General features: G+C 45.9%; 2 protein-coding genes, 6 non-coding genes and 1 pseudogene across 9 annotated transcripts in view; 1 reads left to right on the top strand and 8 right to left on the bottom strand.

Annotated features, from left to right (window-relative positions):
- The window catches only part of LOC124015153 (voltage-dependent calcium channel gamma-2 subunit), a 116,839-nt gene extending 111,006 nt beyond the window's left edge, over positions 1-5,833 (top strand). The window contains exon 4 of the mRNA XM_046330143.1: positions 4,503-5,833. Within this exon, the coding sequence (XP_046186099.1) occupies positions 4,503-5,035 (533 nt within the window). The 3' untranslated portion in view covers positions 5,036-5,833. The remainder of the gene's footprint in view (positions 1-4,502) is intronic.
- A 27,087-nt stretch (positions 5,834-32,920) lies between these two features.
- Positions 32,921-36,757, bottom strand: LOC124016091 (60S ribosomal protein L3). Its single transcript, XM_046331618.1, has 8 exons — positions 36,625-36,757; positions 35,808-36,000; positions 35,362-35,530; positions 34,827-34,962; positions 34,379-34,565; positions 33,838-34,196; positions 33,399-33,518; positions 32,921-33,048 (listed from the first exon to the last, which is right to left on the bottom strand). The coding sequence occupies exons 1-8, from the start codon at positions 36,625-36,627 to the stop codon at positions 33,004-33,006; spliced, it is 1,212 nt and encodes a 403-aa protein (XP_046187574.1). The 5' UTR covers positions 36,628-36,757; the 3' UTR covers positions 32,921-33,003.
- Positions 33,132-33,262, bottom strand: LOC124016576. Its single transcript, XR_006835387.1, has one exon. It is a non-coding gene; the product is annotated as a small nucleolar RNA SNORA54 (small nucleolar RNA).
- LOC124016594 lies at positions 34,279-34,359 on the bottom strand. The gene has a single exon (XR_006835404.1). It is a non-coding gene; the product is annotated as a small nucleolar RNA U83B (small nucleolar RNA).
- On the bottom strand, positions 34,672-34,765 carry LOC124016586. Its single transcript, XR_006835396.1, has one exon. It is a non-coding gene; the product is annotated as a small nucleolar RNA U83B (small nucleolar RNA).
- A 15,906-nt stretch (positions 36,758-52,663) lies between the features above and the next one.
- LOC124015938 lies at positions 52,664-57,486 on the bottom strand (annotated as a pseudogene). Its single transcript, XR_006835259.1, has 8 exons — positions 57,354-57,486; positions 56,537-56,729; positions 56,091-56,259; positions 55,554-55,689; positions 55,106-55,292; positions 54,566-54,923; positions 54,125-54,244; positions 52,664-52,791 (listed from the first exon to the last, which is right to left on the bottom strand). The product of XR_006835259.1 is annotated as a 60S ribosomal protein L3-like (transcript).
- LOC124016577 lies at positions 53,858-53,988 on the bottom strand. The gene has a single exon (XR_006835388.1). It is a non-coding gene; the product is annotated as a small nucleolar RNA SNORA54 (small nucleolar RNA).
- On the bottom strand, positions 55,006-55,086 carry LOC124016590. The gene has a single exon (XR_006835400.1). It is a non-coding gene; the product is annotated as a small nucleolar RNA U83B (small nucleolar RNA).
- LOC124016587 lies at positions 55,399-55,492 on the bottom strand. Its single transcript, XR_006835397.1, has one exon. It is a non-coding gene; the product is annotated as a small nucleolar RNA U83B (small nucleolar RNA).
- Positions 57,487-60,948: the final 3,462 nt, after the last annotated feature.

Raw genomic sequence — 60,948 nt, forward strand, 5'->3', positions numbered from 1 at the left:
GAGATAGAGGAAGAGAGAGAGGAGAAGAGAGAGGAAGAGAGAGAGAGAGAAGAAGAGATGAGAAGAGAGGGGAAGAGAGTGGAGAATAGAGAGGAGAAGAGAGAGGAAGAGAGTGGAGAAGAGAGGGGAAGAGAGCGGAGAAGAGAGAGGAGAAGAGAGAGGAAGAGAGAGGAGAAAAGAGAGGAAGAGTGAGGAGAAGAGAGGGGAAGAGAGAGGAGAAGAGAGAGGAAGAGAGTGGAGAAGAGAGAGGAAGAGTGAGGAGAAGAGAGGGGAAGAGAGAGGAGAAGAGAGAGGAAGAGAGAGAAGAGAGGGGAAGAGAGCGGAGAAGAGAGAGGAGAAGAGAGAGGAAGAGAGTGGAGAAAAGAGAGGAAGAGTGAGGAGAAGAGAGGGGAAGAGAGAGGAGAAGAGAGAGGAAGAGAGTGGAGAAGAGAGAGGAAGAAAGAGGAAGAGAGAGGAGGAGAGAAGAAGAGGGATGAGAAGAGAGGGGAAGAGAGAGGAGAAGAGAGGGGAAGAGAGAGGAGAAGAGAGAGGAAGAGAGTGGAGAAGAGAGAGGAAGAAAGAGGAAGAGAGAGGAGAAGAGAGAGGAAGAGAGAGGAAGAGAGAGGAAGAGTGAGGAGAAGAGAGGGGAAGAGAGAGAGGAAGAGAGAGGAAGAGAGAGGAGAAGAGAGAGGAAGTGAGTGGAGAAGAGAGAGGAAGAAAGAGGAAGAGAGAGGAAGAGAGAGGAGAAGAGAGAGGAAGAGAGGAGAGAGAGAGAGGAGAAGAGAAGAGAGTGGAGAGAGAGGAGGAAGAAAGAGGAAGAGAGAGGAAGAGAGAGAGAAGAGGAGAAGAGAAGAGAGAGGAAGAGAGAGGAGAAGAGAGAGGAGAGAGGGAAGAGAGAGAGAGGAGAAGAGAGAAGAGAGGAGAGAGAGGAGAGAGAGAGGGGAAGAGAGAGAGAAGAGAGAGGAAGAGAGGAGAGAGAAGGAGAGGAAGAGAGAGAGAGAAGAGAGGGAAGAGAGAGGAGAAGAAGGGAAGAGGGATGAGAAGAGAGGGGAAGAGTGAGGAGAAGAGGAGAAGAGAGGGGAAGAGAGAGGAAGAGTGAGAGAAGAGAGGGAAGAGAGTGGAAGAGAGAGGGGAAGAAAGAGGAGAGAGAGAGAAGAGAGAGAGAGAAGAAGAGGGATGAGAAGAGGGGAAGAGAGAGAGGAGAAGAGAAGGAAGAGAGAGGGGAAGAGAGAGAGGAAGAGAGAGGAGAAGAGAGAGGAGAGAGAGAGGAGAGAGAGAGAGAGAAGAGAGGGAGAAGAGAGAGAGAAGAGAGAGGAGAGAGGAGAAGAGAGGGAAGAGAGGAAGAGAGAGAGTGGAGAAGAGAGAGAGAAGAGAGAGAGAGAAGAGAGAGAAGAGAGAAGAGAGAGAAGAGAGAGGAAGAAAGAGAGAGAGAGAAGAGGAGAAGAGAGAGGAAGAAAGAGGAGAGAGAGGAAGAGAAGGAGAAGAGAGAGGAAGAGAGAGGAAGAGAGAGGAGAAGAGAGAGGAAGAGAGGAGGAGAAGAGAGAGGAAGAGAGAGGAGAAGAGAGAGGGAAGAGAGAGAGGAAGAGAGAGGAGAAGAGAGAGGAGAGAGAGGAGAAGAGAGAGAGGAGAAGAGAGAGGAAGAGTGGAGAGAAGAGAGAGAGAGGAGAGAAGAGAGAGAAGAAGAGAGAGGAGAAGAGAGGGGAAGAGAGGGGCGGAGAAGAGAGAGGAGAAGAGAGAGGAAGAGAGTGGAGAAGAGAGAGGAAGAGGAGAAGAGAGAGAGAGAAGGAAGAGAGAGGAGAAAGAGGGGAAGAGAGGAGAGAGGAAGAGAGAGAGAGAGAGAGAGAGAGGAGAGAGAGAGAGAAGAGAGGAAGAGAGAGGAAGAGAGAGGAGAAGAGAGAGGAAGAGAGTGGAGAAGAGAGAGGAAGAAAGAGGAAGAGAGAGGAGAAGAGAGGAGGAGAGAGGAAGAGAGGAGAAGAGAGAGGAAGAGAGAGGAGAAGAGAGAGGGAAGAGAGAGGAAGAGAGAGGAGAAGAGAGAGGAGAAGAGAGAGGAAGTGAGTGGAGAAGAGAGAGGAAGAGAGAGGAAGAGAGAGGAGAAGAGAGAGGAAAGGAAGAGAGAGGAAGAGAGAGGAAGAGTGAGAGTGGAGAGAGAGAGAGGGAAGAGAGAGAGAGAGGAAGAGAGAGAAGAGAGAGAGAGTGGAGAGAGAGAGAGAGAAGAGAGGGAGAGGAGAGAGAGGAAGAGAGAGGAGAAGAGAGAGGAGAAGAGAAGAAGAGAGAGGAGAAGAGAGAAGGAAGAGAGAGGAGAAGAGAAGGAAGAGAGAGGAAGAGAGAGGAGAAGAGAGAAGAAGAGAGAGGAAGAGAGAGGAGAAGAGAGAGAGGAGAAAGAGAGAGGAGAGAGAAGAGGAAGAGAGAGGAGAAGAGAGAGAAGAGAGAAGAGAGAGGAGAAGAGAGAAGAGAGAGGAAGAGAGAGGAAGAGAGAGAGAGGAGAAGAGAGAGGAAGAGAGAGAGAGAGGAAGAGAGAGGGAAGAGAGGAGAGAGGAGAGGAGAAGAGAGAGGAAGTGAGAGAAGAGAAGAGAGAGAGGAAGAGAGGAAGGAAGAGAAGAGAGAGGAAGAGAGAGGAGAAGAGAGTGGAGAAGAGAGGGGAAGAGAGAGAGGAAGGGGTATCTAGGGCAGGTAGAGGAAGAGAGGAAGGAAGACTGGGAAAAAGAAAGAGAGAAACAGTTACTATGGTGGAGAGGCATAGTTGGGGTTCAATTAGGGAGACGATCTTTTTCATTGATACAAAGTGTACACAAATGCAAATGTTTTCAGTCACTACTTTTTAGTCACTAACATGCAATGTTATTATGGTTCACTTACATAGAACAGTTGTGCAGATGGATGTAAGTCCAGCAAAGAAGAGACTGTTGACTAATCCAGCTAAGGTGCAGTGCACAAGCAGTCTCTCTCTCTCTGCTGGTCATCCCCAGTACTGCAACTCCTCAGTCAGCTCTCAGCCTCCACTCAGCAGCAGCCACAAGTCACGCACTCCATTCTTCCCTCTTTATCCACTTATTTTCTCCTGATCTGGGTGCTGGGCTACAAGCTACCCATTGGGATTCAACTCTAAAAATATGGTGTCCCTGACATACTTTCCCAATGATCCATCATCCCAGCTCTACTAAGTCACACACTTCTCTCTCTCTGTCCGTGACTAAACGCTACAGTTAAAGTAGATATATATACACTAGGTGTACAAAACATTAGACATCAACATCAGAACAGCCTCAATTTGATGGGGCATGGACTTTACAAGATGTCAAAAGTGCCCTACAGGAATTCTGGCCCATGGTGACTCCAGTGAGTCCCACAGTTCTGTCATGTTGGCTCCAGTGAGTCCCACAGTTCTGTCATGTTGGCTCCAGTGAGTCCCACAGTTCTGTCATGTTGGCTCCAGTGAGTCCCACAGTTCTGTCATGTTGGCTCCAGTGAGTCCCACAGTTCTGTCATGTTGGCTCCAGTGAGTCCCACAGTTCTGTCATGTTGGCTCCAGTGAGTCCCACAGTTCTGTCATGTTGGCTCCAGTGAGTCCCACAGTTCTGTCATGTTGGCTCCAGTGAGTCCCACAGTTCTGTCATGTTGGCTCCAGTGAGTCCCACAGTTCTGTCATGTTGACTCCAGTGAGTCCCACAGTTCTGTCATGTTGGCTCCAGTGAGTCCCACAGTTCTGTCATGTTGGCTCCAGTGAGTCCCACAGTTCTGTCATGTTGGCTCCAGTGAGTCCCACAGTTGTGTCATGTTGGCTCCAGTGAGTCCCACAGTTCTGTCATGTTGGCTCCAGTGAGCTCCAGTGAGTCCCACAGTTCTGTCATGTTGGCTCCAGTGAGTCCCACAGTTCTGTCATGTTGGCTCCAGTGAGTCTGACAGTTCTGTCATGTTGGCTCCAGTGAGTCCCACAGTTCTGTCATGTTGGCTCCAGTGAGTCCCACAGTTCTGTCATGTTGGCTCCAGTGAGTCCCACAGTTCTGTCATGTTGGCTCCAGTGAGTCCGACAGTTCTGTCATGTTGACTCCAGTGAGTCCCACAGTTCTGTCATGTTGGCTGGTCCCTTGGGTGATGGATCATTCTTGATACACAGAGGAAACTTTTGAGTGTGAAAAACCCAGCAGCGTTGTAGCTCTTGAAACATTCAAACCAGTGCGCCTGGCACCTACTACTGTACCCCATTCAAAGGTACTTCAGTATTTTGTCTTTCCCATTCACCCTCTGAATGGCACACATACACAATCCATGTCTCAACTGTCTCAAAGCTTAAAAATACTTATTTAAACTGACTCCTCTCCTTCATCTACACTGATTGAAGTGGATTTAACAAGTGACATCAATAAGGGATCATATCTTTCACCTGGATTCACCTGGTCAGTCTATGTCATGGAAAGAGGAGGTGTTCCTAATGTTTTGCACACTCAGTGTATATGATTATATGATTATTACATTTACATTTACATTTAAGTCATTTACCACCCTCACCCCCCCTCTTCCCTCAGGCCTGAGCAACATCATCGGGATCATCGTGTACATATCAGCCAACGCAGGGGACCCCTCTAAGAGCGACTCGAAGAAGAACAGCTACTCCTACGGCTGGTCCTTCTACTTCGGAGCCCTGTCCTTCATAATGGCCGAGATGGTGGGCGTCCTGGCAGCCCACATGTTCATCGACCGCCATCGGCAGCTCCGGGCAGGGGCCAGGGCTGCCGACTACCTCCAGGCCTCGGCCATCACACGCATCCCATCCTACCGTTACCGCTACCGACGCCGCTCGCGCTCCTCCTCCCGGTCCACAGACCCCTCGCACTCCCGCGACACCTCGCCTGTGGGCCTCAAGGGCTTCAGCGCGCTACCCTCTACAGAGATCTCCATGTACACGCTGCCCCGGGACACCCTGAAGGCCGGGGGCACGCCGACGGCCACCTACAACTCGGAGAGGGACCATACCTTCCTGCAGGTCCACAACTGTATTCAGAAGGAAAAAGACTCGGCCAACACCAACACAGCCAACCGCCGCACCACACCAGTATGAGGGAGCCCTGAGAGCAGAGCCCGAGGGAGCGAAGGCAGGGAGGCCCCCACCCAGGTCTCTAATATACCATAGACCAGGATGAGTTTCCATCTTTATAGAGATTGATGATTTTATTTCATTCAACTGCATGATTTTCCCATCTACCATTGTTGAGAGAGTCTAAAGGGGTTTGTTGGGTTCCTTTGGAGTAAATGGTTGTACTGGGAGAATGGGGCAGATTGTCCTTAGAGACTGAGTCATTTTAATGGGTAGGGATGGGTGATGAGGGTGGTGCACTGAAAGGGAGGGTTTTGATTTCAATTTGATTCATGATTTCATAACCTTTTGGTTTTGACAGTTTGGCTCCACAGTTTTGGTGGTGCAACATGCTGCTGTACTTTCCCATCATACCACCTGCCATATGCCTCTGATTTGTTGTCACATTTATTCATTTATTTATTTTCTGTATTAAAACTGTGAATTTTTGCAGCTTGGGGTTCAGTAAGAATTAGCCCAGTCTGTAAACTCTAACAAAGGTACTATATGTGTATAACATTTATAAATAAATGATTAAGTTAATAATCAAGAGATACAGACTTTACTGAAGAAGAAGAAAACAACAAGTAAACTAAACTAAGTGCTGTTGGTAACACGAGAAAAGACTCTTGTAGGATCTGCTGGAAGGATGACAGAGCCAGAGAGAAGGTGCTGTAGGTCACTACACTACGGAGCTGCTGAGACATGGCGGGGGACAGACGCACACAGTCAACAGTAGAAAAATAGAGATTATTTTAATAGAACCTTCTCGCCTTTTTCTGAGTCCCTGTTCGCTTTTTTTTGGGGGGGGGGGGGGGGGTGTCATGGGGTGTCATTTTTGGGGGTGTGTCATGGGAGTGTTGAACCCCTCAAGAGAAACCACCAACAACAACAATGGGGTCAAAGTTCAAACCAAGAAAAAAAAGACTCCAAACACGACTTCTTGAAGAAAAGGGAAGGAGGAGAGGGGGAGGAAAAGAAGAGGACGCCAAATACAACAATAAATACTTGCGTAAAAGGCAACAAGATAAATATGAAATAGTACAAGAGAAGCTAAGTGAATCAAATTTTCTGAAATTAAATGCATGCTATAAAATTACAGCAAATCTGCTCTTTTAAAACTTAAGTTTTAAAGGATAATGATAATTAGAAGGGGAAAAAGTGATGTTAACGTTGAAACTAGTAATGTTTCATGAGTATTTTCTCTCTTATGTTTTTTTATTTACTTCATTTTATCTTATGCTTTTGTGAAAGAAATCAAACAATCGACATTGAACAAAAACAGATTTTTTAAAAATGGTTTGGTTTAATTCTTTATATTAAAAAATATATATATATATATATGTATGTATATGTATGTATTTTCTTTTTCAAATTCACACAGCCTTAGTCATTTCTTTGTTTCTTTTGATTTTCAATGTGTTGTTCAAATTGAAAATGAAATCTTTAAAGGTGCCAAAACCGAATGATCCTTTACTTGGATGCATCAAGTCCTGATGAATAAACTACCAATCCTAGGGAGAACAAATCAGCCTGTTTCACTGTGTCTCTAACCTACTGTATCCTTACACTTAACACCCTTGTTCTATGTTTCTGATACCCTCTCACACTGTCTCTCTGTGTGTCTCTACTCTCTACCATGTACTAACACTTGTGTTAAGAAGCATGTTTCTGTCTTCAGGCTACAGAATGGGAGAAACCATGATTGTAGATAAAACAGCACATAAGACACATCACCGCGTGGTGTCTTTCTAGGACATGACATTCCTGGAAAAGGAACACAGGTTTGCAATAAAACCAGGACTCTGTAGGTGGAGCTATCCATGTAGAAATGATATACGACACCCTTCTACACGACCGCCTTAAAAGCATCACTTTCAGGACCTGATGCACCCCTTTTTCTCTGCAATGGGGTGAGAGCGTGTGTGTGTGTGTGTGTGTGTGTGTGTGTGTGTGTGTGTGTGTGTGTGTGTGTGTGTGTGTGTGTGTGTGTGTGTGTGTGTGTGTGTGTGTGTGTGTGTGTGTGTGTGTGTGTGTGTGTGTGTGTGTGTGTGTGTGTGTGTGTGTGTGTGTGTGTGTGTGTGTGTGTGCAGACACGTAATAGCAGCCCTCTGAGTAGAACCAAAGGGTCTGAGGCTGTGGCAACACTGGCTGTGTTTGTGTATTTTTTATTAAGAGGGAGCAATAGGGTGGTCTCTCTGTCCAGCATGACTCATGAAGAGAGAGTAATACAGTGGTCTCTCTGTCCAGCATGACTCATGAAGAGAGAGTAATACAGTGGTCTCTCTGTCCAGCATGGCTCATGAAGAGGGAGCAATAGAGTGGTCTCTCTGTCCAGCATGGCTCATGAAGAGGGAGCAATACAGTGGTCTCTCTGTCCAGCATGACTCATGAAGAGGGAGTAATATAGTGGTCTCTCTGTCCAGCATGACTCATGAAGAGAGAGTAATACAGTGGTCTCTCTGTCCAGCATGGCTCATGAAGAGGGAGTAATATAGTGGTCTCTGTCCAGCATGGCTCATGAAGAGGGAGTAATATAGTGGTCTCTCTGTCCAGCATGACTCATGAAGAGGGAGTAATATAGTGGTCTCTCTGTCCAGCATGGCTAATGAAGAGGGAGTAATATAGTGGTCTCTCTGTCCAGCATGGCTCATGAAGAGGGAGTAATATAGTGGTCTCTCTGTCCAGCATGGCTAATGAAGAGGGAGTAATATAGTGGTCTCTCTGTCCAGCATGACTCATGAAGAGAGAGTAATACAGTGGTCTCTCTATTCAGCATGGCTCATGAAGAGGGAGTAATACAGTGGTCTCTCTGTCCAGCATGGCTAATGAAGAGGGAGTAATATAGTGGTCTCTCTGTCCAGCATGACTCATGAAGAGAGAGTAATACAGTGGTCTCTCTATTCAGCATGGCTCATGAAGAGGGAGTAATACAGTGGTCTCTCTGTCCAGCATGACTCATGAAGAGAGAGTAATACAGTGGTCTCTCTATCCAGCATGGCTCATGAAGAGGGAGTAATATAGTGGTCTCTCTATTCAGCATGGCTCATGAAGAGAGAGTAATACAGTGGTCTCTCTGTCCAGCATGGCTCATGAAGAGAGAGTAATACAGTGGTCTCTCTGTCCAGCATGACTCATGAAGAGAGAGTAATACAGTGGTCTCTCTGTCCAGCATGACTCATGAAGAGAGAGTAATACAGTGGTCTCTCTATCCAGCATGGCTCATGAAGAGGGAGTAATATAGTGGTCTCTCTATTCAGCATGGCTCATGAAGAGAGAGTAATACAGTGGTCTCTCTGTCCAGCATGGCTCATGAAGAGGGAGTAATACAGTGGTCTCTCTGTCCAGCATGACTCATGACGAGGGAGTAATATAGTGGTCTCTCTGTCCAGCATGACTCATGAAGAGAGAGTAATACAGTGGTCTCTCTGTCCAGCATGGCTCATGAAGAGGGAGTAATACAGTGGTCTCTCTGTCCAGCATGACTCATGAAGAGAGAGTAATACAGTGGTCTCTCTGTCCAGCATGACTCATGAAGAGGGAGTAATATAGTGGTCTCTCTATCCAGCATGGCTCATGAAGAGGGAGTAATATAGTGGTCTCTGTCCCGCATGGCTCATGAAGAGGGAGTAATATAGTGGTCTCTCTATCCAGCATGACTCATGAAGATGGAGTAATATAGTGGTCTCTCTATCCAGCATGACTCATGAAGATGGAGTAATATAGTGGTCTCTGTCCAGCATGGCTCATGAAGAGGAAGGAATATAGTGGTCTCTCTATCTAGCATGACTCATGAAGAGAGAGTAATATAGTGGTCTCTGTCCAGCATGGCTCATGAAGAGGGAGTAATATAGTGGTCTCTCTATCCAGCATGGCTAATGAAGAGGGAGTAATATAGTGGTCTCTCTGTCCAAGCATGACTCATGAAGAGGGAGTAATATAGTGGTATCTCTGTCCAGCATGGCTCATGAAGAGGGAGTAATATAGTGGTCTCTCTGTCCAGCATGGCTCATGAAGAGGGAGTAATATAGTGGTCTCTCTGTCCAGCATGGCTCATGAAGAGGGAGTAATATAGTGGTATCTCTGTCCAGCATGGCTCATGAAGAGGGAGTAATATAGTGGTCTCTATGTCCAGCATGGCTCATGAAGAGGGAGTAATATAGTGGTCTCTCTATTCAGCATGGCTCATGAAGCCGGAGTAATATAGTGGTCTCTCTATCCAGCATGGCTCATGAAGAGAGAGTAATACAGTGGTCTCTCTGTCCAGCATGGCTCATGAAGAGAGAGTAATACAGTGGTCTCTCTGTCCAGCATGACTCATGAAGAGAGAGTAATACAGTGGTCTCTCTGTCCAGCATGACTCATGAAGAGAGAGTAATACAGTGGTCTCTCTGTCCAGCATGACTCATGAAGAGGGAGTAATATAGTGGTCTCTCTGTCCGGCATGACTCATGAAGAGGGAGTAATATAGTGGTCTCTCTGTCCAGCATGACTCATGAAGAGGGAGTAATATAGTGGTCTCTCTGTCCAGCATGGCTAATGAAGAGGGAGTAATATAGTGGTCTCTCTGTCCAGCATGACTCATGAAGAGGGAGTAATATAGTGGTCTCTCTGTCCAGCATGGCTAATGAAGAGGGAGAAATATAGTGGTCTCTCTGTCCAGCATGACTCATGAAGAGGAAGGAATATAGTGGTCTCTCTGTCCAGCATGACTCATGAAGAGAGAGTAATACAGTGGTCTCTCTGTCCAGCATGACTCATGAAGAGAGAGTAATACAGTGGTCTCTCTGTCCAGCATGGCTCATGAAGAGGGAGAAATATAGTGGTCTCTCTGTCCAGCATGACTCATGAAGAGGAAGGAATATAGTGGTCTCTCTGTCCAGCATGACTCATGAAGAGAGAGTAATACAGTGGTCTCTCTGTCCAGCATGACTCATGAAGAGAGAGTAATACAGTGGTCTCTCTGTCCAGCATGGCTCATGAAGAGGGAGCAATAGAGTGGTCTCTCTGTCCAGCATGGCTCATGAAGAGGGAGCAATACAGTGGTCTCTCTGTCCAGCATGACTCATGAAGAGAGAGTAATACAGTGGTCTCTCTATCCAGCATGGCTCATGAAGAGGGAGTAATATAGTGGTCTCTCTATTCAGCATGGCTCATGAAGAGAGAGTAATACAGTGGTCTCTCTGTCCAGCATGGCTCATGAAGAGGGAGTAATACAGTGGTCTCTCTGTCCAGCATGACTCATGACGAGGGAGTAATATAGTGGTCTCTCTGTCCAGCATGACTCATGAAGAGAGAGTAATACAGTGGTCTCTCTGTCCAGCATGGCTCATGAAGAGGGAGTAATACAGTGGTCTCTCTGTCCAGCATGACTCATGAAGAGAGAGTAATACAGTGGTCTCTCTGTCCAGCATGACTCATGAAGAGGGAGTAATATAGTGGTCTCTCTATCCAGCATGGCTCATGAAGAGGGAGTAATATAGTGGTCTCTGTCCCGCATGGCTCATGAAGAGGGAGTAATATAGTGGTCTCTCTATCCAGCATGACTCATGAAGATGGAGTAATATAGTGGTCTCTCTATCCAGCATGACTCATGAAGATGGAGTAATATAGTGGTCTCTGTCCAGCATGGCTCATGAAGAGGAAGGAATATAGTGGTCTCTCTATCTAGCATGACTCATGAAGAGAGAGTAATATAGTGGTCTCTGTCCAGCATGGCTCATGAAGAGGGAGTAATATAGTGGTCTCTCTATCCAGCATGGCTAATGAAGAGGGAGTAATATAGTGGTCTCTCTGTCCAAGCATGACTCATGAAGAGGGAGTAATATAGTGGTATCTCTGTCCAGCATGGCTCATGAAGAGGGAGTAATATAGTGGTCTCTCTGTCCAGCATGGCTCATGAAGAGGGAGTAATATAGTGGTCTCTCTGTCCAGCATGGCTCATGAAGAGGGAGTAATATAGTGGTATCTCTGTCCAGCATGGCTCATGAAGAGGGAGTAATATAGTGGTCTCTATGTCCAGCATGGCTCATGAAGAGGGAGTAATATAGTGGTCTCTCTATTCAGCATGGCTCATGAAGCCAGAGTAATATAGTGGTCTCTCTATCCAGCATGGCTCATGAAGAGAGAGTAATACAGTGGTCTCTCTGTCCAGCATGGCTCATGAAGAGAGAGTAATACAGTGGTCTCTCTGTCCAGCATGACTCATGAAGAGAGAGTAATACAGTGGTCTCTCTGTCCAGCATGACTCATGAAGAGAGAGTAATACAGTGGTCTCTCTGTCCAGCATGACTCATGAAGAGGGAGTAATATAGTGGTCTCTCTGTCCGGCATGACTCATGAAGAGGGAGTAATATAGTGGTCTCTCTGTCCAGCATGACTCATGAAGAGGGAGTAATATAGTGGTCTCTCTGTCCAGCATGGCTAATGAAGAGGGAGAAATATAGTGGTCTCTCTGTCCAGCATGACTCATGAAGAGGAAGAGTGGTCTCTCTGAGTAATATAGTAATACAGTGGTCTCTCTGTCCAGCATGACTCATGAAGAGAGAGTAATACAGTGGTCTCTCTGTCCAGCATGGCTCATGAAGAGGGAGCAATAGAGTGGTCTCTCTGTCCAGCATGGCTCATGAAGAGGGAGCAATACAGTGGTCTCTCTGTCCAGCATGACTCATGAAGAGAGAGTAATACAGTGGTCTCTCTGTCCAGCATGGCTCATGAAGAGGGAGTAATATAGTGGTCTCTGTCCAGCATGGCTCATGAAGAGAGAGTAATACAGTGGTCTCTCTGTCCAGCATGACTCATGAAGAGAGAGTAATACAGTGGTCTCTCTGTCCAGCATGACTCGTGAAGAGAGATTAATACAGTGGTCTCTCTGTCCAGCATGGCTCATGAAGAGAGAGTAATACAGTGGTCTCTCTGTCCAGCATGACTCGTGAAGAGAGAGTAATACAGTGGTCTCTCTGTCCAGCATGACTCATGAAGAGGGAGTAATATAGTGGTCTCTGTCCAGCATGGCTCATGAAGAGAGAGTAATACAGTGGTCTCTCTGTCCAGCATGGCTCATGAAGAGGAAGGAATATAGTGGTCTCTCTATCTAGCATGACTCATGAAGAGAGAGTAATATAGTGGTCTCTGTCCAGCATGGCTCATGAAGAGGGAGTAATATAGTGGTCTCTCTATCCAGCATGGCTAATGAAGAGGGAGTAATATAGTGGTCTCTCTGTCCAAGCATGACTCATGAAGAGGGAGTAATATAGTGGTATCTCTGTCCAGCATGGCTCATGAAGAGGGAGTAATATAGTGGTCTCTCTGTCCAGCATGGCTCATGAAGAGGGAGTAATATAGTGGTCTCTCTGTCCAGCATGGCTCATGAAGAGGGAGTAATATAGTGGTATCTCTGTCCAGCATGGCTCATGAAGAGGGAGTAATATAGTGGTCTCTATGTCCAGCATGGCTCATGAAGAGGGAGTAATATAGTGGTCTCTCTATTCAGCATGGCTCATGAAGCCAGAGTAATATAGTGGTCTCTCTATCCAGCATGGCTCATGAAGAGAGAGTAATACAGTGGTCTCTCTGTCCAGCATGACTCATGAAGAGAGAGTAATACAGTGGTCTCTCTGTCCAGCATGACTCATGAAGAGGGAGTAATATAGTGGTCTCTCTGTCCGGCATGACTCATGAAGAGGGAGTAATATAGTGGTCTCTCTGTCCAGCATGACTCATGAAGAGGGAGTAATATAGTGGTCTCTCTGTCCAGCATGGCTAATGAAGAGGGAGTAATATAGTGGTCTCTCTGTCCAGCATGACTCATGAAGAGGGAGTAATATAGTGGTCTCTCTGTCCAGCATGGCTAATGAAGAGGGAGAAATATAGTGGTCTCTCTGTCCAGCATGACTCATGAAGAGGAAGGAATATAGTGGTCTCTCTGTCCAGCATGACTCATGAAGAGAGAGTAATACAGTGGTCTCTCTGTCCAGCATGACTCATGAAGAGAGAGTAATACAGTGGTCTCTCTGTCCAGCATGGCTCATGAAGAGGGAGCAATAGAGTGGTCTCTCTGTCCAGCATGGCTCATGAAGAGGGAGCAATACAGTGGTCTCTCTGTCCAGCATGACTCATGAAGAGAGAGTAATACAGTGGTCTCTCTGTCCAGCATGGCTCATGAAGAGGGAGTAATATAGTGGTCTCTGTCCAGCATGGCTCATGAAGAGAGAGTAATACAGTGGTCTCTCTGTCCAGCATGACTCATGAAGAGAGAGTAATACAGTGGTCTCTCTGTCCAGCATGACTCGTGAAGAGAGATTAATACAGTGGTCTCTCTGTCCAGCATGGCTCATGAAGAGAGAGTAATACAGTGGTCTCTCTGTCCAGCATGACTCGTGAAGAGAGAGTAATACAGTGGTCTCTCTGTCCAGCATGACTCATGAAGAGGGAGTAATATAGTGGTCTCTGTCCAGCATGGCTCATGAAGAGAGAGTAATACAGTGGTCTCTCTGTCCAGCATGGCTCATGAAGAGAGAGTAATACAGTGGTCTCTCTGTCCAGCATGACTCGTGAAGAGAGAGTAATAAAGTGGTCTCTCTGTCCAGCATGACTCATGAAGAGAGAGTAATACAGTGGTCTCTCTGTCCAGCATGACTCATGAAGAGGGAGTAATATAGTGGTCTCTCTGTCCAGCATGACTCATGAAGAGAGAGTAATACAGTGGTCTCTCTATCCAGCATGGTTCATGAAGAGGGAGTAATATAGTGGTCTCTCTATTCAGCATGGCTCATGAAGAGAGAGTAATACAGTGGTCTCTCTGTCCAGCATGACTCATGAAGAGAGAGTAATACAGTGGTCTCTCTGTCCAGCATGACTCATGAAGAGAGAGTAATACAGTGGTCTCTCTGTCCAGCATGGCTCATGAAGAGGGAGTAATACAGTGGTCTCTCTGTCCAGCATGGCTCATGAAGAGGAAGGAATATAGTGGTCTCTCTATCTAGCATGACTCATGAAGAGAGAGTAATATAGTGGTCTCTGTCCAGCATGGCTCATGAAGAGGGAGTAATATAGTGGTCTCTCTATCCAGCATGGCTAATGAAGAGGGAGTAATATAGTGGTCTCTCTGTCCAAGCATGACTCATGAAGAGGGAGTAATATAGTGGTATCTCTGTCCAGCATGGCTCATGAAGAGGGAGTAATATAGTGGTCTCTCTGTCCAGCATGGCTCATGAAGAGGGAGTAATATAGTGGTCTCTCTGTCCAGCATGGCTCATGAAGAGGGAGTAATATAGTGGTATCTCTGTCCAGCATGGCTCATGAAGAGGGAGTAATATAGTGGTCTCTATGTCCAGCATGGCTCATGAAGAGGGAGTAATATAGTGGTCTCTCTATTCAGCATGGCTCATGAAGCCAGAGTAATATAGTGGTCTCTCTATCCAGCATGGCTCATGAAGAGAGAGTAATACAGTGGTCTCTCTGTCCAGCATGGCTCATGAAGAGAGAGTAATACAGTGGTCTCTCTGTCCAGCATGACTCATGAAGAGAGAGTAATACAGTGGTCTCTCTGTCCAGCATGACTCATGAAGAGAGAGTAATACAGTGGTCTCTCTGTCCAGCATGACTCATGACGAGGGAGTAATATAGTGGTCTCTCTGTCCGGCATGACTCATGAAGAGGGAGTAATATAGTGGTCTCTCTGTCCAGCATGACTCATGAAGAGGGAGTAATATAGTGGTCTCTCTGTCCAGCATGGCTAATGAAGAGGGAGTAATATAGTGGTCTCTCTGTCCAGCATGACTCATGAAGAGGGAGTAATATAGTGGTCTCTCTGTCCAGCATGGCTAATGAAGAGGGAGAAATATAGTGGTCTCTCTGTCCAGCATGACTCATGAAGAGGAAGGAATATAGTGGTCTCTCTGTCCAGCATGACTCATGAAGAGAGAGTAATACAGTGGTCTCTCTGTCCAGCATGACTCATGAAGAGAGAGTAATACAGTGGTCTCTCTGTCCAGCATGACTCATGAAGAGGGAGCAATAGAGTGGTCTCTCTGTCCAGCATGGCTCATGAAGAGGGAGCAATACAGTGGTCTCTCTGTCCAGCATGACTCATGAAGAGAGAGTAATACAGTGGTCTCTCTGTCCAGCATGGCTCATGAAGAGGGAGTAATATAGTGGTCTCTGTCCAGCATGGCTCATGAAGAGAGAGTAATACAGTGGTCTCTCTGTCCAGCATGGCTCATGAAGAGGGAGTAATATAGTGGTCTCTCTGTCCAGCATGGCTCATGAAGAGGGAGTAATATAGTGGTATCTCTGTCCAGCATGGCTCATGAAGAGGGAGTAATATAGTGGTCTCTATGTCCAGCATGGCTCATGAAGAGGGAGTAATATAGTGGTCTCTCTATTCAGCATGGCTCATGAAGAGGGAGTAATATAGTGGTCTCTGTCCAGCATGGCTCATGAAGAGAGAGTAATACAGTGGTCTCTCTGTCCAGCATGGCTCATGAAGAGAGAGTAATACAGTGGTCTCTCTGTCCAGCATGACTCATGAAGAGAGAGTAATACAGTGGTCTCTCTGTCCAGCATGACTCATGAAGAGAGAGTAATACAGTGGTCTCTCTGTCCAGCATGACTCATGACGAGGGAGTAATATAGTGGTCTCTCTGTCCGGCATGACTCATGAAGAGGGAGTAATATAGTGGTCTCTCTGTCCAGCATGACTCATGAAGAGGGAGTAATATAGTGGTCTCTCTGTCCAGCATGGCTAATGAAGAGGGAGTAATATAGTGGTCTCTCTGTCCAGCATGACTCATGAAGAGGGAGTAATATAGTGGTCTCTCTGTCCAGCATGGCTAATGAAGAGGGAGAAATATAGTGGTCTCTCTGTCCAGCATGACTCATGAAGAGGAAGGAATATAGTGGTCTCTCTGTCCAGCATGACTCATGAAGAGAGAGTAATACAGTGGTCTCTCTGTCCAGCATGACTCATGAAGAGAGAGTAATACAGTGGTCTCTCTGTCCAGCATGGCTCATGAAGAGGGAGCAATAGAGTGGTCTCTCTGTCCAGCATGGCTCATGAAGAGGGAGCAATACAGTGGTCTCTCTGTCCAGCATGACTCATGAAGAGAGAGTAATACAGTGGTCTCTCTGTCCAGCATGGCTCATGAAGAGGGAGTAATATAGTGGTCTCTGTCCAGCATGGCTCATGAAGAGAGAGTAATACAGTGGTCTCTCTGTCCAGCATGACTCATGAAGAGAGAGTAATACAGTGGTCTCTCTGTCCAGCATGACTCGTGAAGAGAGATTAATACAGTGGTCTCTCTGTCCAGCATGGCTCATGAAGAGAGAGTAATACAGTGGTCTCTCTGTCCAGCATGACTCGTGAAGAGAGAGTAATACAGTGGTCTCTCTGTCCAGCATGACTCATGAAGAGGGAGTAATATAGTGGTCTCTGTCCAGCATGGCTCATGAAGAGAGAGTAATACAGTGGTCTCTCTGTCCAGCATGACTCATGAAGAGGGAGTAATATAGTGGTCTCTCTGTCCAGCATGACTCATGAAGAGGGAGTAATATAGTGGTCTCTCTGTCCAGCATGGCTCATGAAGAGAGAGTAATACAGTGGTCTCTCTGTCCAGCATGACTCATGAAGAGAGAGTAATACAGTGGTCTCTCTGTCCAGCATGACTCATGAAGAGAGAGTAATACAGTGGTCTCTCTGTCCAGCATGACTCATGAAGAGAGAGTAATACAGTGGTCTCTCTGTCCAGCATGACTCATGAAGAGGGAGTAATATAGTGGTCTCTCTGTCCGGCATGACTCATGAAGAGGGAGTAATATAGTGGGCTCTCTGTCCAGCATGACTCATGAAGAGGGAGTAATATAGTGGTCTCTCTGTCCAGCATGGCTAATGAAGAGGGAGTAATATAGTGGTCTCTCTGTCCAGCATGACTCATGAAGAGGGAGTAATATAGTGGTCTCTCTGTCCAGCATGGCTAATGAAGAGGGAGAAATATAGTGGTCTCTCTATCCAGCATGGCTCATGAAGAGGGAGTAATATAGTGGTCTCTGTCCCGCATGGCTCATGAAGAGGGAGTAATATAGTGGTCTCTCTATCCAGCATGACTCATGAAGATGGAGTAATATAGTGGTCTCTCTATCCAGCATGACTCATGAAGATGGAGTAATATAGTGGTCTCTGTCCAGCATGGCTCATGAAGAGGAAGGAATATAGTGGTCTCTCTATCTAGCATGACTCATGAAGAGAGAGTAATATAGTGGTCTCTGTCCAGCATGGCTCATGAAGAGGGAGTAATATAGTGGTCTCTCTATCCAGCATGGCTAATGAAGAGGGAGTAATATAGTGGTCTCTCTGTCCAAGCATGACTCATGAAGAGGGAGTAATATAGTGGTATCTCTGTCCAGCATGGCTCATGAAGAGGGAGTAATATAGTGGTCTCTCTGTCCAGCATGGCTCATGAAGAGGGAGTAATATAGTGGTCTCTCTGTCCAGCATGGCTAATGAAGAGGGAGTAATATAGTGGTCTCTCTATCCAGCATGGTTCATGAAGAGGGAGTAATATAGTGGTCTCTCTATTCAGCATGGCTCATGAAGAGAGAGTAATACAGTGGTCTCTCTGTCCAGCATGGCTAATGAAGAGGGAGTAATATAGTGGTCTCTCTGTCCAGCATGACTCATGAAGAGAGAGTAATACAGTGGTCTCTCTGTCCAGCATGGCTCATGAAGAGGGAGTAATACAGTGGTCTCTCTGTCCAGCATGACTCATGAAGAGGGAGTAATATAGTGGTCTCTCTGTCCAGCATGACTCATGAAGAGAGAGTAATACAGTGGTCTCTCTGTCCAGCATGACTCATGAAGAGAGAGTAATACAGTGGTCTCTCTGTCCAGCATGGCTCATGAAGAGAGAGTAATACAGTGGTCTCTCTGTCCAGCATGACTCATGAAGAGAGAGTAATACAGTGGTCTCTCTGTCCAGCATGACTCATGAAGAGGGAGTAATATAGTGGTCTCTCTATCCAGCATGGCTCATGAAGAGGGAGTAATATAGTGGTCTCTGTCCCGCATGGCTCATGAAGAGGGAGTAATATAGTGGTCTCTCTATCCAGCATGACTCATGAAGATGGAGTAATATAGTGGTCTCTCTATCCAGCATGACTCATGAAGATGGAGTAATATAGTGGTCTCTGTCCAGCATGGCTCATGAAGAGGAAGGAATATAGTGGTCTCTCTATCTAGCATGACTCATGAAGAGAGAGTAATATAGTGGTCTCTGTCCAGCATGGCTCATGAAGAGGGAGTAATATAGTGGTCTCTCTATCCAGCATGGCTAATGAAGAGGGAGTAATATAGTGGTCTCTCTGTCCAAGCATGACTCATGAAGAGGGAGTAATATAGTGGTATCTCTGTCCAGCATGGCTCATGAAGAGGGAGTAATATAGTGGTCTCTCTGTCCAGCATGGCTCATGAAGAGGGAGTAATATAGTGGTCTCTCTGTCCAGCATGGCTCATGAAGAGGGAGTAATATAGTGGTATCTCTGTCCAGCATGGCTCATGAAGAGGGAGTAATATAGTGGTCTCTATGTCCAGCATGGCTCATGAAGAGGGAGTAATATAGTGGTCTCTCTATTCAGCATGGCTCATGAAGCCGGAGTAATATAGTGGTCTCTCTATCCAGCATGGCTCATGAAGAGAGAGTAATACAGTGGTCTCTCTGTCCAGCATGGCTCATGAAGAGAGAGTAATACAGTGGTCTCTCTGTCCAGCATGACTCATGAAGAGAGAGTAATACAGTGGTCTCTCTGTCCAGCATGACTCATGAAGAGGGAGTAATATAGTGGTCTCTCTGTCCAGCATGACTCATGAAGAGGGAGTAATATAGTGGTCTCTCTGTCCAGCATGACTCATGAAGAGGGAGTAATATAGTGGTCTCTCTGTCCAGCATGGCTCATGAAGAGAGAGTAATACAGTGGTCTCTCTGTCCAGCATGACTCATGAAGAGAGAGTAATACAGTGGTCTCTCTGTCCAGCATGACTCATGAAGAGAGAGTAATACAGTGGTCTCTCTGTCCAGCATGACTCATGAAGAGAGAGTAATACAGTGGTCTCTCTGTCCAGCATGACTCATGAAGAGGGAGTAATATAGTGGTCTCTCTGTCCGGCATGACTCATGAAGAGGGAGTAATATAGTGGTCTCTCTGTCCAGCATGACTCATGAAGAGGGAGTAATATAGTGGTCTCTCTGTCCAGCATGGCTAATGAAGAGGGAGTAATATAGTGGTCTCTCTGTCCAGCATGACTCATGAAGAGGGAGTAATATAGTGGTCTCTCTGTCCAGCATGGCTAATGAAGAGGGAGAAATATAGTGGTCTCTCTGTCCAGCATGACTCATGAAGAGGGAGTAATATAGTGGTCTCTCTGTCCAGCATGGCTAATGAAGAGGGAGTAATATAGTGGTTTCTCTGTCCAGCATGACTCATGAAGAGGGAGTAATATAGTGGTCTCTCTGTCCAGCATGGCTAATGAAGAGGGAGTAATATAGTGGTCTCTCTGTCCAGCATGGCTCATGAAGAGGGAGTAATATAGTGGTCTCTCTGTCCAGCATGGCTAATGAAGAGGGAGTAATATAGTGGTCTCTCTGTCCAGCATGACTCATGAAGAGAGAGTAATACAGTGGTCTCTCTATCCAGCATGGCTCATGAAGAGGGAGTAATATAGTGGTCTCTCTATTCAGCATGGCTCATGAAGAGAGAGTAATACAGTGGTCTCTCTGTCCAGCATGACTCATGAAGAGAGAGTAATACAGTGGTCTCTCTGTCCAGCATGACTCATGAAGAGAGAGTAATACAGTGGTCTCTCTGTCCAGCATGGCTCATGAAGAGGGAGTAATACAGTGGTCTCTCTGTCCAGCATGACTCATGAAGAGGGAGTAATATAGTGGTCTCTCTGTCCAGCATGACTCATGAAGAGAGAGTAATACAGTGGTCTCTCTGTCCAGCATGACTCATGAAGAGAGAGTAATACAGTGGTCTCTCTGTCCAGCATGGCTCATGAAGAGAGAGTAATACAGTGGTCTCTCTGTCCAGCATGACTCATGAAGAGAGAGTAATACAGTGGTCTCTCTGTCCAGCATGACTCATGAAGAGAGAGTAATACAGTGGTCTCTCTATCCAGCATGGCTCATGAAGAGGGAGTAATATAGTGGTCTCTCTATTCAGCATGGCTCATGAAGAGAGAGTAATACAGTGGTCTCTCTGTCCAGCATGGCTCATGAAGAGGGAGTAATACAGTGGTCTCTCTGTCCAGCATGACTCATGACGAGGGAGTAATATAGTGGTCTCTCTGTCCAGCATGACTCATGAAGAGAGAGTAATACAGTGGTCTCTCTGTCCAGCATGGCTCATGAAGAGAGAGTAATACAGTGGTCTCTCTGTTCAGCATGACTCATGAAGAGAGAGTAATACAGTGGTCTCTCTGTCCAGCATGACTCATGAAGAGGGAGTAATATAGTGGTCTCTCTATCCAGCATGGCTCATGAAGAGGGAGTAATATAGTGGTCTCTGTCCCGCATGGCTCATGAAGAGGGAGTAATATAGTGGTCTCTCTATCCAGCATGACTCATGAAGATGGAGTAATATAGTGGTCTCTCTATCCAGCATGACTCATGAAGATGGAGTAATATAGTGGTCTCTGTCCAGCATGGCTCATGAAGAGGAAGGAATATAGTGGTCTCTCTATCTAGCATGACTCATGAAGAGAGAGTAATATAGTGGTCTCTGTCCAGCATGGCTCATGAAGAGGGAGTAATATAGTGGTCTCTCTATCCAGCATGGCTAATGAAGAGGGAGTAATATAGTGGTCTCTCTGTCCAAGCATGACTCATGAAGAGGGAGTAATATAGTGGTATCTCTGTCCAGCATGGCTCATGAAGAGGGAGTAATATAGTGGTCTCTCTGTCCAGCATGGCTCATGAAGAGGGAGTAATATAGTGGTCTCTCTGTCCAGCATGGCTCATTAAGAGGGAGTAATATAGTGGTATCTCTGTCCAGCATGGCTCATGAAGAGGGAGTAATATAGTGGTCTCTATGTCCAGCATGGCTCATGAAGAGGGAGTAATATAGTGGTCTCTCTATTCAGCATGGCTCATGAAGCCGGAGTAATATAGTGGTCTCTCTATCCAGCATGGCTCATGAAGAGAGAGTAATACAGTGGTCTCTCTGTCCAGCATGACTCATGAAGAGAGAGTAATACAGTGGTCTCTCTGTCCAGCATGACTCATGAAGAGAGAGTAATATAGTGGTCTCTCTGTCCAGCATGACTCATGAAGAGGGAGTAATACAGTGGTCTCTCTGTCAGCATGACTCATGAAGAGGGAGTAATACAGTGGTCTCTCTGTCCAGCATGACTCATGAAGAGGGAGTAATATAGTGGTCTCTCTATCCAGCATGGCTCATGAAGATTGAGTAATATAGTGGTCTCTGTCCCGCATGGCTCATGAAGAGGGAGTAATATAGTGGTCTCTCTATCCAGCATGACTCATGAAGATGGAGTAATATAGTGGTCTCTCTATCCAGCATGACTCATGAAGATGGAGTAATATAGTGGTCTCTGTCCAGCATGGCTCATGAAGAGGGAGGAATATAGTGGTCTCTCTATCTAGCATGACTCATGAAGAGAGAGTAATATAGTGGTCTCTGTCCAGCATGGCTCATGAAGAGGGAGTAATATAGTGGTCTCTCTATCCAGCATGGCTAATGAGAGGGAGTAATATAGTGGTCTCTCTGTCCAAGCATGACTCATGAAGAGGGAGTAATATAGTGGTCTCTCTATCCAGCATGGCTCATGAAGAGGGAGTAATATAGTGGTCTCTGTCCCGCATGGCTCATGAAGAGGGAGTAATATAGTGGTCTCTCTATCCAGCATGACTCATGAAGATGGAGTAATATAGTGGTCTCTCTATCCAGCATGACTCATGAAGATGGAGTAATATAGTGGTCTCTGTCCAGCATGGCTCATGAAGAGGGAGGAATATAGTGGTCTCTCTATCTAGCATGACTCATGAAGAGAGAGTAATATAGTGGTCTCTGTCCAGCATGGCTCATGAAGAGGGAGTAATATAGTGGTCTCTCTATCCAGCATGGCTAATGAGAGGGAGTAATATAGTGGTCTCTCTGTCCAAGCATGACTCATGAAGAGGGAGTAATATAGTGGTATCTCTGTCCAGCATGGCTCATGAAGAGGGAGTAATATAGTGGTCTCTCTGTCCAGCATGGCTCATGAAGAGGGAGTAATATAGTGGTCTCTCTGTCCAGCATGGCTCATGAAGAGGGAGTAATATAGTGGTATCTCTGTCCAGCATGGCTCATGAAGAGGGAGTAATATAGTGGTCTCTATGTCCAGCATGGCTCATGAAGAGGGAGTAATATAGTGGTCTCTCTATCCAGCATGGCTCATGAAGAGGGAGTAATATAGTGGTTTATCTCCAGCATGGCTAATGAAGCGGGAGTAATATAGTGGTCTCTCTATCCAGCATGGCTCATGAAGAGGGAGTAATATAGTGGTTTATCTCCAGCATGGCTCATGAAGAGGGAGTAATATAGTGGTCTCTCTATCCAGCATGGCTCATGAAGAGGGAGTAATATAGTGGTCTCTCTGTCCAGCATGGCTCATGAAGAGGGAGTAATATAGTGGTCTCTCTATTCAGCATGGCTCATGAAGCAGGAGTAATATAGTGGTCTCTCTGACCAGCATGGCTCATGAAGAGGGAGTAATATAGTGGTCTCTCTATCCAGCATGGCTCATGAAGAGGGAGTAATATAGTGGTCTCTCTGTCCAGCATGGCTCATGAAGAGGGAGTAATATAGTGGTTTCTATCCAGCATGGCTCATGAAGAGGGAGTAATATAGTGGTCTCTCTATCCAGCATGGCTCATGAAGAGGGAGTAATATAGTGGTCTCTCTATCCAGCATGACTCATGAAGAGAGAGTAATATAGTGGTCTCTGTCCAGCATGGCTCATGAAGAGGGAGTAGTAATATAGTGGTCTCTCTATCCAGCATGGCTCATGAAGAGGGAGTAATATAGTGGTCTCTCTGACCAGCATGGCTCATGAAGAGGGAGTAATATAGTGGTCTCTCTATCCAGCATGGCTCATGAAGAGGGAGTAATATAGTGGTCTCTCTGTCCAGCATGGCTCATGAAGAGGGAGTAATATAGTGGTTTCTATCCAGCATGGCTCATGAAGAGGGAGTAATATAGTGGTCTCTCTATCCAGCATGACTCATGAAGATGGAGTAATATAGTGGACTCTCTATCCAGCATGACTCATGAAGATGGAGTAATATAGTGGTCTCTGTCCAGCATGGCTCATGAAGAGGGAGTAATATAGTGGTCTCTCTGTCCAGCATGGCTCATGAAGACGGAGTAATATAGTGGTCTCTCTGTCCAGCATGGCTCATGAAGAGAGAGTAATATAGTGGTCTCTCTGTCCAGCATGACTCATGAAGAGAGAGTAATATAGTGGTCTCTCTGTCCAGCATGGCTCATGAAGAGAGAGTAATATAGTGGTCTCTCTGTCCAGCATGACTCATGAAGAGAGAGTAATATAGTGGTCTCTCTGTCCAGCATGGCTCATGAAGAGAGAGTGATATATAGGTCTCTCTGTCCAGCATGACTCATGAAGAGTGTTGGATCAGCTCCCACACAGGCCAGTCAAAGCCCTTTTCTGTCCCATTACTCCAATGGTGGAACCAGTTTCCCCCTGATGCTCGGACAGCAGAGTCCCTTTTTATTATTGTATTTTTACTACTAGCACTAACTTTGTGATCTCTGTGCAGTGCGGGAGCAATGAGCCATCTGCAATCTTTTTGGGCTCCAACTCTATTCAAATTAAAGTTTCAGCAGGTTCATGGGGAAAAGAAAAAGACCCCAAACTGTTTCTATTAGACAATGTGCTGAGATCTTGATTCACTGTATTATCTGAGTTCACTGACAAAAGCTTCTCTCCATAAATTTGTCTAAGAATGTGTCCACGAAGCACTCTGAATGAATAAGGCTTTTTTATGTACGGTATAGGCATTTTTATTTAGAATTCATAAGGAGCGGCCATTTTACAAGGCTGGATTACAATGAATCCTAAATGGAGGAGAGGAGATACTGACATTACCATGAAGCCACATCGAGTCCTACTAGCCACACACACACACGGCAGTTTTTTAAGTTTTGGGAATGGACGTTCTCCCTCTCTCTTCCATCTCTGTCTCTGTCCCTCCCTCTCTCACTTCCTCCATCTTGTCTGGCTAACATACTTGTCCTTAATTTGCCTCTCCTGCACAATCTCTCATTCTCTGTCCCTCTGTGACTTACGCACTCACATACTATCTCCTCCCTTCTCCAACCCGTCTTCCCCATTGACTTACACTTTGTTTTGTTCTTGCTATCACCTTCTTGCATATCGCTTATATGCCCCTCTCCTCCCTCTTTCTCTCTCCCTCTTTCTCTCCTTCCCTCTTCATCCCTCCCTCTCTATTTATCTCTCTCTGTCTTAGAATGCAGGATATGTGATGAAAGGAGGGAAGTGCTGTTGACATCACTGAAATCTAATTGACAGTGTGGCGATGGTGTCCGTCCATACAAGAGTCCCAGCTCACTGCGGGGGAAGATGCATTTGTGGGCCACACTCCTAATGAGCTCCTTACCACTGGATTCTCTGTGGCTTCAACAGCCATCCTCTCTTCATCCCTCTATCCCCGTCTCCCCATCCTGACAGCGGAGAGTTCAAGTCTGGAGTGGCTAGACGTGCCCTTGAAGAGTCAAGTCCTTTCTTGGCAGCCTAACAGAGTTGGACATTCGATGGGGACGTCATGGAGGGTTAACTCTCCGCGCCCACCGCAGTTAGAGGAGAGCAAGGCTCCGGCTACACGGCTCGCATCATAGGCTGGGTTTCCTATGCTCTGTCGCTGAAGGTTACAAAGTGTCATATCTGAAATGGAGCCAGAGGAGGGAGAGATTTCTCACACTCTCATTGTGTGTGTGATTTACTCTCTCTACCCTCCCTTTCGCTGTTTCTCCCCTCTCGTACTGTGTGTCAATATCTGCATTTTAGCATGCAAGAAATTAGCCTCTCACTCTGAGAGTGTCTCCCTCTACCCTTCCATTCCCTTATCTCTCTCTCCCTCCCAGTGCTGTGTGATCAGGGAAGTGTGTGTGTGGGGGGGGTGAGGCCGGAGGAACATACTGTCTCCTTCTGGCTGGGAATATTAAGAGACCATACTCTTCTCTGGGCTGTCTTTGTGTCTAAGTACAGCAGTCTCCAATGTTACATAACCTCGCATCAAATCAACAATGACCTTTGTCTGACTTTAGCAGCCAGTGTCCTGGGACAGAACACCCCCATGGGACCGTCAGGCACGTCACCTGAAGACTTGCCTCTTATCCCCAACAAACAGGCCACCGCAATAGAAGGGCTCAGTTGAGCACGGCTGGAAACTGTTCAGCTGAAGAGTAACCCCACAAGGTTGAGAGAGAGAGAGAGAGAGAGAGAGAGAGAGAGAGAGAGAGAGAGAGAGAGAGAGAGAGAGAGAGAGAGAGAGAGAGAGAGAGAGAGAGAGAGAGAGAGAGAGAGAGAGAGAGAGAGAGAGATGGCCTCTTGTTTATGCTGACTAGAGAGTTGCTGACTGCACTCACCTAGGTTATTTTGGGGTCAGGGAGAGGTGAGGCTACAGATAGCTAGGCATGGCTCATCTACAAGACATGTACTTCCACAAAAACGTTTGAAACAGTAGTAGAAAATAAACAGGTTCCTCATGAAGAAACAGTAGCAGAAAAGAAACAGGTTCCTCATGAAGAAACAGTAGCAGAAAAGAAACAGGTTCCTCATAAAGAAACAGTAGCAGAAAAGAAACAGGTTCCTCATAAAGAAACAGTAGTAGATAAGAAACAGATTCCTCATAAAGAAACAGTAGCAGAAAAGAAACAGGTTCCTCATAAAGAAACAGTAGTAGATAAGAAACAGGTTCCTCATAAAGAAACAGTAGCAGAAAAGAAACAGGTTCCTCATAAATAAACAGTAAAACCACTTTTTTAAAGGCATTGGAGAAAATGGGCCATGATATCCTACCCATCCTGCACTCTGGTGGTGAGAGGCAGTACTTCATGCAGGGAGGAAGGGCACTCCTGCTCCTATAAGCTTGGGGAAGAAAGGAAAGCTGTGTCCATGGGAACGGGCTTGGAATACTGATGCCACAGTGCAGGGGTGCATTGAAGCTGCAGTCTATTCTGGCAAGCTCAGGCTAAGGCCTTAGGTATTCTCATTACAGCTGTCCTCTGAAAGCCATCATCAAATCTTACCTTTTTGTCAGAACTGGGCTTACAAGGAACTCCCTGGCACTATTATTCAATTGTGAATATCTTAAAGATAATAATACAACATTGATCAAATAGCAGCAGTGAAATAGTCTCTCATCATGTCCACATTGCGTTTGTCACTAAGCTTGTCAAAGTCCCCAGTCAGTCCTTCTGGTCCCCATAAGGGATTGTATGATTGTGACCCACTGCCTCTAAATGTTGAAAGTAAAGAGACATTAGACTAAAATGCACCATGAACTCCTTCTTTTCCTCCACTGGTAACGGCTGTGGCCAAACTTGGAGGTGGTGTCGATGAACTTAAGGTCGATCTTCTCCAGGGAAAGATGGCTCGACTGCACCAACAGAGACTGAAAACAGAAGTGAAACAATATGACATTTTGCAACCACACATGCCTTTCATTTACAGTGGGGAGAACAAGTATTTGATACACTGCCGATTTTGCAGGTTGTCCTACTTACAAAGCATGTAGAGGTCTGTAATTTTTATCATAGGTACACTTCAACTGTGAGAGATGGAATCTAAAACAAAAATCCAGAAAATCACATTGTATGATTGTTAAGTTATTAATTTGCATTTTATTGCATGATGTAAGTATTTGATACATCAGAAAAGCAGAACTTAATATTTGGTACAGAAACCTAATTTCTGGATTTTTGTTTTAGATTCCGTCTCTCACAGTTGAAGTGTATGATAAAAAATTACAGACCTCTACATACTTTGTAAGTAGGAAAACCTGCAAAATCGGCAGTGTATCAAATACTTGTTCTCTCCACTGTATATAGGTGCATGATTTGTGATCCGTCATCTACTAATGAGATTCCATGTTTTATTCTTCAACTGTCTTCAACAGTTCATGTTTCAGCATGTTGAAATATTGTACTGTATCGTCCCTCTATTACCTGCTGGATGAGGGACGCGGGAGTCAGGGCCTCCTTCAGACAGACAGACTCCTGACCATATCCTCTCCATGAGACCTGAGTGTGAGGTCCTCCCTGATGGTCTGTCTCCCTGGCTGTCAGACTCCCTGCCATAGTGGCGCAGTCAGTTCCCTCACCCTGCAGGACAACACTGACTCTCTGCCAGCCTATCTGCCAGGCCCAGGCCAGGACACCCCTCACAAACCTACACACAGGCACACGAGCATGCACAAACACACACACTCACACAATGCTTGGCCCTCCTCTCTCCTTTCTCAGCATGATCCCTGGCTAGATGGCTCCAGTCCCACTACTAACAGCTGCTGCCTCAGACCTGGGGCCCGGACCCACTGTACTGGACGGAGGTTCCACTGCTCCAGGCCCAAAGCCCCAGCCCAGTCCAGCCCAGGACAACAACAAACAACCTTACTGCTCTGACTGGCACTACAATTATATACCAGGTTATCTGAGACAAACCTACATAACACACCAGTTGAAAAAATAATAAAACATCATTACAGTAGAAGAGCAGAGGCAGGGCCTCCCGAGATTCTGGGTTTGAGTCCAGGTTCTGTAGCAGCCAGCCGTGACTGGGAGACCCATGGGGCGGCGCACACAGCGTCGTCCGGGTTAGGAGAGGGTTTGGCCGGCAGGGATGTCCTTGTCCCTTCACACACTAGCGACTCCTGTGGTGGGCTGGGTGCAGTGCACACGGACACAGTCACCAGGTGCACATGCAGTGTTTCTTCTGGCACATTGGTGTGGCTGGCTTCTGGGTTAAGTGGGCATTGTGTCAAGAAGCAGTGTGGTGTGGTTGGTTTGTGTTTCAGAGGACACACAGCTCTTGACCTTTCCCTCTCCTGAGTCCGTACGGGAGTTGCAACAATGAGACAAGACTGTAACTACAGTGCCTTGCAAAAGTATTCATCCCCCTTGGTGTTTTTCCTATTTTGTTGCATTACAACCAGGATTTTTATCTGGATTTCATGTAATGGACATACACAAAATACTCAAAATTGGTGAAGTGAAATGAAAAAAATTACTTGTTTCAAAAAATTCTAAAAAATGTCAAGCGGAAAAGTGGTGCGTGTATATGTATTCACCCCCTTTGCTATGAGGCCCCTAAATAAGATCCGGTGCAACCAATTACCTTCAGAAGTCACATAATTAGTTATATAAAGTCCACCTGTGTGCAATCTAAGCGTCACATTATCTCAGTATATAACAACTGTTCTGAAAGGCCCCAGAGTCTGCAACACCACTAAGCGAGGGGCACCACAAAGGAAGCGGCACCATAAAGACCAAGGACCTCTCCAAACAGGTCAGCGACAAAGTTCTGGAGAGGTACAGATCAGGGTGGGGTTATAAAAAAATATCAGAAACTTTGAACATCCCACAGAGCGCCATTAAATCCATTATTAAAAAATTGAAATAATATGGCACCACAACAAACCTGCCAAGGCAAGGAGGGTATTAATCAGAGAGGCAACCAAGAGACCAAAGATAACCCTGAAGGAGCTGCAAAACTCCACAGAGGAGAGTGGAGTATCTGTCCATAGGACCACTTTAAGCAGTACACTCCACAGAGTTGGGCTTTACGAAAGAGTGGCCAGAAAAAATCCATTGCTAAAAGAAAAAATAAGCAAATACGTTTGGTGTTCGCCAAAAGACATATGGAGACTCCCCAAACATATGGAAGAAGGTACTCTGGTCAGATGAGACTAACATTTAGCTTTTTGGACATCAAGGAAAATGCTATGTCTGGCGCAAACCCAACACCTCTCATTACCCCAAGAATACCATCCCCACAGTATGATGCTGCCACCACCAGGCTTCACTGTGGGGATGTTTTTCATCGGCAGGGACTGGGAAACTGGTCCGAATTGAAGGAATGATGGATGGCGCTAAATACAGGGACATTCTTGGCATTCTGGTTTCAGTCTTCCAGAGAATTGAGATTGGGATGGAGGTTCACCTTCCAGCAGGACAATGACCCTAAGCATACTGCTAATGCAACACTTGAGTGGTTTAAGGGGAAACATGTAAATGCCTTGGAATGGCCTAGTCAAAGCCCAGACCTCAATCCAATTGAGAATCTGTGGTATGACTTAAAGATTGCTATACACCAGCGGAACCCATCCAACTTGAAGGAGCTGGAGCAGTTTTACCTTGAAGAATGGACAAAAATCCCAGTGGCTACATGTACCCCAAAAGACTTGCAGCTGTAATTGCTGCAAAGGGTGGCTCTACAAAGTATTGCCTTTGGGTGGGGGGTTGAATAGTTATGCCTGCTCAAGATTTCTGATTTTGTGTCTTATTTCTTGTTTGTTTCACAATAAAAAAAATACTTTGCATCTTCAAAGTGGTAGGCATGTTGTGTAAATGAAATGATAAAAACCCACAAAAAAAATCAATGTTAATTCCATGTTTTAAGGCAACAAAATATGAAAAATGCTAAGGGGGTGAATAATTTCACACGCCACTGTACCAATTGGATACCATGAAATTGGGTAGAAAAAGGGGTAAAAAAATGTAAAATATCAGAGGCAGAAATGTCCTGTTTCATAATTGAAAAAGCCCTGAGAAGGTACTTCAGACCAGATGGAGAGATTCTTCCAGAAAGAGGCCATTACCTGAACAGTTGACCTCACCTCCATTAGAAAGGCAGGGAGTAATTAGTTCTGTATTTTACAGTGTGCTGTAGGTGTTTCGGACTGGACGTATCTGTGCTTGCGCTGCAGTGAGGGTCAGTGCCTCTGGAGGTTATTATTACACAACACAGGCCATCTCCATGAGTCTCCCTCCAGACACTGTATCACTTCTTTCAGTGGATGCATCATGTTCATATCACATTCTTTGGGATTTCTTTCCCCTCCTTGGACCTCAACGACGAGAAATGCTTCCGTTGGGGAATGTTTTGAAAAACTGAAATGTGCTATTGTGTGAACAATGCTCCAAAGACTTAAAGTAGCACTCCAGTCTCATTCTCACCTCATTGAACACCTGATTTATTTAACAAAAGGCACATCTCAATAGGTGGTCCAGGTATGTCTGACACGGCACAAGTGGGGTTGTTCTCTATTGCTCTTCTATTGTTCCTCGAGCCAATAGACTTTCCATCAAACCAACTCCTTGAATGCCCTCCTGGTAGTTTGCAGTTCTGTCTAAAAAACACTATTTTAATCAAAACATATTTGTTTACCCTTTACTTTACTGTCTTTATACTTGGGATATCACCTTAACAGGAAAAGTTTAAAAATCACTGGAGGACATCTTTAAGTTAATAGAAAATAAGGACCTTGAAAATCCTTCTGAAAATCACATTTTTTGCAAAGGGTGCAGAATACTGTATTATGCAGAGATGTGTAGCGGGAGACGTGAGGGACGTCTAAATGGAGTGCGAGGACCTCAGGGTCCTCCTCATTACCTGCTGAAGTGGAGGTGAAAGCACTTTTGAGTGGAAGGCTTAATTGCTGTACAGAGCTAGGTGAGCTCTGTACTGAAGCCAAATATGGGTAGAACACATGGACATATACAGTGTACAAAACATTAGGAACACCTGCTCTTACAATGACAGACTGACCAGGTGAAAGCTGTGTTCCCTTATTGATGTAACTTGTGAAATCATTAAAGAATGATTTTTACGCCTTGAGACAATTGAGACAAGAATTGTGTATGTGTGCCATTCAGATAGTGAACGGGCACGACAAAATATGCTTTTGAACAGGGTATGGTAGTATGTGCCAGGCGCACCAATTTGTGTCAAGAACTGCAATGCTGCTGGGTTTTTACATGTTCAACAGTTTCCTGTGTGTATCAAGAATGGTCCACCACCCAATGGACTTCCAGCCAACTGTTGGATAAACCTGTCAATAATCAACTGACTGGCTTTGAGGTTTATAGTATTCTCTCGAGTATGCAATCTGGCTTCCGCTCAGGTTATGGGTGTGTCACCATTGCCCTTGATTCTAAGCAACATTGTGCTGCTATTTTTATTGACTTGGCCAAAGCTTTTGATACAGTAGACCATTCCATTCTTGTGGGCCGGCTAAGGACTATTGGTGTCTTTGAGGGGTCTTTGGCCTGGTTTGCTAACTACCGCTCTCAAAGAGGGCAGTGTATGAAGTCAGAATCTCTGCTGTCTCAGCCACTGCCTGTCACCAAGGAAGTACCCCAAGGACGGTGCACTGTCCTCTCAGCACATAGCAAAGCTGCAGGTGTATGTAGGTTAAATCTAGACTTGGTTTCCTCTATCGTAATCACTCCTCTTTCACCTCAGCTGCCAAACTAACCCTGACTCGGATGACCATTCTACCCCAGCTAGATTACAGAGATGTAATTTATAGATCGGCAGGTAAGGGTGCTCTCGGGCAGCTAGATGTTTACCATTCGGCCAGCAGAATTACCACCAATGCTCCTTATAGGACACTGTAAACGGGTCATCTCTGTATACCGTCACAAGACCCACTGATTGATGCTTATTTATCAAACAGCCTTAGGCCTCACTCTCCCCTATCTGGGGTATCTACTGCAGCCCTCATCCTCCTCATACACCCGTTCCACCAGTGACACGGTGCCAAAGTTGCCACAAAAGGAAACATTCCCGACCCAACAAATTGAGGCTCTTGAGGGCAAAAGGGTGTGCAACTCAATAGGTGTTCATGTTCTGTACACTTTCTATAGCCAGTTGTCTGAATGGAAAATGACTTTCGTTTAGAAAGACGTGGCTGTATACCTTCACATTCATGCAAAGCAATGGTCGAAATCTGACAAGGAATTTATCTAAACGTACTATCATCCTGATCAGTGCACTCTGGACTGTAGTGTTCATTCCCTTGAAAATCCAGACAGCCTGCAGCAGCGGGCCATATCACAATAGTCCAGTCACTTTCTCAGTGTTGATGGAATAAGTGCCAGGATGTTACCCTGACCAAAGTCCCAGTACGCACAAAAATGATTTTAGCAGAGCATTTATACAATGCACATCTTGCAGTGCAACTATGCAGGCAGTCATGAGATTCACAACCCATCAATTAGCCTTGAACTGTACTAATTAACCACAGCTGCAGTCACAATATTCACCAAGCTGTCATCTGCAGCTTCCCAATATACTGACAGGCAGCGGTACAAGGCCACCAGTACTGCCCGAATGCATCCTTCAGCTCACGCAAGGTAGGCAACTGCTACACTGAACTACAGGCAAGCAGTGCTTTTGAAGTCAACCATAAGCCATGTTGACCGTGACAAGTTTAAGGCTGATCGTCAACAGGCAATACGCACAGCCAAAATGGACTGTATAAAAATAGTGAACAATTGCCTCAATATTAAAGTGCATAGCAACTTGACAATAGGTGGCACAGTTGCTACACGATCGACGTAAAAAATAATCTAGTCAAATTCCCCGAAGGCTGCTGGGCTTGTCAACTGTCCTACTTAAAGACTCAAATTGATCAAGGCACATTTGCCAAATAAGCATTCATTTTTTGTTGAACAAATCCATGCATCAACCCAAATACAAGATCTGAATTTGCTGGGCCCACGTAGGCCTCAGATTAAAGTGTGAGATTATGCATATCATAAGAAACGAAGAAGGACTTTTCACTTGTTTTATTATTAAACAACTCCGCAGTGCAGCATGAGGACTCATACCACTAGACAGAGCTAGAGGACGACATTTAGGCAGTCTCTTCCTTGGCAATGCGGTCCTTCTTGAGTGGTCCCTGTAGACAAAAGGACAAAGTGGTCAGTGACAATGCATATAGAGTTTAATAAGCAGCCTCTACACCATCTGTGGCTCCAGGGGTGATGTTCCCAGAGAGTGAACAGGGAACAGCAAAAAAATGATGCCGCTCCCCTGCCTCACTGAAGTTTGATCTAGCACCTGAATGGAACCCAAATTCATACCAAGAGTGAACCAGGTTACGATAAGTGCACTATGGGCATAGGGGACTGAGCTGCAATGCCAGTTGCATGTAAACTAGGGTGGGTCCACCACATTGATCCAGGGGACTTGTGAAACAGAGTGAAGCCATTGGAAGAGACAAGTAAATGTCATGGAAACTGAACGCACCATGAACGCCTTCTTTTCCTCCACTGTCTGGAAGCGGCCGTGGCCAAACTTGGAGGTGGTGTCGATGAACTTGAGGTCGATCTTCTCCGTGGCACGACGGCTGGACTGCACCAACAGAGACTGAAAAAAAGAAGCATATATATATATATATATATATTTTTATATACAGATTAGTGATGCATTCCTTTAACGGGCCATACAGGACAACAACATTTAGCACAGTGTCCATCTGGTATGAAACAAATGCCCTAAAGTCAATACACGCCAGAACCCTACATGCAACAGGGCCAGCACACTGCCATTAGTTTCATCGATCCAGGGAGGGAACTACCCATATTTAATACGTACCTATTCAGTTCAGCCAACTTATAAGTACCCAATGCCAACTGACAATGCATTGGAATATACATGCATAAGATGGAATTATCTCTTTCCTCACCTTACGCAGGGTTAGCACCCTCTTCTTGACTCCAATTGTGCAGCCCTTCAGCATGACAAAGTCATTGGTCACCTCTCCGTAGTGGACGAAGCCACCCAAAGGGGTGATGCTCTTGTTGGACAGATCGTACTCGGTGGCGGCGTTGTTCTTCACCAGCTTGCCGTCCTTGGTGTGGTAGCCCTGGCCGATCTTGTAGATCTTCTTGTTGATCTCTGTGCGGTGGTGGTAGCCCTTCTGACCAGCACGGGCCACGGAGAAGGCCACACGGGAGGGATGCCAGGCACCGATACAGGCCACCTTACGCAGACCACGATGGGTCTTACGGGGGAGCTTCTTTGTGTGCCAACGGCTGGTGACACCTAAAGGGGAAATTTCAATGTTTAGTACCTGAGGGCTTAGCATTAATAACTAAAGCTTGGTTAACTACAGGCATTAGCGAGTTGTGGTCTCAGAAGGCAGCATGGAATGCATCCTCATGCGTGTCAGACACCATGCCTGATGCAGTGTTCCGTGTCTCACACAAAGCCCTTAAGACACATACCTTTGTATCCGTGACCCTTTGTGACACCGATGACGTCGATCATCTCATCCTGGGTGAAGACATTGGTGATGGGGATAGACTGCTCCAGCTTCTCACGGGCCCAGTCCACCTTGTCAGAGATGGAGCCTCCATTGAGCTGCACCTCCATCAGGTGGGACTTCTTCTGCCTCAGGGGCAGCAGCCTCATCTGGATGGGGAGGAGAGAGGCATGTGAGCCTGCTAGTCCTGGGACAAGTATAGCTAGTACAAACACCATGTATTCAAACCAAAATTGGGTTAAATGTGATCCAGGGGACAGTCTCAGAAGGAAGGCAGCATGGAATGTATCCTCATGCGTGTCGGACGTCATGCCTGACGCAGTGTTCCGTGGTCTCGTCACAGACAAAGGGAGATCTGATTGATTAAAACTGTGGCATTGCAGGGAGCGTATTCTATCCCGCTCACTCACCTGCGTGTGGGCGATGATGCGGACGACCTGGCAGTACTTCTTCATGGAGGCAAAGTCCTTCTCCAGCTGCTTCTTGCCCTCGTCATCCTGCCACTTCTTGCAGTACTTTGTGAAGGCCTTCTTCTTGGACTTGTACCTAAGAGCATGCAGCGTGACCGGAGGGTAGGGGAGAAGAGGCACACGGGTTGGCACAGGTCCTTCATAACCCCAGGGGGCCAGCGGAAGAACACTGCACTCAGCTGCTCGCCCAGCCTTCACAGGGGCGAAGGGGGCAGTTACAGCTTCAGAAGGGTTTTCGGCTCATGACGCGGTTTCTAAGAAGCGCTTTCCACCGGCCAGAGGAGCCCGGAGCTCATCAGGACACGAGGCACCCGAGCGGAGCTGCCACCAGGGGGGCACCGGATGTTAAGACTCACTGAAACACCACATATTTTATGTCGAGCAACATGCTTCAAAGCTCATATTTAAACGCAATTATACACTATCCAACCAATAATCAAAATATCTATTCTTTTTCACGTGTATAATGGCTCACCAGTTCCTGTAGAAGCGACGCTTGCACTCATCACTGATGTGCTCAGCGAAGATGGTCTTGAAGGAACGCAGGCCACGGGGGGTCTCGACATAACCCACAACACCCACCACAACCATGGGAGGAGTCTCCACAATGGTCACAGCCTCAACCACTTCCTTCTTGTTCACCTCTGTAGGAAAATAGTCAGGTATGAAGGTCAGTAATACAGGAGTTCCACAGTAGACTTAAATTGCATAAGTTCAATGCTCAACGACTGCGCTCAGTGCTCGACATTCATCAAGGGTTAGACCCAATATGTCCGCCCGTCGAGGGAATCATCACAGGCAGAAAAAAAGACAAACAGTAATGCAAGACCAAAACTAATATGGCTTGGTTATGTATTCATCAATCCCACAGCAATATTCACCCAGTCAATTAAACAAAACAGAATGAAGCCAAATACTCACTTGAGCCAGGTCTGTCGACTTCACGCACGATGTGAGTCATGCCAGCCTTGTAGCCAAGGAAGGCAGTCAAGTGGACTGGCTTGCTGGGGTCATCCTTGGGGAAACTCTTCACCTTACCACGGTGACGTCTGCTCCTCTTGCGGGGCAGGAAGCCCAAGGATCCGTGGCGGGGAGCCGAAAATTTACGGTGGGACTGTAAAGACAACGCAATTCAGCACATTGTCCATGAGGCATACAAAACTATATGAACGCACTTGAGTCAATATGTCAGAACTCGATATTGGTTGGCCTCATGCTGTTCCTGTTCATTCTGTCCGCCCGTCGAGGGACTAGTCACCGATCTTCACGAAATAAATCCCAATTAAATAAATCCCAACTATGGACGGAAACAGAGTCTTGGAATAAACATGTGTAACCGTAGTCGTTAGAGGTTCGGAGGACCTTGACTAGCTACTGTTGGTCGGGCTAATGGGTCAGGCCTCATAAGGTAAAGCCCGTTATAAAACAGTAGAAATTTAACTAGCACGTTGTCAGTCTTAAACAAGTTTGATTGTGAACTAACGTTACAAAATGTCTGTTTAAAATGTATTTGAGTAACGAAGCATGCTAGGCCTCAGAGTATCAGCCATTTTAAACTACCAGTATGCCAACGATTACTTCATACATTCATTCTGTAATAATCTAAGACCATGTTATTATGGTAAGGTCTAACATACAACTATTAATTACAGATGACACATCCTACCTATTGACTTAGAGGGGCAACATAAGGTTTAAGAAGATGCTAAACGGTCTCAAATAAGAAAGACGAACTCACCATTTTGTCTCAGAGCCGATTGAAAAAGAGGCCTATGTAAGGGGTATGTTTGGTATTTATACAAGGACGTGACCCATCACGTGATTAACGTCGCCAACCAGCATCATGGCTCCGCCTTCCTGCTGTACAAACGCTAGCTTCAAAATCTAGAATTCCACTGTAACAGAAATGCATCAGCTAATAGATAAGGCAAAAGCTCTTGTGATTGGTGCAACACCTTTTTTATTTTACAACTGAACAGCAGGGGGCTGTACTAGCAAAGATGAACACTTTTAGCGTACAAGGAAAGCATGCTAAAGTCTGAATAAGCCTTAGGTCACAGGGCCGTTCCCCCACAGTTCTGAATTTAACTAATGGACACATTCATGGATACACGTATGACAGTGTTCACAGTTGTAGGAGTAGCCTCCCTGTGGGCCAATAGAAAGGGCTAGAAAACAACAACAAAAAGCCCATTCCTCAACTTTGTCTGAATTGAGAGACAGAGACTCCTCCAGGGTGATTTGAAGCTCAGGTTTCTAGGTGCAAAGTCTTAACCAGGAGCAGTCTTCTTGCATGTGAGCATGCATGTGAGCGTGCATGTGAGCGTGCATGTGAGCATGCATTGGCAGCTGCGAACAGTCTCTTCCCATTCTGCCACAGAAGAAGGTAGCCAACCCTGCTTCTCCACACACACAGCCCCTCAGCAGGCCTGTTGCTCTCGGTCAAGGTTTATCTTCTGGAAGAAGATCTTCCCAAACTCATAGGTGCTGATCATGACAGCACAGGCTGGGGCAAATTTGATCACCCTGGGTAGGAAACCTGAGGGGGATAAAGAGACACAATTTACCTGATTTAGTCCTCCATTCCATTCAGACTGCTTACTATAACAGCCAGGGTAGTGGGTTCAGGCATTGCAAATATAAATGGCATAATTATATACTTTTTATATATCCTTTGGACTTACCTGCAAAGAGCCCCCTGTATCCCGATTCAGCCAAAATTCCCCTCATGATATGCCATGTGGATGTGGGATTCTTCCAGTGGTGGGCCGTCAGAGCCCTATTTCCTCTTGGTTGCACTGCTTCCAGCCTCAGGTTGAGATTTGGAGGGCTGGTCTTTATGTTAGATCTTTTATCCAATCATATTTGCCATCATGTGTTGCCAGGGTTCTAAAATCTGCCCTCAGGCCTTCAGAATCAATAGTGCGGGCGCTTGTAGCTTAAAGTGAATGGAAATTAAAATTTCGTGTCAACCAATCAGCTTTAGAGTTGGCTATTGTACGCCTGCTGGCTGGCTCCAGTGTTTCACAGGAGCCAGCTAGCAGGCATATAGTGCGTGCACGTCTTTTGATTGGATTACCAATATTGAGAGGCAGGTCCTATATGGGCAGGTATATGCAAACCTCAGAACTAGGAAACTGAATTTGATAAACTAATTAACTTGCGTACTACTAAGCTGTTTTTTTAACCCACAATGGCGGAAGGAGGAGAAGATATCGATTTGGTCGAGGATATAATTATAACGCCATTCTCAAGACAAACTTTTCAAGAAAAGTTAGACATTGTCAGGAGAGGTCACCCGACGCCGATGCTACAAAGCCTGTCACAGGCGGGAAAGGGGTTCGTTCGCCACTTTCAAAGTTCCAACTACGAGCGCTATCAATGGCTCACAGGCTCCGAGAAGCACTGCAAACTGTACTGCTGGGAATGCCTATTATTTGCAAGTGATAGATTTGGTGTTTGGAGCCACACTGGCTTTGCAAACTTGAGTTGTCTAACCAAGGCAGCAATGAGACACGGCTGGGCACTTACAAGCAATGGTGCTTTTGAAAACTTTTGGGGACACCCGAGTGGATCTACAGCTCAACGAACAAGCGTGCAGGGCAACGGGAGCTGCACAATGAAAAGATATTGTACTCTTCCCCTGCAATTCTATGAATAAAAATGTCAATTTCAAGGTGACGCAACGCCTGGTTTCATACTGCGTTTCTGTCTGAATGTATAGTGTCTAGAGCCATGGCATCATAATGATGGAAATAAGAGGTGGATTAATTCGGGTGGGACTGAGTAGGACCTCACTGAAGGCCCAGGCCCCAGGCCCACGGCACGCCATTGGATTCTTCACAGGGACAAGAAGGAAGGGGAGAAAGACAGAGATTTAGTGGGCAATCCTACGTTCTATCAGAGAGGATAAAATACGATTTCAGACGTGAATGGCCATATGGGTACATAAGACCCTGTAATTATGTAACAGTATAATTTTAAACCGTATATTACACATCTCCCAGTGTCTCCATCTCTCCCAGTTGGATCTGTCTTCGTGTCTTCACCACGTCAAAAGGTAGAGTCATGATGGCAGCAACCTGGGACAGAAGACAATAGACACACTCTCTATAAGCAATACCCAGTGAAATCAACAGCAATACACAGTGAAATAAACATAAATTACCCCTGATCTATTGATCAGCAGTACGTTATATAACTAGACAGGTGAAACACTAAAAACAGGCTTTAACCAGGGGGTCCACCTGTTATCAATTATCAATAGTCTGGCCCGGGTCTCTGCTGGCCCAGGTCTCTGCTGGCCCAGGTCTCTGCTGATGACTGCCCAGGCGGAGAGGTGTGTAAGGAGGGCAACACCTGCTGCAAGGTCCCCTCAGATGGCTATGAATGTTGCCCAATGTATCAGGTATGTATGGGGTGGTACTGTTGATACTGTATAGTGGTCTCTATATCCAGCATGTCTCATGAAGAGGGAGTAATATAGTGGTCTCTCTATCCAGCATGGCTCATGAAGAGGTTGTAATATAGTGGTCTCTCTATCCAGCATGGCTCATGAAGAGGGAGTAATATAGTGGTCTCTATCCAGCATGGCTCATGAAGAGAGAGTAATATAGTGGTCTCTCTATCCAGCATGGCTCATGAAGAGGGAGTAATATAGTGGTCTCTCTATTCAGCATGGCTCATGAAGAGGGAGTAATATAGTGGTCTCTCTGTCCAGCATGACTCATGAAGAGAGAGTAATATAGTGGTCTCTCTGTCCAGCATGGCTCATGAAGAGGGAGTAATATAGTGGTCTCTCTGTCCAGCATGGCTCATGAAGAGAGAGTAATATAGTGGTCTCTCTGTCCAGCATGACTCATGAAGAGAGAGTAATATAGTGGTCTCTCTGTCCAGCATGGCTCATGAAGAGAGAGTAATATAGTGGTCTCTCTGTCCAGCATGACTCATGAAGAGTGTTGGATCAGCTCCCACACAGGCCAGTCAAAGCCCTTTTCTGTCCCATTACTCCAATGGTGGAACCAGTTTCCCCCTGATGCTCGGACAGCAGAGTCCCTTTTTATTATTGTATTTTACTACTAGCACTAACTTTGTGATCTCTGTGCAGTGCGGGAGCAATGAGCCATCTGCAATCTTTTTGGGCTCCAACTCTATTCAAATTAAAGTTTCAGCAGGTTCATGGGGAAAAGAAAAAGACCCCAAACTGTTTCTATTAGACAATGTGCTGAGATCTTGATTCACTGTATTATCTGAGTTCACTGACAAAAGCCTCTGTCCATAAATGTGTCTAAGGATGTTTCCACGAAGCACTCTGAATGAATAAGGCTTTTTTATGTACAGTATAGGCATTTTTATTTAGAATTCATAAAGAGGAGCCATTTTACAAGGCTGGATTACATACAATCCTCAGTGGAGGAGAGGAGATACTGACATTACCATGAAGCTACATTGAGTCCTACTAGCCACATACACACACGGCAGTTTTTTATGTTTTGAGAATGGACGTTCTCCCTCTCTCTTTCATCTCTGTCTCTGTCCCTCCCTCTCTCAATTCCTCCATCTTGTCTGGCTAACATGCACAATCTCTCATTCTCTGTCCCTCTGTGACTTACACACTCACATACTACCTCCTCCCTTCTCCAACCCGTCTTCCCCATTGACTTACACTTTGTTTTGTTCTTGCTATCACCATGCCTCTTCCCGCTTATATGCCCCTCTCCTCTACTTTCTCATCTCTTTCCTCTTCCTCTCGCTCTCTCTCTGTCTGTCTCTCTATGTTCTCTCTCTCTTCTGTTGTTTTAGCTTGCTTTCTCATGAATGCAGAACATCTCTCTCCCTCTTTCTCTCCTTCCCTCTTCATCCCTCCCTCTCTATTTATCTCTCTCTGTCTTAGAATGCAGGATATTTGATGAAAGGAGGGAAGTGCTGTTGACATCACTGAAATCTAATTGACAGTGTGGCGATGGTGTCCGTCCATACAAGAGTCCCAGCTCACTGCGGGGGAAGATGCATTTGTGGGCCACACTCCTAATGAGCTCCTTACCACTGGATTCTCTGTGGCTTCAACAGCCATCCTCTCTTCATCCCTCTATCCCCGTCTCCCCATCCTGACAGCGGAGAGTTCAAGTCTGGAGTGGCTAGACGTGCCCTTGAAGAGTCAAGTCCTTTCTTGGCAGCCTAACAGAGTTGGACATTCCATGGGGACGTCATGGAGGGTTAACTCTCCGCACCCACCGCAGTGAGAGGAGAGCAAGGCTCCGGCTACACGGCTCGCATCATAGGCTGGGTTTCCTATGCTCTGTCGCTGAAGGTTACAAAGTGTCATATCTGAAATGGAGCCAGAGGAGGGAGAGATTTCTCACACTCTAATTGTGTGTGTGATTTACTCTCTCTACCCTCCCTTTCGCTGTTTCTCCCCTCTCGTACTGTGTGTCAATATCTGCATTTTAGCATGCAAGAAATTAGCCTCTCACTCTGAGAGTGTCTCCCTCTACCCTTCCATTCCCTTATCTCTCTCTCCCTCCCAGTGCTGTGTGATCAGGGAAGTGTGTGTGTGGGGGGTGAGGCCGGAGGAACATACGGTCTCCTTCTGGCTGGGAATATTAAGAGACCATACTCTTCTCTGGGCTGTCTTTGTGTCTAAGTACAGCAGTCTCCAAGGTTACATAACCTCGCATCAAATCAACAATGACCTTTGTCTGACTTTAGCAGCCAGTGTCCTGGGACAGAGCACCCCATGGGACCGTCAGGCACGTCACCTGAAGACTCGCCTCTTATCCCCAACAAACAGGCCACCGCAAGAGAAGGGCTCGGTTGAGCATGGCTGGAAACTGTTCAGCTGAAGAGTAACCCCACAAGGTTGAGAGAGAGAGAGAGAGAGAGAGAGAGAGAGAGAGAGAGAGAGAGAGAGAGAGATGGCCTCTTGTTTATGCTGACTAGAGAGTTGCTGACTGCGCTCACCTAGGTTATTTTGGGGTCAGGGAGAGGTGAGGCTACAGATAGAGGCATGGCCTCTTGTTTATGACTGACTCACAGAGAGTTTGAAACAGTAGTAGAAAAGAAACCAGGTTATTTTGGGGTGAAAACAGTAGCAGAAAAGAAACAGGTTCCTCATTACAAAACATGTACTTTCAGAAAAAAACAGGTTTTAAAGAAACAGTAGTAGAAAAGAAACAGGTTCCTCGTGAAAAAACAGTAGCAGAAAAGAAACAGGTTCCTCATTAAGAAACAGTAGCAGAAAAGAAACAGGTTCCTCATAAAGAAACAGTAGCAGAAAAGAAACAGGTTCCTCATAAAGAAACAGTAGTAGATAAGAAACAGGTTCCTCATAAAGAAACAGTAGCAGAAAAGAAACAGGTTCCTCATGAAGAAACAGTAGTAGAAAAGAAACAGGTTCCTCAAAGAAACAGTAGTAGATAAGAAACAGATTCCTCATAAAGAAACAGTAGCAGAAAAGAAACAGGTTCCTCATAAAGAAACAGTAGCAGAAAAGAAACAGGTTCTTCATAAATAAACAGTAAAACCACTTTTTTAAAGGCATTGGAGAAAATGGGCCATGATATCCTACCCATCCTGCACTCTGGTGGTGAGAGGCAGTACTTCATGCAGGGAGGAAGGGCACTCCTGCTCCTATAAGTTTGGGGAAGAAAGGAAAGCTGTGTCCATGGGAACGGGCTTGGAATACTGATGCCACAGTGCAGGGGTGCATTGAAGCTGCAGTCTATTCTGGCAAGCTCAGGCTAAGGCCTTAGGTATTCTCATTACAGCTGTCCTCTGAAAGCCATCAACAAATCTTACCTTTTTGTCAGAACTGGGCTTACAAGGAACTCCCTGTCACTATTATTCAATTGTGAATATCTTAAAGATAATAATACAACATTGATCAAATAGCAGCAGTGAAATAGTCTCTCATCATGTCCACATTGCGTTTGTCACTAAGCTTGTCAAAGTCCCCAGTCAGTCCTTCTGGTCCCCATAAGGGATTGTATGATTGTGATCTACTGCCTCTAAATGTTGAAAGTAAAGAGACATTAGACTAAAATGCACCATGAACTCCTTCTTTTCCTCCACTGGTAACGGCTGTGGCCAAATTTTTTAGGTGGTGTCGATTAACTTAAGGTCGATCTTCTCCAGGGCCTCCCGAGTGGTCTAAGGCACTGCATCACAGTGCTAGCTGTGCCACTAGAGATTTTGGGTTCGAGTCGAGGTTCTGTCACAGCCAGCCGCGACTGGGAGACCCATGGGGCGGCACACAATTGGCCCAGCGTCGTCCGGGTTAGGGGAGGGTTTGGCTGGCAGGGATGTCCTTGTCCCTTCACACACTAGTGACTTCTGTGGTGGGCTGGGTGCAGTGCATGCTGACACAGTCACCAGGTGCACATGTGGTGTTTCTTCTGACACATTGGTGTGGCTGGCTTCTGGGTTAAGTGGGCATTGTGTCAAGAAGCAGTGTGGTTTGGTTGGTTTGTGTTTCAGAAGACGCACAGCTCTCGACCTTCGCCTCTCCTGAGTCCGTACAGGAGTTGCAACAATGAGACAAGATCCAGTGCCTTGCAAAAGTATTCATCCCCTTGGTGTTTTTCCTATTTTGTTGCATTTCAACCTGGATTTTTATCTGGATTTCATGTAATGGACATACACAAAATAATTGGTGAAGTGAAATGAAAAAAAGGACTTGTTTCAAAAAATTCAAAAGAATTTCAAACGGAAAAGTGGTGCGTGCATATGTATTCACCCCCTATGAGGCCCCTAGGTCCCAAAACTCCACAGCGGAGAGTGGAATATCTGTCCATAGGACCACTTTAAGCTGTAAACTCCACAGAGTTGGGCTTTATGAAAGAGTGGCCAGAAAAAAATCCATTGCTTAAAGACAAAAATAAGCAAACATGTTTGGTGTTCGCCAAAAGACATGTGGAGACTCCCCAAACATATGGAAGAAGGTACTCTGGTCAGATGAGACTAACATTTAGCTTTTTGGCCATCAAGGAAAATGCTGTCTGGCGCAAACGCAACACCTCTCATCACCCCAAGAATACCATGTTTTTCATCGGCAGGGACTGGGAAACTGGTCAGAATTGAAGGAATGATGGATAGTGCTAAATACAGGGACATTCTTGGCATTCTGGTTTCAGTCTTCCAGAGAATTGAGATTGGGACGGAGGTTCACCCTCCAGCAGGACAATGACCCTAAGCATACTGCTAATGCAACACTTATGTGGTTTAAGGGGAAACATGTAAATGCCTTGGAATGGCCTAGTCAAAGCCCAGTCCTCAATCCAATTGAGAATCTGTGGTATTACTTAAAGATTGCTATACACCAGCGGAACCCATCCAACTTGAAGGAGCTGGAGCAGTTTTACCTTGAAGAATGGACAAAAATCCCAGTGGCTAGACGTACCCCAAGTATTGGGGGGGGGGGGGTGAATAGTTATGCCTGCTCAAGATTTCTGTTTTTTGTCTTATTTCTTGTTTGTTTCACAATAAAAAATACTTTGCATCTTCAAAGTGGTAGGCATGTTGTGTAAATCAAATGAATATACACCCACAAAAAAATATATTTTAATTCCATGTTTTAAGGCAAGAAAATAGGAAAAATGCTAAGGGGGTGAATAATTTCACACGCCACTGTACCAATTGGATACCATGAAATTGGGTAGAAAAAGTGGTAAAAAATAATAATAATAGCAGAGGCAGAAATGTGCTGTTTCATATTTGATAAAGCCATGAGAAGGTACTTCAGAGCAGATGGAGAGATTCTTCCAGAAAGAGGCCATCACCTGAACAGTTGACCTCACCTCCATTAGAAAGGCAGGGAGTAATTAGTTGTGTATTTTACAGTGTTACTGGCAGATTTGGAGAAAGAAGTGATATTGTGTATAAGAGCGCTGTAGGTGTTGGGACTGGACGTATCTGTGCTTGCGCTGCAGTGAGGGTCAGTGCCTCTGGAGGTTATTATTGTAGTAGGATGTCCCTTGGGGGTATCCGTACCTATGTAGAACATGCGGGGGTTAGGTTAATAAACAGGCTGGAGCTAAAACCTCATTGTCGCGCGTCTTTATTTTAGATCATACTACATGGTGTCAGAAGTGGTTTTAAAATTCACATAAACGTGAAAGAGGTACCAAGTAAATCATACATTCAGGCTGTTTCAAAGCAGGGAGGGCACAGTGTTGGAGATAAAACAGCGCATATCATTATTTTGCTAGCTAACGAGCAAGGACTAAGTTATGTTAGATTTGCGTCAATTCGAATCTGGTATCAGGATAAATATGACAATGAGTCACAGACTGTATACTATGTATTTTTTATTAGCTAAGCAATAAGTGCTAAATGCAATTTTCGTATATACGGGCTCTCTGTCCCACCTCGCAGGGCAAACAGAGAACTGACTTGTTCTTGACAAAGATATAATAAATATACCATGCTTCCGAGCCGGCCTGTCAGAGTAGAGACTGGGCGTGGTTTAGACTCACCCAGCCTATCGTTGATTGTTGGCGCAGAGACCGGTCCCTGCCCCTAAGCGCTTCAGTTGATAGATGTAAGTAACTGTTGCTGTGAAGAATATCTATGCGCTCATGCTCGATACCGCACCTGGCTCCTGTTATCTAACAAAAGACCGTTTGTTCTCGCAACACTACGTTCTGAATGTGCCACCCCCCAACTCATTGCACAGTTCCTGTCTTCATGTTATTCTGTATTTTTCCATCATGAGAAAGGCCCATGGCCCTGAAACTGTTAACAATGTTTCAAGTCAGCTATGTTGCAAAACACATACATACATCGACACAAGCCAACAGCAGATAATATTAATTCACATATGGTAACGGGCTATAGTGCATAACACAGAATTCTCATAGTTACTGCTAATCAACATGTTGTAAGGGGAAGAAGCTGGCGGGATTTCAGGGTTTGCGACTCCAAGTTCAACTGCTGACTGATTTCACATTAGTCCCTCGGAGAATTTTGTTTGTATGGACATTCAAAACTGGCCGAAATGGATCAGGCGCTTTGAAAGGTACAGGGTAGCATCAGGCTTAAACGTGAAAAATGAGGCATTTCAAGTTAATACATTGATCTACTCTATGGGTGATGAAGCCGAGGATATATTAAATGCTTCAACGTTGACCGATGAAGAGAAACGTAACTACATTGCCGTTAAAGACTGTTTTGAAACGCATTTTGTAGGGAGACCCAACATTATTTTTGAGAGAGCTAGGTTTAGTATGCGCATACAGGAGCAGGGTGAAACCACCAACAGTTTTATCACAGCTGTTCACAAACTAGCAGAACAGGGAAGAGCTGATCCGAGATCGGATTGTAGTCGGAATAAGAAATATATCACTTTCTGAAAAGTTACAGTTGGATTCCCAGTTTACCTTGTCCAAAGCTGTAAACCAGGTTAGGCAGAGTGACACAGTAAAAAGACAGCAGACGATACAGCGCGACAGCAGCTCCTAGCAGAACGAAGAGAGTGAGGAAATACATGCATTTTCATACAGAGCTAAAAAAAACGGAGGGGAACACAGAACAGAGACAGACGTGGAGAAAACAATCACAGACAGCACCAGTAGCTAGTTAAAATGTTTGTCGCAAATGTGGGAAAGACTGCCCAGCAAAGGATACGGAATGCAGGAAATGTCACAGGAGAGGACACTTTTCAGCTGTCTGTCAATTAAAGCAAATGCATGAATGAGGCTTCAGAGGAGGTACAGCAGGACAGCATCTTTCTGGGAGAAGTAAAGGGAAACAATACTGGCGGGCATTCAGACATTAAACTCAATGGGGAGGTTGTGTCATTTAAACTAGACACTGGGGCAGCAGTAACAGCAATACCAACTAGGCTGTATAGCTATAGCAGAGATGGCCCTTTGCTCTCTACAAACAAAAAACTGTACGGGCCCAGTAATAACATTTTACCAGTGGTAGAGCACTTGGTGATTAAACTGGAGAGTAAAGAGTGCCATCCAGCCTGTCTTCGTCATTGACTCTCTAGCCAGACATTTGCTGGGGCTGCCAGCAATTGAAGCATTGCAACTCATTGAGAGAGTGAGCGAACTGGAGGACCCAGGTGAGGTTTTCAAAAAGAAATTCGCAAAAGAGTTTTCTGGTCTAGGAAGGATATAAGGTGACCACAAAATCCGCCTGAAAGAGGATGCTGTCCCCTATGCCCTTACCACCCCCCGCCAGGTGCCTATCCCTTTATTGGCCAGAGTAAAGGAAGAGTTGGGGAGGATGGAAGACATTGGGGCGGTGTCTAAAACAGAGAGTCCCACAGACTGGTGTGCAGGGATGGTGGTGGATCTGTGTGGACATGACTAAATTGAACGAGGCACTCTGCAGAGAGAGACACATATTACCATCAGTGGAGCAGTTACTGGCTCAGTTGGATGGCTCACAAGTCTTCACCAAGCTGGATGCCCGCTCAGGTTTCTGGCAGACACAGCTATCATCAGAGAGTAGGGCACTCACAACGTTTATAACACCGTTTGGCCGGTACTGTTTTAATGTTTTGCCATTTGGAATCGCTTCCGGTCCTGAGCATTTCCAAAGTCGCATGTCCCAGCTGTTGGAGGGGCTGAATGGCGTCATAGTCCATGAGGACGATGTGCTCGTGTGCGGAAGGGACAGAGCAGAACATGATGGAAGGCTCACAGCAGTTCCTACCCGACTCCAGGAGACTGGCCTGACACTCAATGAAAAATGCACTTTTGCACAATCAGAGGACTTGTTCTTGGGATACAAAATCAGTGCAGCTGGAATAAAGCCGGGCCCCGAGAAGATCAGCGCCATCACATATGCCCAGACCCCAGAATGTGGCTGAAGTCAGGAACTTCTTAGGCATGGCCACATATGTGGGTAAGTTCCTCCCACAGTTCTCAGATACAACCAAACCTCAGAGACTTACTAGCCAAAGAGAATGACTGTCATGGGGTCACATGCAACAGGTGGCGTTTGACAAAATCAAAGGAGATCTGGCCTCACAGAGAGTGCTGGTCCAGTACCGTCCCCACGCTAAGACAAAAGTATCAGCAGATGCATCTTCTTTTGGGCTAGGGGCAGTCCTCACACAGATGCTGGACAACATGGAGTGGGGTCCAATAGCATACATCTCCCGAAGCTTATCCGACACAGAGCAAAGATATGCTCAAGTAGAGAAGGAGGCGTTGGCTATCACATGGGCATGTGAAAGGCTCAGCCAATAACTTATTGGCCTGCAGTTTACAGCAGAGACTGACCACAAACCACTGTTGGCTCTGTTAGGGACAAAAGCACTGGACGACTTGCCTCCCAGAGTTCTGCGCTTCCGCCTCAGATTACTGAGGTTCACCTACAAGATGGTGTATGTGCCAGGGAAGGCACTGATCACAGCAGATGCACTCTCCAGGGCCCCAATTAAACGTCCATTATCAGAGGAGGAGCCATGTCTAGAGGGTGAGGTACAGGTGTCCATTAATGCAATAAGGGACAGTCTACCTGCATCTCAGACCAAACTGCAGCAGATTGCAGAGGAGCAACAACGAGACATCTGTCAACAGATAGTGCAGCAGTGCAAAAAGGGATGGCCCAGGCAGGAGGAACTACCTTAGCTGCTGAAGCCCTATTGGGTGCACCAAAGTGACTTCCACTGTAATGGAGACCTTCTCATGAAAGGACAACAGATAGTTATCCCAGAGACTCTACAACCAGAAATGCTAAACAGAGTGCATGATGGACACATGGGGATAACCAAATGCAGACTGAGGGCTCAACAGTCAGTGTGGTGGCTTGGTCTGAGTACTCAGATTGCCAAGCTAGTGGCCCATTGTGAGGTCTGTACAAACTGTCAACCTTGTCATCCGGAGCCAATGATGGCAACGGAGCTGCCAAAACGGCCATGGCAAAAGGTAGGGGCGGATAAGTTCTATTGGAAAAATGACACTTATCTGCTAGTGGTAGATTACTACTCAAGATACATTGAAATAGCAAAGACACCCATAACCACATCAGCTGGTGTTATCAATGGATTAAAGTCAAATTCTTTCCAGGCAAGGGGTCGCTGAGGTCCTGGTTACAGATAACGCTCCCCAGTTCTCTGCGAGCTCCTTTTCTGCTTTTGCCGCAGAATATGACTTCATACATGTGACCAGTAGCCCCTACCATGCACAGAGTAATGGTGAGGCAGAGAGAGCTGTGAAAACAGTCAAGGGACTGCTGAAAAAGAACAAGGATCCATACAGGGCTCTGTTAGCTTACAGAGTTACACCACTGCATCATGGGCCGTCACCTGCTGAGCTCCTGATGGGCAGGAGGCTGCGTTCCCCATTGCCTGTCTCGCCGGCTCAGCTTAAACCCAGATGGCCTAACAGGAAGGCCTTCGCTGAGAGGGACAAACGTCTGAAACAAACGCAAACTGGAGACTTTAAATCGGAGACACCGTGCTAAAGAGAGGCCAGAGCTGACCGAAGGTCAACACGAGTGGATTACAAACTCAAAGACGCCAGCAATAGTGCTGAGGAAAGCGGATGCCCCACGCTCCTATGTGATGGACACAGGCTCAGAGGGGTACGAAGGAACAAAACACACCTCAGAGCTCTTCCAGATCTACCAGCCACACAGACTGAGGCCACAGAAAATGCACAAAAAGAGGGTGGAGGAGAGAGAATGCTCACAGAGCCACAAGCGCACCCAAAAAAAGGATGTGAAGCCACCAGAGTGGCTGAAAGACTATGTTACGTGAAGAGAAAACATACTGCTGGGGACCATACCCAGCAAAAAGAGATTGTACCTAAGTTAATGTTCATACTGTGTGATTTAATACTTTCATACTGTTTCAGGATGGGAAGTAGCATGTTAGACAAAAACACTGGTTTCCAAATTGCATTTCAGTTATGCTTCAGTGGTTATGCATGTTGAGTTCTTGTTCATGGGAGAGGGGAAGATGTAGTAGGATGTCCCTTGGGGGTATCCATGCCTATGTAGGACATGCGAGGGTTAGGTTAATAAACAGACTGGAGCTAGAACCTCATTGTCGCGCGTCTTTATTTTAGATCATACTACAATTATTACACAACACAGGCCATCTCCATGAGTCTCCCTCCAGACACTGTATCACTTCTTTCAGTGGATGCATCATGTTCATATCACATTCTTTGGGATTTCTTTCCCCTCCTTGGACCTCAACGACGAGAAATGCTTCCGTTGGGGAATGTTTTGAAAAACTGAAATGTGCTGTTGTGTGAACAATGCTCCAAAGACTTAAAGTAGCACTCCAGTCTCATTCTCGCCTCATTGAACACCTGATTTATTTAACAAAAGGCACATCTCAATAGGTGGTCCAGGTATGTCTGACACGGCACAAGTGGGGTTGTTCTCTATTGCTCTTCTATTGTTCCTCGAGCCAATAGACTTTCCATCAAACCAACTCCTTGAATGCCCTCCTGGTAGTTTGCAGTTCTGTCTAAAAACACTATTTTAATCAAAACATATTTGTTTACCCTTTACTGTGAGTACTTTACTGTCTTTATACTTGGGATATCACCTTAACAGGAAAAGTTTAAAAATCACTGGAGGACATCTTTAAGTTAATAGGAAATAAGGACCTTGAAAATCCTTCTGAAAATCAATTTTTTTGCAAAGGGTGCAGAATACTGTATTATGCAGAGATGTGTAGCGGGAGACGTGAGGGACGTAAATGGAGTGCAAAACACCTGCTTTTACCATGACAGACTGACCAGGTGAAAGCTATGTTCCCTTATTAATGTAACTTGTGAAATCATTAAAAAATGATTTTTACGCCTTGAGACAATTGAGACAAGAATTGTGTATGTGTGCCATTCAGATAGTGAACGGGCACGACAAAATATTTAAGTGCCTTTGAACAGGGTATGGTAGTATGTGCCAGGCGCACCAATTTGTGTCAAGAACTGCAATGCTGCTGGGTTTTTACATGTTCAACAGTTTCCTGTGTGCATCAAGTATGGTCCACCACCCAATGGACTTCCAGCCAACTGTTGGATAAACCTGTCAATAATCAACTGACTGGCTTTCTTGATGTTTATAGTATTCTCTCGAGTATGCAATCTGGCTTCCGCTCAGGTTATGGGTGTGTCACCATTGCCCTTGATTCTAAGCAACATTGTGCTGCTATTTTTATTGACTTGGCCAAAGCTTTTGATACAGTAGACCATTCCATTCTTGTGGGCCGGCTAAGGACTATTGGTGTCTCTGAGGGGTCTTTGGCCTGGTTTGCTAACTACCGCTCTCAAAGAGGGCAGTGTATGAAGTCAGAATCTCTGCTGTCTCAGCCACTGCCTGTCACCAAGGAAGTACCCCAAGGACGGTGCACTGTCCTCTCAGCACATAGCAAAGCTGCAGGTGTATGTAGGTTAAGTCTAGACTTGGTTTCCTCTATCGTAATCACTCCTCTTTCACCTCAGCTGCCAAACTAACCCTGACTCGGATGACCATCCTACCCCAGCTAGATTACAGATGTAATTTATAGATCGGCAGGTAAGGGTGCTCTCGGGCGGCTAGATGTTTACCATTCGGCCAGCAGAATTACCACTGCTCCTTATAGGACACTGTAAACGGGTCATCTCTGTATACCGTCACAAGACCCACTGATTGATGCTTATTTATCAAACAGCCTTAGGCCTCACTCCCCCCTATCCGGGGTATCTACTGCAGCCCTCATCCAACACCCGTTCCGCCAGTGACATTGTGCCAAAGTTGCCACAAGAGGAAACATTCCCGACCCAACAAATTGAGGCAATTGAGGGCAAAAGGGTGTGCAACTCAATAGGTGTTAATGTTCTGTACACTTTGTATAGCCAGTTGTCTGAATGGAAAATGACTTTCGTTTAGAAAGACGTGGCTGTATACATTCACATTCATGCAAAGCAATGGTCGAAATCTGACAAGGAATTTATCTAAACATACTATCATCCTGATCAGTGCACTCTGGACTGTAGTGTTCATTCCCTTGAAAATCCAGACAGCCTGCAGCAGCGGGCCATATCACAATAGTCCAGTCACTTTCTCAGTGTTGATGGAATAAGTGCCAGGATGTTACCCAAACAAAAGTCCCATTACGCACAATGATGTTAGCAGAGCATTTATACAATGCACACATCTTGCAGTGCAACTATGCAGGCAGTCATGAGATTCGCAACCCATCAATTAGCCTTGAACTGTACTAATTAACCACAGCTGCGGTTTCATTATTCACCAAGCTGTCATCTGCAGCTTCCCAATATGCTGACAGGCAGCGGTAAAAGGCCACCAGTACTGCCCAACTGAATCAACATCCTCCAGCTCCCTCAAGTTGGGCAACCACTAGTGAACTACAGGCAAGCAGTGCTTTATAAATCAGCTTATTTCATGAGCCATGTTGACCGTGACAAGTTAAGGGCTGATCGTCAACAGGCACGGCCAAAATGGACTAAATTCACAGAAATGTGAGTTAGAGGCACTCATCGAAAGCAAGTCTTAAGGGGTAGGTCAGTTCTGTGCATCTGTCCAGAGTCTTTGTACACCAGTGTCAAACAATAGGTGGTACAAACAGTAGCTACACAACTTTGTGACAAAGAAACTAGTCAAATTTTCCCCTAAGGCTGCTGGGCTGTCAACTGTCCTACTTATCAAGACTCAAATTGACCAAGACACATTTAGCAAATAAGCAATTCATTTTTTGTTGAACAAATCCATGCATCAACCCAAATACAAGAACTCAATTTGCTGGGCCCACGTAGGCCTCAGATTAAAGTGTGAGATTATGCATATCATAAGAAACGAAGAAGGACTTTTCACTTGTTTTATTATTAAACAACTCCGCAGTGCAGCATGAGGACTCATACCACTAGACAGAGCTAGAGGACGACATTTAGGCAGTCTCTTCCTTGGCAATGCGGTCCTTCTTGAGTGGTCCCTGTAGACAAAAGGACAAGTGGTCAGTGACAATGCATAGAGTTTAATAAGCAGCCTCCACACCAGGGGTGTCAAACATACGGCCCCCAAGGAGGTTCGATCAGGCCCGCAGGATAATTTGAAAGTGGAAAAAATGCATAAAAGACATGGAATTAATATTTTTAATTCGCTGCAATTCATGGATTATCCGCTAAGGGGCGCACTCTTTCCATCAGAGTAGAAGACAAGCCGCATCACTGAGACAGACTGAAAACAGCAGACGGTATCAATGCGCCATCTGCTGCTTGTTACGACGTTGTTAATACCTTGGTCTCTACCTCTCCGCTACACCCTCATTAGCCAAAATGTCGTTATCCAAACGGAGAAAAGTAGATAAGGAGTGTAGAATTTTCAAAGAAAAATGGACCACGTCCTATTTATTTACAGAGATGCACGGAAAACCTTTGTGCTTGGTGTGTTTGCAACAAGTTTCGGTATTGAAGGAATATAATATTCGAGGCCACTACGAGACTCATCACAGCGAAAAATATGACGGCTTGCAAGGACAACTGAGAAGAGATAAGATTAACGAATTGCTGGCGGGTCTGAGGAAACAGCAGTCAACTTTCATCCAGAGCCGAGAAGTCAGTGAAGCAGCGGTAAAAGCCAGCTACCTAATTGCTAGCGAAATAGCATTAGCATCGAAGCCGTATTCCGACGGTGACTTTGTTAAACGATGCATGATGAAGGCGGCTGAACTTGTATGTCCCGAGAAGCGACAAGCTTTTGCCAATATTAGCCTGACGAGGAATACTATAGCAGAGAGGATTTCGGAACTATCGGCAGATTTAGACAGTCAATTGAAACAGAGAGTCAAGTCATTTATTGCATTTTCCGTGGCATTTTCCTAATGTTCTTGTGCTTCTTTACACCAAAACAAAGGAAAGACCTGATATTTTGGTTATTTATAGCAGAGTATGGTATAATTTTAATGGTCCGGCCCACTTGACATCTCCCTAGGCCGTATGTGGCCCACGATGCGAAATGAGTTTGACACCCCTGCTCTACACCATCTGTGGCTCCAGGGGTGATGTTCCCAGAGAGTGAACAGGGAACAGCAAAAAAATGATGCCGCTCCCCTGCCTCACTGAAGTTTGATCTAGCACCTGAATGGAACCCAAATTCATACCAAGAGTGAACCAGGTTACGATAAGTGCACTATGGGCATAGGGGACTGAGCTGCAATGCCAGTTGTACGTAAACTAGGGTGGGTCCACCACATTGATCCAGGGGACTTGTGAAACAGAGTGAAGCCATTGGAAGAGACAAGTAAATGTCATGGAAACTGAACGCACCATGAACGCCTTCTTTTCCTCCACTGTCTGGAAGCGGCCGTGGCCAAACTTGGAGGTGGTGTCGATGAACTTGAGGTCGATCTTCTCCGTGGCACGACGGCTGGACTGCACCAACAGAGACTGAAAAAAAAGCATATATATATATATATATATATTTTTTAAATATACAGATTAGTGATGCATTCCTTTAACAGGCCATACAGGACAACAACATTTAGCACAGTGTCCATCTGGTATGAAAAAAAATGCCCTAAAGTCAATACACGCCAGAACCCTACATGCAACAGGGCCAGCACACTGCCATTAGTTTCATCGATCCAGGGAGGGAACTACCCATATTTAATACGTACCTATTCAGTTCAGCCAACTTATAAGTACCCAATGCCAACTGACAATGCATTGGAATATACATGCATAAGATGGAATTATCTCTTTCCTCACCTTACGCAGGGTTAGCACCCTCTTCTTGACTCCAATTGTGCAGCCCTTCAGCATGACAAAGTCATTGGTCACCTCTCCGTAGTGGACGAAGCCACCCAAAGGGGTGATGCTCTTGTTGGACAGATCGTACTCGGTGGCGGCGTTGTTCTTCACCAGCTTGCCGTCCTTGGTGTGGTAGCCCTGGCCGATCTTGTAGATCTTCTTGTTGATCTCTGTGCGGTGGTGGTAGCCCTTCTGACCAGCACGGGCCACGGAGAAGGCCACGCGGGAGGGATGCCAGGCACCGATACAGGCCACCTTACGCAGACCACGATGGGTCTTACGGGGAGCTTCTTTGTGTGCCAACGGCTGGTGACACCTAAAGGGGAAATTTCAATGTTTAGTACCGGAGGGCTTAGCATTAATAACTAAAGCTTGGTTAACTACAGGCATTAGCGAGTTGTGGTCTCAGAAGGCAGCATGGAATGCATCCTCATGCGTGTCAGACACCATGCCTGATGCAGTGTTCCGTGTCTCACACAAAGCCCTTCAGACACATACCTTTGTATCCGTGACCCTTTGTGACACCGATGACATCGATCATCTCATCCTGGGTGAAGACATTGGTGATGGGGATAGACTGCTCCAGCTTCTCACGGGCCCAGTCCACCTTGTCAGAGATGGAGCCTCCATTGAGCTGCACCTCCATCAGGTGGGACTTCTTCTGCCTCAGGGGCAGCAGCCTCATCTGGATGGGGAGGAGAGAGGCATGTGAGCCTGCTAGTCCTGGGACAAGTATAGCTAGTACAAACACCATGTATTCAAACCAAAATTGGGTTAAATGTGATCCAGGGGACAGTCTCAGAAGGAAGGCAGCATGGAATGTATCCTCATGCGTGTCGGACGTCATGCCTGACGCAGTGTTCCGTGGTCTCGTCACAGACAAAGGGAGATCTGATTGATTAAAACTGTGGCGTTGCAGGGAGCGTATTCTATCCCGCTCACTCACCTGCGTGTGGGCGATGATGCGGACGACCTGGCAGTACTTCTTCATGGAGGCAAAGTCCTTCTCCAGCTGCTTCTTGCCCTCGTCATCCTGCCACTTCTTGCAGTACTTTGTGAAGGCCTTCTTCTTGGACTTGTACCTAAGAGCATGCAGCGTGACCGGAGGGTAGGGGAGAAGAGGCACACGGGTTGGCACAGGTCCTTCATAACCCCAGGGGGCCAGCGGAAGAACACTGCACTCAGCTGCTCGCCCAGCCTTCACAGGGGCGAAGGGGGCAGTTACAGCTTCAGAAGGGTTTTCGGCTCATGACGCGGTTTCTAAGAAGCGCTTTCCACCGGCCAGAGGAGCCCGGAGCTCATCAGGACACGAGGCACCCGAGCGGAGCTGCCACCAGGGGGGGGCACCGGATGTTAAGACTCACTGAAACACCACATATTTTATGTCGAGCAACATGCTTCAAAGCTCATATTTAAACGCAATTATACACTATCCAACCAATAATCAAAATATCTATTCTTTTTCACGTGTATAATGGCTCACCAGTTCCTGTAGAAGCGACGCTTGCACTCATCACTGATGTGCTCAGCGAAGATGGTCTTGAAGGAACGCAGGCCACGGGGGGTCTCGACATAACCCACAACACCCACCACAACCATGGGAGGAGTCTCCACAATGGTCACAGCCTCAACCACTTCCTTCTTGTTCACCTCTGTAGGAAAATAGTCAGGTATGAAGGTCAGTAATACAGGAGTTCCACAGTAGACTTAAATTGCATAAGTTCAATGCTCAACGACTGCGCTCAGTGCTCGACATTCATCAAGGGTTAGACCCAATATGTCCGCCCGTCGAGGGAATCATCACAGGCAGAAAAAAAGACAAACAGTAATGCAAGACCAAAACTAATATGGCTTGGTTATGTATTCATCAATCCCACAGCAATATTCACCCAGTCAATTAAACAAAACAGAATGAAGCCAAATACTCACTTGAGCCAGGTCTGTCGACTTCACGCACGATGTGAGTCATGCCAGCCTTGTAGCCAAGGAAGGCAGTCAAGTGGACTGGCTTGCTGGGGTCATCCTTGGGGAAACTCTTCACCTTACCACGGTGACGTCTGCTCCTCTTGCGGGGCAGGAAGCCCAAGGATCCGTGGCGGGGAGCCGAAAATTTACGGTGGGACTGTAAAGACAACGCAATTCAGCACATTGTCCATGAGGCATACAAAACTATATGAACGCACTTGAGTCAATATGTCAGAACTCGATATTGGTTGGCCTCATGCTGTTCCTGTTCATTCTGTCCGCCCGTCGAGGGACTAGTCACCGATATTCACGAAATACATCCCAATTAAATAAATCCCAACTATGGACGGAAACAGAGTCTTGGAATAAACATGTGTAACCGTAGTCGTTAGAGGTTCGGAGGACCTTGACTAGCTACTGTTGGTCGGGCTAATGGGTCAGGCCTCATAAGGTAAAGCCCGTTATAAAACAGTAGAAATGTAACTAGCACGTTGTCAGTCTTAAACAAGTTTGATTGTGAACTAACGTTACAAAATGTCTGTTTAAAATGTATTTGAGTAACGAAGCATGCTAGGCCTCAGAGTATCAGCCATTTTAAACTACCAGTATGCCAACGATTACTTCATACATTCATTCTGTAATAATCTAAGACCATGTTATTATGGTAAGGTCTAACATACAACTATTAATTACAGATGACACATCCTACCTATTGACTTAGAGGGGCAACATAAGGTTTAAGAAGATGCTAAACGGTCTCAAATAAGAAAGACGAACTCACCATTTTGTCTCAGAGCCGATTGAAAAAGAGGCCTATGTAAGGGGTATGTTTGGTATTTATACAAGGACGTGACCCATCACGTGATTAACGTCGCCAACCAGCATCATGGCTCCGCCTTCCTGCTGTACAAACGCTAGCTTCAAAATCTAGAATTCCACTGTAACAGAAATGCATCAGCTAATAGATAAGGCAAAAGCTCTTGTGATTGGTGCAACACCTTTTTTATTTTACAACTGAACAGCAGGGGGCTGTACTAGCAAAGATGAACACTTTTAGCGTGCAAGGAAAGCATGCTAAAGTCTGAATAAGCCTTAGGTCACAGGGCCGTTCCCCCACAGTTCTGAATTTAACTAATGGACACATTCATGGATACACGTATGACAGTGTTCACAGTTGTAGGAGTAGCCTCCCTGTGGGCCAATAGAAAGGGCTAGAAAACAACAACAAAAAAGCCCATTCCTCAACTTTGTCTGAATTGAGAGACAGAGACTCCTCCAGGGTGATTTGAAGCTCAGGTTTCTAGGTGCAAAGTCTTAACCAGGAGCAGTCTTGCACAGCGTGCATGTGAGCATGCATGTGAGCGTGCATGTGAGTGTGCATGTGAGCATGCATTGGCAGCTGCGAACAGTCTCTTCCCATTCTGCCACAGAAGAAGGTAGCCAACCCTGCTTCTCCACACACACAGCCCCTCAGCAGGCCTGTTGCTCTCGGTCAAGGTTTATCTTCTGGAAGAAGATCTTCCCAAACTCATAGGTGCTGATCATGACAGCACAGGCTGGGGCAAATTTGATCACCCTGGGTAGGAAACCTGAGGGGGATAAAGAGACACAATTTACCTGATTTAGTCCTCCATTCAGACTGCTTACTATAACAGCGCTTCAGGCATGTGTAGCTGTGTAGCTCAGTTGGTAGAGCATGGCGCTTGTAACGCCAGGGTAGTGGGTTCGATCCCCGGGACCACCCATACGTAGAATGTATGCACACATGACTGTAAGTCGCTTTGGATAAAAGCGTCTGCTAAATGGCATAATTATATACTTTTTATATATCCTTTGGACTTACCTGCAAAGAGCCCCCTGTATCCCGATTCAGCCAAAATTCCCCTCATGATATGCCATGTGGATGTGGGATTCTTCCAGTGGTGGGCCGTCAGAGCCCTATTTCCTCTTGGTTGCACTGCTTCCAGCCTCAGGTTGAGATTTGGAGGGCTGGTCTTTATGTTAGATCTTTTATCCAATCATATTTGCCATCATGTGTTGCCAGGGTTCTAAAATCTGCCCTCAGGCCTTCAGAATCAATAGTGCGGGCGCTTGTAGCTTAAAGTGAATGGAAATTAAAATTTCGTGTCAACCAATCAGCTTTAGAGTTGGCTATTGTACGCCTGCTGGCTGGCTCCAGTGTTTCACAGGAGCCAGCTAGCAGGCATATAGTGCGTGCACGTCTTTTGATTGGATTACCAATATTGAGAGGCAGGTCCTATATGGGCAGGTATATGCAAACCTCAGAACTAGGAAACTGAATTTGATAAACTAATTAACTTGCGTACTACTAAGCTGTTTTTTTAACCCACAATGGCGGAAGGAGGAGAAGATATCGATTTGGTCGAGGATATAATTATAACGCCATTCTCAAGACAAACTTTTCAAGAAAAGTTAGACATTGTCAGGAGAGGTCACCCGACGCCGATGCTACAAAGCCTGTCACAGGCGGGAAAGGGGTTCGTTCGCCACTTTCAAAGTTCCAACTACGAGCGCTATCAATGGCTCACAGGCTCCGAGAAGCACTGCAAACTGTACTGCTGGGAATGCCTATTATTTGCAAGTGATAGATTTGGTGTTTGGAGCCATACTGGCTTTGCAAACTTGAGTTGTCTAACCAAGGCAGCAATGAGACACGGCTGGGCACTTACAAGCAATGGTGCTTTTGAAAACTTTTGGGGACACCCGAGTGGATCTACAGCTCAACGAACAAGCGTGCAGGGCAACGGGAGCTGCACAATGAAAAGATATTGTACTCTTCCCCTGCAATTCTATGAATAAAAATGTCAATTTCAAGGTGACGCAACGCCTGGTTTCATACTGCGTTTCTGTCTAAATGTATAGTGTCTAGAGCCATGGCATCATAATGATGGAAATAAGAGGTGGATTAATTCGGGTGGGACTGAGTAGGACCTCACTGAAGGCCCAGGCCCCAGGCCCACGGCACGCCATTGGATTCTTCACAGGGACAAGAAGGAAGGGGAGAAAGACAGAGATTTAGTGGGCAATCCTACGTTCTATCAGAGAGGATAAAATACGATTTCAGACGTGAATGGCCATATGGGTACATAAGACCCTGTAATTATGTAACAGTATAATTTTAAACCGTATATTACACATCTCCCAGTGTCTCCATCTCTCCCAGTTGGATCTGTCTTCGTGTCTTCACCACGTCAAAAGGTAGAGTCATGATGGCAGCAACCTGGGACAGAAGACAATAGACACACTCTCTATAAGCAATACCCAGTGAAATCAACAGCAATACACAGTGAAATAAACATAAATTACCCCCTGATCTATTGATCAGCAGTACGTTATATAACTAGACAGGTGAAACACTAAAAACAGGCTTTAACCAGGGGGTCCACCTGTTATCAATTATCAATAGTCTGGCCCGGGTCTCTGCTGGCCCAGGTCTCTGCTGGCCCAGGTCTCTGCTGATGACTGCCCAGGCGGAGAGGTGTGTAAGGAGGGCAACACCTGCTGCAAGGTCCCCTCAGATGGCTATGAATGTTGCCCAATGTATCAGGTATGTATGGGGTGGTACTGTTGATACTGTATAGTGGTCTCTCTATCCAGCATGTCTCATGAAGAGGGAGTAATATAGTGGTCTCTCTATCCAGCATGGCTCATGAAGAGGTTGTAATATAGTGGTCTCTCTATCCAGCATGGCTCATGAAGAGGGAGTAATATAGTGGTCTCTATCCAGCATGGCTCATGAAGAGAGAGTAATATAGTGGTCTCTCTATCCAGCATGGCTCATGAAGAGGGAGTAATATAGTGGTCTCTCTATTCAGCATGGCTCATGAAGAGGGAGTAATATAGTGGTCTCTCTGTCCAGCATGACTCATGAAGAGAGAGTAATATAGTGGTCTCTCTGTCCAGCATGGCTCATGAAGAGGGAGTAATATAGTGGTCTCTCTGTCCAGCATGGCTCATGAAGAGAGAGTAATATAGTGGTCTCTCTGTCCAGCATGACTCATGAAGAGAGAGTAATATAGTGGTCTCTCTGTCCAGCATGGCTCATGAAGAGAGAGTAATATAGTGGTCTCTCTGTCCAGCATGACTCATGAAGAGTGTTGGATCAGCTCCCACACAGGCCAGTCAAAGCCCTTTTCTGTCCCATTACTCCAATGGTGGAACCAGTTTCCCCCTGATGCTCGGACAGCAGAGTCCCTTTTTATTATTGTATTTTACTACTAGCACTAACTTTGTGATCTCTGTGCAGTGCGGGACCAATGAGCCATCTGCAATCTTTTTGGGCTCCAACTCTATTCAAATTAAAGTTTCAGCAGGTTCATGGGGAAAAGAAAAAGACCCCAAACTGTTTCTATTAG

Source organism: Oncorhynchus gorbuscha, linkage group LG26 (genome assembly GCF_021184085.1).
Source record: "Oncorhynchus gorbuscha isolate QuinsamMale2020 ecotype Even-year linkage group LG26, OgorEven_v1.0, whole genome shotgun sequence".
NCBI lineage: Eukaryota > Metazoa > Chordata > Actinopteri > Salmoniformes > Salmonidae > Oncorhynchus > Oncorhynchus gorbuscha.

Coding starts and splice junctions, on each gene's coding strand:
- LOC124016091 (XM_046331618.1), bottom strand. Junction 35,531..35,807: donor AGTCGACAGACCTGGCTCAA/GTGAGTATTTGG, acceptor ATTTTCCTACAG/AGGTGAACAAGAAGGAAGTG. Junction 34,963..35,361: donor CGTCGCTTCTACAGGAACTG/GTGAGCCATTAT, acceptor GCATGCTCTTAG/GTACAAGTCCAAGAAGAAGG.